The sequence below is a fragment of the Tasmannia lanceolata genome, unplaced genomic scaffold, assembly GCF_043159265.1.
Source record: "Tasmannia lanceolata isolate RefF3 unplaced genomic scaffold, GAP_Taslan_0.1 ptg000005l, whole genome shotgun sequence".
Taxonomy (NCBI): Eukaryota; Viridiplantae; Streptophyta; class Magnoliopsida; order Canellales; family Winteraceae; genus Tasmannia; species Tasmannia lanceolata.
Window position 1 is genome coordinate 1,142,681 of NW_027518682.1, and position 61,716 is coordinate 1,204,396.

The 61,716-nt window shown below is 41.0% G+C and overlaps 3 protein-coding genes across 8 annotated transcripts in view; 2 read left to right on the forward strand and 1 right to left on the reverse strand.

Annotated features, from left to right (window-relative positions):
* Nucleotides 1-16,130: 16,130 nt before the first annotated feature.
* On the reverse strand, nucleotides 16,131-19,182 carry LOC143876882 (uncharacterized). Its single transcript, XM_077378563.1, has 2 exons — nucleotides 16,325-19,182; nucleotides 16,131-16,191 (listed from the first exon to the last, which is right to left on the reverse strand). Exons 1-2 carry the CDS (start codon nucleotides 19,180-19,182, stop codon nucleotides 16,131-16,133), a joined length of 2,919 nt encoding a protein of 972 aa, XP_077234678.1.
* Nucleotides 19,183-47,255: 28,073 nt separating this feature from the next.
* On the forward strand, nucleotides 47,256-50,703 carry LOC143877004 (transcription factor MYB3-like). Its single transcript, XM_077378704.1, has 3 exons — nucleotides 47,256-47,494; nucleotides 48,467-48,596; nucleotides 50,122-50,703. The coding sequence occupies exons 1-3, from the start codon at nucleotides 47,350-47,352 to the stop codon at nucleotides 50,615-50,617; spliced, it is 771 nt and encodes a 256-aa protein (XP_077234819.1). The 5' UTR covers nucleotides 47,256-47,349; the 3' UTR covers nucleotides 50,618-50,703.
* A 6,980-nt stretch (nucleotides 50,704-57,683) lies between these two features.
* LOC143877005 (transcription factor MYB3-like) overlaps nucleotides 57,684-61,716 on the forward strand; it is a 6,752-nt gene continuing 2,719 nt past the window's right edge. For 3 of the 6 annotated variants that reach the window (XR_013250512.1, XR_013250513.1, XR_013250515.1), the window contains exons 1-2: nucleotides 57,790-57,927; nucleotides 60,210-60,339. Coding sequence is in view for 1 of the 6 variants with exons in the window: in XM_077378706.1 (XP_077234821.1) it covers nucleotides 57,793-57,931; nucleotides 60,210-60,339 (269 nt within the window). In the remaining 5 variants the exon portion in view is untranslated. Of the gene's footprint in view, nucleotides 57,932-60,209; nucleotides 60,340-61,715 lie in introns of all 6 variants that reach the window. The other 3 variants (XR_013250511.1, XR_013250514.1, XM_077378706.1) reach the window with 2 other exon arrangements.

Genomic DNA, 61,716 nt, shown 5'->3' on the forward strand with positions numbered 1-61,716 from the left:
CTACGCTTCTAAAAGAAACACTCAACACTTTAGATTTTTTTAAGGTTTTTTATGTTTTCAAATGTTTTTTTATATTTTTAAAGTTTTCAAATGTTTTTGAGTTTTAGATTTCTAATGTTTTTGGATTTTAAAGCTTTTCCAATGCTCTGGACCTTTAAATGCTTTCAATCTTAAAGGGAACACGCAAGAACAACCATAAACTAGGGCAAAGCCCTAAATCCAAAAGGGGAAACCCCGAATAAGCAACTAACGCCTCAAAGAGACGAACCACAATAAGAAAGATAGCGTCCCAAGAAGAGAGAAAACGATCCAAGATCCCAAGCAAGCAAAGCTCTAATAAGACTGAGTTAGTCTCTAATCAAAATGAAATAACGACAACTCTAAAGGAGAAACTCCTAACTAACAACACTAAAGGGGGGAACAAATGAGTCAGAGACTCTCTAATAACACTACCGAGTCAAAGACTCACTCTAAAAGAGGAGGCCACTCTAACATGAGGCTAGGTAAGCCTCCTAAAGGGGAAACTCTCTATATGAGACGAGGCTTGTCTCTGAGACACAAATGATGTAAACATCTGATGAGACTGGGCAAGTCTTCTATATACAAAGGAGGGCTCAAAGTATCCCTATCATCGCCCTGGCGAGGAAGATGACGAAGTGTCCCCAAAATCGATAGAATCCCGAAACTCGAAAAGCATCCCGAGAAACGTGCAAAGAATAATCCCAAAAGAAATGAAGCTCCTAACCCGGTGGAAATCCTACAAAGGGAGAGAAGATAGGAAGAGAGTAAAGGGGATTTGGCTCAAGGGACAATGAATTGGAAGTACGATGAAGACCACCTGATACGCGGACCCAGTCCCCAATGGGGATGATTTGGTAGGCCCACAATCCCTTGGTAACTCAACGAAAATCACAATACAAACTTTTAAATGGGTAGACCCATGGTTCTAAATAAAAAGATTTCGCTTGTAAGAAGATATTGTAATTCCTATAAAAATCTTGGTAGCAAATCATTTGGAAGAGAGGAAGCAAATTGATCTTAAGCAATTAAAATGGATGGTAAGAAGACACTTCTGCCAGTTGTGAGCAGAATTTGAAAGCTCAGAATGAGAGTATCACTCCACTACTCAGACCTAAAAATCGTGTAACTGCAAAACAAATCAAGCATGACTACCATCCATTTTCAACCATATCGATCCACATTTTGAACAAATTAAAGGAGAAAACAGGTTACCTATCTTGCTTTCTGGCAATGTGTCGTCGCGAGAAGAGCTCTCAATGAGCGAACAAATGGGTTGAATGGAATTCAAGCCGGATGGTATAGAGCTAACCCATAAATCTCTTCTCTTCCCTCCTTCTTAAACTCCAAACCCCCAAAATACAACCCTCTTCTCTTTCTTTCTGTATATTTTCAAACGGAAATGAGGGTTTTCAACAGGGGAGGTTGGGGGAAAATCGCGGCTTACCGGGGGAGTGGCCGGAGGATGTGAAAATGGTGGCTTGGCCATAAGTTGCAGAGGGTGGCTCGAATGGGTTTGGGTGATGATGGCTGTAGGTTGCAGAGAGTGGCTCGGATGGGTTTGGGTGGTGATGGCCGGCCGGTGGGAGGTGTAGATGGCTGGCCGGACGGTGAAGAAGGTGTTGGCAATCGGTGAAGAAGGTGGTGGGGGTGCAGTGGCTGCCAGATGGGGTTTTGATTTGGGTGATAGTGGCTGGTGGTGGTGGAGAAGCTTGGTGGTGGCAAAAATGGGTTTCGATTTTGGGTTTTGAATAAGGGTTTTGGGTGGAGATGGGTTTCGATTTTGGAGGTGAGGGTTGGAGAGGTGGTGGGGGTTTGCAAAAATGGTGGAGGTGGTTGGCCGGCGGTGCAAGGTTGGGGTGGTGATGGTTTGGGATGGTGGCGGTTTGGGATGGTGGCGGTTGCAGAGGTGGTGGGGGTTTGCAAAAATGGTGGAGGTGCAGTGGTTGGCCGGCCGGATGCCGGAGAAGGTGGCTGCCAGATGGGGTTGATGGTTGGAGGTTGGTGATGTTGGCCGGAGCTCGGAAACTCTCCCTCTCTCTCTCTCTCTTTTTATTTTTCTCCTCCTGGTGCCTTTCTCTGCCCTTGCTGATTTTGGGAGGGAAATGGCACGGCTAAGATGGGGATGGAGGTTGGGTAATGATCGGAGGTGGTGATGGTGAAGTGGTGGCTTGCCGGAGGAGTGGTCGATGGTGGTGAAGGAGATAATGGGGGGTGGTGGCCGGTTGATGGTGAAGTGGGTTTGGTGGTTGGCCGGTGTGGACCCCGATCCTGAGGACGATGCCGAGGGACGCGAGATCCCCACAGCAATCCTCTAAGATCTCCACAACGTGAAGGAGAGCTCTGCCAAGGAACTCTCGAAACTGGTGCCACCCTCACAGCATAGCATGAGTGGCGATATAAAAGAAAGAGATACATCCTGATCCGGAGCCAGGGCTCGAAACCAAGATATATCTAAAAAATAACTCAGAGTCGCCATCCATGGACATGCCATGGAACCAAAACAAATGCTCTGTTTGCAATGGATAACCAGAGATACAAAAGGTCCGTGCCTGATGACGAATGGAGAAGGTCCGAAGAGCGCCCCCAATTCGCCCGAGTGCGAACACTTGGTCTCTTATGCCATTTATTATTAACTTCGAAGAAGTTTGGGTAAAAATCATGTGAAATGGGAACAATCCTCAGGAGTCGTCTATCTAAGCATGCATTTCCTGAGAATAGAAATAATAAGCACACAAAAAATAAATGAAAGAGGTGCCACCTAAATATTGCTAGGTTATGAGTGACATGCCTAACTGGTGTCTAAGTTCTGGTGGACGAACACATGCATGCTATAGCTAAAGGTATAGGTCTGCACAAGAAAGTAAGAAAACACAACAAAATATACAATATAACACAACAAATCCTAAGACTCTGAATGATTTAGCCCGAGTCCTCGGATGGTCTGATGTTCATCCAAAGAAGCCTACGTATCCCCGCCTCCACGAGAATCAAAGCAACGTAGTTCTTCGCATCTTTTCTAAGCTAGGATGCCTAAGACACCTAGACCTCTATCTTAGACTCGATCTAAAAGACCGGACTAGTTATTAAAGCTTCTTGAACGATTATTTAAATTCCAGTGAATTGTGAATTTTAGGACACCCTATATGCCCTAACTAAATGTAGGTTAGCCCTAAGCTAATGCAGGTGGTTCCTACAGCCTACGTGTAACTAGGCTGTACGCTCTAAGGAAAACAATAGGATTGCTAACGTATCCAAGACCTAGTCATCAGTCGGCGATGTGAATCGCCAACTGACCGGACGGAGGCACTCCTAGCTAGGACAAACTCCTAACTCTAACACAAACACACAACAAGCACACAACAAAAGACAAACTCCTAACTCTAAAACTCTCTATCTAGGACAAAGTCCTAACTTTAGAGGAAGATCTTTTTGAAAAAAACAATATTTTGGAAGGTTTTTATATTTTTTTAAAAGGGTTAAAAGATTTATTTACAAAGTTTGGCTGGACTTGGGATGAAGATCCCAAGCTGCACTACGTACCTCTTAGAAGAGGATCAAGCCAACGTAGTTCGAAATGAACTCTCAAACTACGCTTCTAAAAGAAACACTCAACACTTTAGATTTTTTTAAGTTTTTTTAAGTTTTTTTTTTTTTAAAGTTTTCAAATGTTTTTGGTATTTTTAAAGTTTTCAAATGTTTTTGAGATTTAAATTTCTAATGTTTTTGGATTTTAAAGCTTTTCCAATGCTCAAAACCTTTAAATGTTTTCAATCTTAAAGGGAACACGCAAGTAATACCATAAACTAAGGCAAAGCCTTAAAGCAAAAAGGGGAAACCCCAAACAAGCAACAAAGGTCTCAAAGAGACGAACCACAACAAGAAACTGGCGTCTCAAAGAGACAAACCACAACAAGAAAGATAGTGCCCCAAGAACAGAGAAAACAATCTAAGATCCTAAGCAGGGAAGGCTCTATATGACTGAGTTAGTCTCTAATGGAAAAACTCCTAACTAATAACACTAGGGAGGAAGTATAAATGAGTCAGAGACTCTAATAACACTACAAAGGATGAATGAGTCAAAGACTCTCTAATCAGGGCTGACTCCTATGCGAATGGACTATCGAATAAGGAGAAGCTCACAAGTAAAGAGGAATAAAAGACCCTGTGCATAGTTGGCAAAGGTGAAACACCCAGCCGGGCCGGACAGCTACCTAGCCCTAGGGTGCAACAAATGTGCAACCCAATACTCATAAGGGTAGGGGTATGCTGCCAAGCCGAGTAAGGTGTTCTCCCAAAACCAAACGACGCACAAAGAGGAGGTTTAGGAAGAGAATGAGACCGGGCGGGTCTAAAAGGAATAAGAGACCTTGTGCATATTTGGCAAAGGTAAAAACACCCAGCCGGGCCGGACAACTACCTAGCCCCAGGGTGCAACAAATGTGCAACCCAATACCCATAAGGGTAGGGGTATGAAGCCAAGCCGAGTAGGGTGTTCTCCCAAAACCAAACGACACACAGAGAGGAGGACTAACGAGAGAATGAGACCGGGCGGGTCTCCCAAACACACACAAAGATGGGCTCCAAGTAACCTTGTCATTGCCCTCAAGGGGTAAGCAGGGCTAAGATAACTAATTGACCAAATTGGTCTCTAATTAACAAAGGAACAAACTGAGGTGCAATCTCAGAGAGGATTCTACAAATGAGGCTTGCCTCCAAAGGAGGATTGCCTAACAAGACAGAGTATGTCTCCCAGTACAGGTTCTATTATCTAAAGAAGTCTAGAAGACTACGCTAGTCTATCCAAAGAGAGAAGAAAAAGGTTACCAAGTAAACTCAAATTTCCATTCAATTATTATAAAAACAAATCAAATATCCGCAAAGTAAGATCTACAACTAAAGAGTGCACAACATGCAGCAATCATAAAATGATAAACAACATTAATTAGTCCAGACCAGCCGCTGGATAGCCTAATAAAGCAAGAAACAACATTAAACACTTCTATGCCCAACCACAAGTACCACTGCCCCGATATGGGGGTGAAATCAGATGATGCTAAAGTAATCATCTGATATCACAAATGCACAGGATAATATTTCTAAGCCCGCCTTGAGATCAGACAGTACTCATGTCGATAATATCGAATAGAGTAGTCATCTGATCTCCTTCTTTCCTAAAACAATTTATTTAAATAAAAGACAAGTTTATGATCCTCAAGAGAGTCTCACCTGAGCAATCCATTTATTATCATCTTCAAAACCTAACTCGAAGATTAGTACAAGAGAAGAATATATAAAAAAAAAATATCAAAAGATTATGATAATTCCAATTTATTAAGAATTTCAGTGCATACAGAGGACATCAACTTGTGCAGATCCAAGTGCGAAGCGGTGAGCCATAAAACATAAAGACGGGACTATCGCCTTCATCGCCCTTGCAATGAATAAGGGAACTAATATCTAAAAGCATCTAAAAGAGTGGGAAAGTCTTCCTAAAAGAAAAAAGGGAAAAAACTAACGGGACTTAGCAAGTCCCCTAAAAAGATGGGCTTGGGCTAGCGCCTTCATTGCCCTAGCACTGAAGAAAGGCTACTGATATAGGTAGGTCTCTGCAAAGTCATAGTGCCAGAGATGTGTCTCGACTATGCCTTGCAAAAAAAAAAACCCATTGAGGAAAAGACCAGTGATGAAAAAAAAAAAATTGCTTGACAAGGACAAGATTGATATAAGAGTTGGGTGAAAGAGACCTTAAACCTCTTATGGATAGTCTTATCCCAAATAAAAGAAGAATGAGATTTATAAAATAAATTTTTTATTCATCCAACAAATGCCAAATATCTAGCACACACTTTCAAGGACATCAGCCATATTCATCCCTGCTGGCCAGTAGTGGGAAGGGGATTATTGCTCTTTGTAACCTCAGCATCTGGAAGCTTAGGAACATAAATTCATGGGCTGACCTGGGAGGATCTAGCGTCCCATATTCTTGACGACGATAAAAATTGGTAAACAATGCTTGGCCCTGGACTAAATGCAATAGCAACAACCATTCATGTGCGCCCCCACAAAACCAAAATTAGCAACCTAACAGGCAACCCCCAAACTTAAATAATGAAGTCATTTGAAGCAGATGACACCAATGCATTATTTGAATTCATAGCCAAGTCAGCGACATCACCTTCATGTCCACGACAGCTCTATAAAAAAAAATTAGCAGATTATTTGAATGCATTATCAGATTCTAGAAGTGAGGAGGAATCAGATTCTAAGAGGGTAGGGACATCAGCTCTCCACCAATTTGTTATAGCTGCAGTTCGAGCGGAATGAAAAGCCATTATCATCTTCTATACACTAAAGAAATGACATTAAGATATCTAACCTACTCACAGTGCAAAGGTACTGAACTGTAGGTTTCCCCCATGTCTCCAGTCATAGATATTCAGTTCAATCGAATTTAAAAAGAAAGAATGAGGACCATGAGTATGACCTGATAATCCAACAAGCCAGTTGTATGCGCCCATATTGCAAAAGAAACAAAACACAGAACTGGAAAACATGTTCGTGATTGAAAAGCTCAGCAAATTAACATGGACATCAGTACAGATATTCAAAAAAAGGTCATGTGGATAGTGGTAAAGATGGTCAGCAATAGGGACCGAAAATTAAAGTAGGCAACTTAAACCAAGAGTGAAGAAAAAAATCCATCCATCTTATTCCTAAAATCAAATCACCGGAGGAGAATCAAGATCATAAGAATACTGAGTATTGAACCTTGTGAAGAGATTATTCTAAAAGAAAATTGTGATCAAGCTTTCAAAGTTCATCTTCTCAAACAATCATGTAGCAGATCTTTGGGTAAAATAGAAATCTAAAGGAATTTTAGGAAAAGAAGAAATTAAACTCAATTCCAGAACTTATTAGCATCTTGATAACGTGAATGTGTGAACCATTATCAATCACAACTGATTGCCCACCTCAATCCATAAGCATGATTTTAATTCAAATCCATAAATGTATAAGAAAGGGGAGGAATCTACCTGTATAATTGACGAAAACAAGGCCAAAACCCAAGATACTTCCTCACCACTATTTGAGATGATGATCTGATGAGGTGCACTCGGAAATGATGATCAGTAGCACTAGAAAATTGCAATAAACTTTATTGGAAACAGACAATGGTGCCCCAAATGAAGGTGTAGCTCCCCCCCCTCTCTCTTGCTATGAATTCTTTGACAAAATGGAAAAGGGTTTGGGTGATGTTGGCGGAGATGGAGATAATAGGTGGTGGCTGGTCGGAGTTAGTGTGGTAGGGGTGATGAAATGGGTTTGGATCTAGGGTTTGAGAAAGAAATAAAGAGGGAAACGATGGTAGAAGGATTGATGAGGGTGGAGATGGTGGCTCGGATGGGTGGAGATGCGGTGGTCGGAGATTAAAGATAGGCCGGAGAAGGTGATCGTCGGTGGAAAATGGAGGTGATTCAAGGTGGGTTTCCAAACTGGAAAACAGGGCAAAATAAAAATCCAAATGGGTTTTGACGCAGAAAAATGATGGTGGCTGTGAGGAAGAAAATGGAAGAGGGTTTGGAGTTGGAAAATGGGGGAGGAAATGGGGTTGAATATGGCAGCTGGGATGGTAGTGGTGGGTTTGTCTGGAAAAATAAAATAAAATAAATGAAGAGGAAGAAGGTGGCCGGAGGGAGTGATGGTGGTGGTGGTGGTGCTAAACGGCGGCGACGGGGAGGCCGGATTGAATGGCAATCGATCGGATTCCGGCAAGATTGCCGGAATCAATGGGTTTACAGAAAAGAGGTGGGGATGGGCTCGATGGTGGTTGAGATGGGTTCGATGGGGTTGGCCGGTGGTGGGGGAGAAGGTGGTCGATGGTGGGTTTGGGGAAGAAGAAGGGGGTTTCTATGGAGATGAAGAAACTGGAAGTGGGTTTGCTGAGTAGATATTAATGGTGGCTAATGGTGTGATGGTTAAGAAGAGAAGATGGAGTGGGTTTTAGTAATGGGGTTTGAAGAAATGGGTGGAGGGTAGCTGGCCGGTCGGAATCCATGGAGGCTTTGCCGGATTCCGGTGGGTTCTCTGGAGAAAATAGTGGTGGGTTTGGGGTGGATGAAGTGGGTTTGCAGGGAAGTGGAGATGGGAAGATGATGGTGGTGGTGGCTGTTGGGGAGACTTGAAAAGAGGGTTTAATGTTAGCCCAAATTGAGGAGAAGATAGGTGGCTGGCCGGATTCCGGTGAACATCCCACCGGAGAGGAAGGGTGCTGGTAGAGAGGTTTGGGTAAAATGGGTTCTAACTGAAAATGAAGAAGAAGAAGAAGAAGAAGAATGGTGTAGACTAAGGTGGTGGTGGAGGTGGAGGGAAGCGGTTTTGGATGCTAGGGATGCTGCTTTCTTCCTCTTTCTCTGCTCTCTGTTTTTCTCCAATGGAAAAAACACGAAAAATCCTCCTCCTCCCCATGCCCCTTTTTTTTTACATATATATGTAATGAGAAAATGATATATTTACATCCCCCTTTTCCTCCGAGACAGCCCCTCTAATGTATTCAATGACCCCTCTTTTACACAGCAGGGGGGTGCCCAAGAAGAAAAACAGAAATGATATATTTGCTACCCCCAAACCTTCCCGGACACCCCCCTTGGCAAATTTAGGACAACTACCATTCTATAAGAGGCGGCCCAAGCAGAAAACAGGGGGAAAAAATTTGCAAAAATATCTTCTTTGAAAAAATGATCTCAACCGTTAAAATCACCTTTTCATTCAATGGCTGAGATCAAAAGAAATATAACCAACTAAGATTCCCTCTAACTAATCCTAGTCCTAATCACTCACTAACCTAGCTTAGGGCTTAATGGTGACTTGGAGAAGAAGAAAAGCATCTTCGCAAATTACGAAATTGCCCTGGTTCAGGATAATACACCCCTCAATTAAGTTGTACACTAATCTGCATACCCCTATATCTCCCCGGACAGCCCGCCATGGCTAATTTGAACTGGTTTTTGAGATTCCAGCACAACCCCTTTTCTGGCTAAATCGCCACTCTTCTGAACTTGTCCCATGACACTGCCTTAGCTCGTTTGCTAGGCAAACGGGCTCGGATCGCGATGAAATTTTACAGGGACCTTGGTGGGACCCTAAGCTAGCCTAGGGCGTAATTTGGGGTCCACACACACTGATTTGAAAAGGTTATGCACAAAACAAGGAGGTGCAGGGCACGGTCAAAATGGGGTGTCTACAGATGCCCCTCTTTGGCAGAGTGTGCTTGTCACACGAATGGCAAAGCTGACAAGACAACACATTTTGGCCGGCCCGAAAATAAGAAAAAGCAAATTTTTGGGTCTTGATTTTAAAATGGTATTCACAAGGGTGAAACAACAGAATAACACTACGAGACTCAAAGACTGAAAACAAATGGGAGATAACCTCTCACCGACTCTTAACTCGGTGCTTGCATGGACGAATGAAGATTTTGATTGACAATTTAAACCAAGAATCACTTGGCTAATTATCGAGTGCTAAAACGAGTAAAGAATACTTGAGAAGACTCAAAACCGGATTATGAAATTACCAAAACGGGTAAAGAAGTATTTTGAGAAAACTCAAACTTTCAATACCGGACTACAAGACGGGCAGAGAACGTTTGAGAAAACTCAAACTATCAAAACCGGAATACAAGACGAGTTGAAAATATTTGAAAAGACTCAAATTATCAATACGGAATACAATACGGGTAGAGAACGTTTGAGGAGACTCAAACTATCAATACCGGATACATCGAGTTTTTATCCTGGAATCGAGAGCCAGATCATTCAAAACGGGTAAAGAATATTTGAGAAGACTCAAACTATCAATACCGGAATACGAAACGGGTAGAGAATGTTTGAGGAGACTCAAACTATCAATACCGGATACATCGAGTTTTTATCCTAGAATCGAGAGCCAGATCATTCAAAACGGGTAAAGAATATTTGAGAAGACTCAAACTATCAATACCGGAATACAAAACGGGTAGAGAATGTTTGAGGAGACTCAAACTATCAATACCGGAATACAAGACGGGTAGAGAAGGTTTGAGAAGACTCAAACTATCAAGACCGGATACATTGAGTTTTTATCCTGGAATCGAGAGCCAGATCATTCAAAACGGGTAAAGATTATTTGAGAAGACTCAAATTTTCGATACCGGATTATAAAACGGGTAGAGAATGTTTGAGAAGACTCAAACTATCAATACCGGATACAAAACGGGTAGAGAATATTTGAGAAGACTCAAACTATCAATACCGGATACAAAACGGGTAGAGAATGTTTTGAGAAGACTCAAACTATCAATACCGGATACATCGAGTTTTTATCCTGGAATCGAGAGCCAGATCATTCGAAACGGGTAAAGATTATTTGAGAAGACTCAAATTTTTGATACCGGATTACAAAACGGGTAGAGAATGTTTGAGAAGACTCAAACTTTCAATACCGGATTACAAGACGGGTAGAGAATATTTGAGAAGACCCAAATTTTCAATACCGGAGAGGATGATATCTCAAGCTTTTTATTCTGAAAATGACGATCAGGTCACTCCTAACTTAACCTCCTAGAGGTCAGAGAGGAGGAAAGATAGTTAAGACATAGCACAGCTGGAATAGATCTGGAAATCATAACCTTTACCACAGGTATAACTCAAAGGCATTCGATGAAATCTCGCGGGCATTGGCCCCTTTAAACAAATAAACCAAAACCCTGCCTATATTTTGAAAAAAAAACAAAACTCAATTTTAAATTCCAACGATGGTTGGATTTTTTTTTTTTTGAAAAAACTGATCAAGGAGCCTAGCTCGAAAAGGGATGTTTGAGCTTTTCTTATCTTTATTTGACAAGAATAGCCATCTCAACCCTAAAGCTTTGTTCGACGTCTTTTATGACTTGGGAAACCAAGTCATAAAAGATGCCCCTAGTATGATTTTATTTCCATTACAAGATTCATAAGAGAGCCAAACGCAAGGGTTCAACTGAAGGCTTTCATTTCAAAGAAATACTTGAGGCTACAAAGCTTTTGCAAATACAGGAAAATGGGTTCTGCTCAAAGCATTCTTCCTCCTGCACTTCGTGATAACATTCCGAGTAAACTTGAAAAATTGCCCCTTCTGAACTCTGCTCTGTTCGGCTCTGTCCACAGGAGATGCAACTTCTTGCTTTTAAAGTTTATCGCCCCAGCCTCAAGAGAAGTAAAGGCTAAACTTGACCTTAAAGACCTGACTTTGACCTGACAATGAAAGATTTTGACACACGATAAACGAGACTTTGACAGATGACAGACGAAAACTTTGATAAATGCGCAACATAGACTCTAAAAGAGACTGAATCTGCTTCTTAATTTGATAAATGTTTAAGGTGGTAACAGTCTACCGCTCTTAGGATCCTTTGAATACCGTATCTAAAAGTGTTTCATTCCTCTCTTCGGTATTTCAGTCATGGTTACTACCTCCTTTGGATTACTTAGTTTTAACCACGTTAACTTGAAGAAGTATCAGAAGAAATTATGCTGGCGCTTACTCAGACTCTGAAGTAATGCCTAAAACGGAAGCACAATCGGCTTTCGAAAGCCCCCCTTCGTGAAATCCCTGCCATACTGAATTGCCCCTTTTAGGGTTTCGATTCAGCGGACCGCACGCCTTAATTTTTGCCTGGACTGTCTGCCCTTGCAGCTTTTTCCATCCAGCAGGCTCAGCACCCTGATTTTTGCCTAAGCCGCCCTTTCGGGTTTTCAACTTAGCGGGTGAATGACCCTAACTTTTGCCTAGACCGCCCTTGCGGGTTTTCAGTCTAGCGGGTCCAAGACTCCATCATTCTTTTTCTTTTTCTTTTTTTCACAAACCTGGGCCAATAACACCAGAAGGACTTTTAGGTAGGCATGTGTTCAAACAGGCTAACATTTGGTAAGTTTTGAGCAATTAGACCGAATCTGGACTATCCAGACTGCCTACGTATCCCCAAAGAAAATGGGAATCAGGTCCCGCGTAGTTCGAGGTTAATATCTTTTATGACGAAAGTCATAAAAGATGCCCCTGGTTTAAGTTTGATAAGGAGGTTTTGCTTTTGGCTCAAAGGAGTTTAGCAAAAAGGGTTTTCATTTTTGAAATCTGGGCTATTGGCTTAAAAAGCTCAAGTCGTCCAAAGATGGCCTTCTAGTGTTTTTAGGCGTAATATTTCTTTAACTGATCCAGGTTTGTAGGTTCTGTTAATTTTTCTCCATTTTCATTGAGGAGTCTTACGGCTTTTCCCGGCAGGACTTCATCGACAATATAAGGACCAGACCAATTTGGACGAAACTTCCCTCTCGGATCAAATACCGGTACCCTATAGGACTTCAAGACAAGATCCCCTGGTTTCAAATCTCGGACACGAACTTTCTTATTGAACGCCCTTTCAATCCGCCTTTGATACCCCTGGATATGATACAGAGCTCGTAGCCTCTTCTCATCTATCATCTGCAGTTCCTGATGCCTGGCCTTCGCCCATTCAGATTCCGGCAAGCTTGCCTCTATCATCACTCTTAGGGATGGGATTCTCAGTTCAACAGGCAAAACTGCTTCCATTCCATACACTAAAGAATACGGAGTGACACCTGTAGAAGATCTGATCGACGTCCTGTAAGCCCACAAAGCATAAGGAAGCTTGTTTGACCAGTCTTTGTAAGTCTCTGTCATCTTACTGATGATTACCTTGATATTCTTGTTTGCTGCTTCAACGGCTCCATTCGTCTGCGGCCTATAAGGAGACGACTTGTGATGCTTTATTTTAAACTCTACACACAAGTGCGCTACTTCCTTCTTGAAGTGAGAACCATTATCCGAGATTAACTCATGAGGTACCCCATATCTGCAAATAATGTTTGCACGGATGAACTTTGCAACTGCATTCGAAGTAATGGAAGCAAACGAAGTGGCTTCAATCCATTTCGTAAAGTAATCAATTGCGACCAAAATGTATTCATGCCCGCTCGAAGACTTTGGATGAACCTTCCCAATTATGTCAATTCCCCATACTGAAAACGGCCATGGAGAAGTCATGGAGTGCAACTCCGAAGGAGGTACATGAATAAGATTTGCATAGACTTGACACTTATGGCATTTCTTCACAAATGCGAAGCAGTCTGCTTCCATTGTGGGCCAATAGAATCCAAGTCTCAAAATCTTTCTTGACAACATTTTCCCATTCATATGAGGTCCACAAACTCCCTCATGGGTCTGCTCGATAAGCTCAACTGCTTTGTCTTCATCAACACACAAAAGCTGGATTCCATCAAAGGATCTGCGATATAACTGATCACCACAAATAACAAAATTGGCAGCTAATTTCTGAAGGGTTTTGCGCTCTTTCCCAGAAGCCCCAAGTGGATGCCCTTCACCGGATATGAGATTCCTGATGTCTGTATACCAGGGCTTTCCATCTGGACACCTAGCTGCTATTTCAATAACGTTCACATGTGCTGGCTCCCATTGCAGTCGCACTGTAAGTGGCTGGACCTCCATTGTTGCTGAAATGTCTAACATAGAAGCCAGTGTAGCCAAAGCATCAGCAAAATGATTCTTTGTTCTGTACAAGTGAGTAAATGTAATACTCCTGAACTTCTGGACCAAGGATTCGAGATATGCATTATACGGGATCAATCTATCTTCCCGAGTCTTCCATTTTCCATTAGTCTGGTAAATGATCAAGATGGAATCTCCAAACACATCAATGTCTTGAATCTGCAAAGCTAAGGCTGCCTCCAGTCCGGCAATACAAGCTTCATACTCCGCCATGTTGTTGGTGCACTCAAACTGCAACTTGATAGATATAGGAATATACTCCTTCTGAGGGGATACGAGTACTGCTCCTATTCCCTGACCCTGGTTGTTGACTGCACCATCAAAGTACATTGTCCATCTGGTATTTGGAGTATCCTCTTCAATATCCATAATCTCTTCATCAGGGAATTCAGCCTTCAGGAATGCGTTCTCTTCCACAGGTGAATCAGCTAACTGCTCTGCAATGACCCGCCCTTTAACAGACTTCTGAGTGACATAAGTAATGTCGAACTCAGATAACAATAACAGCCACCTTGCGGTTCTTCCAGTAAGAGCAGGCTTCTCAAACAAATACTTCAACGGATCCATCCGTGAAAGCAGAAGTACCTTGCTTGACAACAAGTAATGCCTGAGTCTCTGAGTTGCCCAAACTAATGCTAGACAGGTCTTCTCCAAGATTGTATACTTCACTTCGTATTCTAGCATCTTCTTGCTGATGTAGTATACTGGCCTCTCCTTCTTAGACCCTGAATCTTGCTGAGCAAGCATACAACCCATCGCCGTATCCGTGATGGATAAATACAACAACAATGGCTGACCCAGGATGACAGGGGATAAAACAGGAGTTAAGGACAAACACTGCTTGATTTTTTCAAAAGCCACTTGGCATTCTTCGGTCCATTTCTTCGATGAATTCTTCTTTAGAAGCTTGAAAATAGGCTCACAGGTCATAGTTAGATGAGCTATAAACCGTCTCAGATACTGAACTTTTCTGAGAAAACCTCGGATCTGCTTTTCGGTCTTCGGCGGTTCCATCTCCTGGATCGCTTTGATTTTCTGAGGATCTACTTCAATTCCCCTTTCGCTCACCATGAATCCCAGTAGCTTTCCTGAAGTAACCCCGAATACACACTTGCTGGGGTTCAGACGAAGCTGATACTGTCTGATTCTTTCAAAGAATTTTCTTAAAGAGACAGTATGCTCCGGCCGAGTCTTTCCTTTGACGATCATATCATCTACATAGACTTCGACTTCTTTGTGGATCATATCATGAAGAAGAGCAGTCGCAGCTCTCTGGTAAGTAGCGCCTGCATTCTTCAACCCAAAAGGCATTACTCTGTAACAGTAAGTTCCCCACTGAGTCGTAAACGCTGTCTTGATCATATCTTCCGGCGCCATCTTAATCTGATTGTATCCCGAAAACCCATCCATAAAAGATAACAGAGCGTGACCAGCTGTATTGTCCACCAGAAGATCAATGTTCGAAAGCGGGAAATCGTCTTTCGGACTCGCCTTGTTGAGGTCCCTGAAGTCCACACACATCCTGACCTTTCCGTCCTTTTTGGGCACCGGCACTATATTCGCTAGCCATTCTGGATATTCAACAACTTGAATAAATTTTACTTCTAATAGCTTTTTAACTTCGTCATGAACCTTTAACTCCCATTCTGTTTTAAGTTTTCGGAGTTTTTGCTTCTTTGGCTTCGCGCCAGGGATTAAAGGCAACCGATGCTGGACAATGTCTTCACTCAATCCCGGCATGTCATCATAAGACCAAGCAAAGACCTCCTTGAACTCCTTAAGTAAAGTGATTAATTCCTCACGCTCTTCGGGAGATAAAGTTTTGCCAATTCGTATTTCCCGAATTAAGGTTTCGTCACCAATATTTACGATTTCAATTTCCTCTTCGAGCGGTCTTGCTCGGCGACTCTCCTCTTGTTGAATCATATGTTTGATTTCAAGGGGAGTTTCGTCGGCATCCTCGTCAGAGGAGGAATCTTGATTATCATTATTAATATTATCAGTTTTAAGAGCAGATTCAGTACTTGAAATGGAAACAGGAGAAGCAGAAACAGGAATGTATGTAAAAGAGTCTTTCATTTCATTCATAGTATTGGTTACATCAAGAATGGAATAGCCCACAGCGGGCATTGTATTGGACTCTAACGATGTATTCACAGACTCAACAGACAACTCAACATTGAACTCAGCCAACTCTGGCATATGTGCAGTTGAAGAAATAAACTCATCATCTAAAGTACTCTTGGACTCGACCTTATTAGAAAGAGACTTGTCACCGACTCCGGAACCAGATCCAACTTCTACAGTACCTGCATCAAAAGAATCGTTAGAATAAACAAACTCAATATCAGACTGGGAAGTAGACGTATACTTAGAGACTACTGACTCTTTTGAGGAAACGGGACTATGCTGAAAGACTACTCGAGGTAAAACCTGGGAGGTCCAGTTGGTCAAGGGTCCCTCGGCTGGGGTGATTAACTCTGCGGGGTTCAGAATGAATGCATCTCTGCCTATCACTGCCACCTCTGACGCTTCAGTCTCACTGCCAACCACTGCTGCCACTGGATATTCAATCTGAAACATGCCATTCAGACAGCCCGGCTCTAAAACATCGGCCCAATCAGTTTTCAGTGCTGCCTCAGTAATCTGCGCACTCATTGGTGCTTCTGATAACTCTATGTTAAAGAAAATTTCGAAACCCGGAAACCTCTGCCCTGTCACATCATCGGTCCACGGCTCAGCAAACCCGCAAAATGGAAAATCTGCCCCCTCTTTTCTGAAAATGCCATTTCTGATCAGACTGATTGGCCCCATAGGCAATTCTAAACCCCGGCGGCGGCACTCGGCCCATTTCAGCATGTATCTTTTCATTTCCTTGACCTCTTGCTCGGTCGGCTTATATCCCAAGCCAAAGAGACCATTGAAAGTTCTGAGCACAGGCCACTCAGTAGGGCCTTGATGATATTTGCCCAGCCCTGCGCCTGGAATATAACCCTGTTTACGGATCATCCTGACCACATTCGAGTTGGTGCTAGTCAAGAAGAAAACTTCTTCGCCCATGGCTTCTTTCATGGATATGACCGACACCTCCAGTGAAAAACCTGTCAAGCTGACATCGGCTTCTTTCCCAACTACGAGCTCCTGCGAAATCTGTCCAATTTCTAAATCAGGGTCACCCTTCACAGTCACTACCCTGCCGTTATGAACAAACTTCAACTTTTGATGAAGGGTAGAAGGGATAACTCCGACCTTATGCAGCCAAGGTCGACCCAATAACAGCAAGAAAGAAGCTTTAATGTCCAATACTTGAAATTCGATGTCAAAGTCTTCTCCCCCAATCTGAATTTCAGTGGCCAGGGTTCCGATGACATCTCGCCGGGTGCCATCATATGCTAATATACCCTGCTCTGAGGGAATAAAATCTCCAGGTCCAAAACCCAAAGTCGCAGCAGTACTCAGAGGACAGATATTCAGAGCGGACCCATTGTCGACCAGTACTTCGGGTACCCTTTTCTTGTTGCAGATCACGATAATTTTGAGTGAACGAGCATGGTCACTCCCTTCAGGAGGTAAATCATCGTCTGTGAAAGATATTACCTTGGAAGTCCTAGTTACAGCGACTAGGCTTACTAACTCATCGGGAGTGATCTCAGTTGGCACCTGAGCAGCATTCAACTCCTTGAGTACAACTTTCCTGTGCCTAGACGAAGACATAAGTAGACCCCAAATAGAAACGTTTGCTTGGGTCTTCTTCAGCTGCTTCAACAAATTATCTTCTTCCTCATCTGCACTCGGCCTATTCTGCCCCTGATTCTCGGCTGCTCTCACTGCTTCTGCAGGCTTTTCTGCTCTCAATTCCGCGGGCTTGAACACACGGCCACCCCTGGTAACGTGACGAAGCTCGTCACACTGATCTTCTAACAGAAGCAAATCATCTGCATCCATTCTCAGAACATACGGAGCTTCAATTGCCTCCTCTTCTTCAAAATCACTCATCCTTAGAACATAAGGCGTTTCCTTTTCTGCCTCAACATCCTCACATCGAAGGACGCATGGAGAGGATGTCTCTGCCAAACTGGTGCTCCCCCTCCAGAGGGCATAAGACCTTTCCCTTTCCATCTCCTCGATCTCTTCAGGATCAAATCTTAGAATATAAGGTTCATCAGGAGTGATTGCGCAAATGAGAATGGATGGATCAAGAACCGGCTCCTCGACAAAAATGGCATTCGCTACAGGAGGAGGAATTGCACGATGATTGGGAAGGGGATTCCGAGTTACATTGGGCCTTTCCACCTCAAGCTTTCCGTTCTCTAACATAGTCTGGAGCGCATGCTTTAAGGCCAGACATCTTTCAGTGAGGTGACCCGAATTTCTGTGGTATTCACAATACTGGTCTGCTCTCCAATATGGGGGTAACGGGTTAGGTACTGGCCTAATATCAGGTAGTCTGATTTTCTTATCCCTTATCAATTTTTTCAGAATCAGAGGTAAAGGGTATGGTAAGGGATCAAAGTGCCTCTGAGGTTTCTGCTCTACCGGGGCTGGCGCTGGTCTCGCCACCTCTGTTACAGTCCTGGCCGCTGGGCGAACATGGTTTACGTGGTCAACTTCTTTCTGTACGACCACGAGTCTCTTTCCTTCCTTGATGTCTGATGGAAGTCTGGCCCTCAGACCCTTAGCTATTGCATCCTCAGTCCTCGTCCCAGTCTTAATCAGATGGTCAAAATCGGTGTAATGCTGAGGGGACATAAAATAAAAATACTGCGGCGACAAACCCTTGATCACCAACTTGATCTGATCTTCTTCTGATAGCCTCTCGCTCAGCTGGGCAGACTTTCGACGCCAACGACGGATGAAAAAGGTAAAGGTCTCTAGAGGACCTTGATTTAACTGTTTGAGATCCCTCTTGGTAACCTCTATCCCTTCTTCCATAGAAAACTGCTCTACAAATTTGTTGGAGATGCTTTGCAAGGTCTTCACCTCTTCGGGTTTCCGACGCACAAACCACTTCTTCGCCACCCCAGTAAGAGACATTGGAAAGACCCTGGCCATTTGCTCAGGAGATAGCCCACACTGCTGCGACATCTCAATAAACCACCTCATATGATTCCGGGGACATCCAGTCCCATCATATTTGTCATAATCGGGGGTTTTGAATTTAGGGGGCAAGGTGACTCCCGGAGACATTATCAGCTCAGATATATCGAACTGCTTTGGGCCTTGATGCTTCAAGCTTTCCATTTCTTTTGTCAACTTCTCCAATTGATCAGCTACCTGTTTTTCCTTATTATACTGGGCCACATCTGGAATGCAATATTCTTCAGCGTACTGCCCTTCTTCTAGGTCGACGTCTACTGGTGAAATGAAAGGGTGGTTCAAATTTGCAGGGCTTGGATTTGCCGGTATAGCGGGAGGGGGTTGAACCGCAGGTGCTCTAGAAGTAGAGACCTTTTCATTAGACTGGGCTTTCATTTGGGCCATCTCCTCTTTCATAAAGGCCATATCCCGGGTAAGATTCACCATCATCTCTTGAATTTTAGTTAGCGCATCATTGGGTTCAGCCATTTGGACAGATTCTAGAGATTCAGATGATTCAGATAAAGAGGATGCAGATTGCTCAGGTAAGGTTAGTGGTTCAAATTGACGAATGAGCCTAGACGTGGTTGACTGTCTAGACCACGCAGGTTGACTTACACCTGAGGGAGCGATGTTTGCTCGATTTTAGAATCCTGAATTGGAAATTAACATACTAAATTAAAACAATAACCATTGAGATAGAGTATTCTGTACCAAATAAGATAAGAGAAAATCACAAATGCTATTCCATTGATCGATAGTCAAAATGCAGTTACAATCAAAACATTAGTCTTTGTTAACAATTGGATGAAAGTAACCATTTACAATGAAATTTGAAGAAGTTAAAATGACAATTTCATGAAAAGGAATCTTCAAAGCTCTCCGATTCGAGTTCTCCGGTTTGCAGGCTCCTCCAGTATTTCTCCCTTCCGAAGTTTAGATGCGAAAACGGATCTCCTCTCCGCGATTTTGTCTCTCCAAGCAGCTACTATGGATGCAATGAGATCAGGAGTAAGGTTTTCACAGCTAGGTGGTGTGATAACCTTAGGAGTACAAGAGTGTGCGGTAATCTGACGAGGGAAACACAAAGGTGCGTAGAAAGATGATTTTTCTAAACCCATAAGATAAACAAATGAGTATGGGTGAGTGCTGGTGATAATTTGTGGACAGGATTGACTTACCCAACGAAATTGGTCTTCCCTTACATTCTCCAGCCAATGGTGCCATTCATTAAGCTAAGGTTGCTTGACCTTTGTCTTCCAAGAATGAAAACTCTTAAGAGTGTACTCAATGCTGTTTTGTGGCTGAAGGATAGTGAGTTTCTCACATAGCCACACATATAACAGCTTAGCACATCCGAAAAAATTATCCTGCACCTTTTTACTAGCAATAAGGTCTAAGCCATAAAAGGTTTCGGCTAGCATTGTAGGGACAGGATTTCTCCCCTCATTTATCTGATCTACTATTGCCAACAAAGTGAAAGGGGCGGCACTAGAGTCTCTGCGAAGGACATGGCGTGCAAAGACAGCAAAGACTAAAGCATTACGCCGACACTCCTGAAAACGGGAGTCAGTAGGATCGACGTTTTTGGAAAACAACTCAATGAGGGTCTGAAATTGCACATTTTTCTCTGTTAAGCAATGCAGAGTTTTCACAACCTTATTTTCGAATAATCTGCGAAAGAGATCATGAGGAGAGTCTATGCTCGAAGGTCGGATCCAAAGTCCCTCAGGAGGAAGCTCTAGCAAGGCGCACCAATCTTCAAATACAGGACAAAGTTCAAAAGACCCAAATCGAAAGACATGGAAAACAGGGTCCCAAAATCCAGCAGCTGCTTGAAGAAACTTCCAATTTATACCGCGACTATTCAGATGGGTAAAACAACCGATGAAACGCTCAGCCACACTCCTTTCTTCACATCTCAACGGAAAAGATTTAACAGTCTCAGCTATCCACTTGTCTAACAAATTATTCGCCATGATCAGACCTAAAATTCAGATAGGACAAAGATCAGGAGAGAATGGGGATAACCTTGCATAGACAAATGACCAGGATAATCTGAAAATCAATTTCATTAAAAGGATGAACTCTGTGATAATGAATTTTTCATCAAAGATGAGAGGTAGCCAATAGATCAGAAAAATAAACCACGGCCATAAGATGACAGAAGTAGGTCATAAACCGGATCTAAATCTGGTGATGAATACCAATAACTATACGATCAAGAGGATCAATCATGCTAGACCATGGTCATAAGGACAGCAAACGAGCTATCGGCCAGATCTCAAGACAAAATAGGTAAACAAACGAGCGCATACCCTAATGAATAATAGATATACAAGTTGAATCTATGACACAACAAAGGAACAGATATACAATCCAATGGTAGCAAATAAAACTGTGACCACGAGAACGACATGTACAGGCCACTCACCTAGTGAAACTGAAAGGAAACAAATACGACTGATCAAACCAGAAGTTTTTACCAAAAAATGGGTTCTAAGCTAATTGAGGCTATGACTGGGAATCAAAACAAGGTAAACTGACTCTAAAGAATAGATGTTATGCTTAAAAATATTTTTGCGAAAAATTCAGCAACATAACGGCTAGACAAGAGAGTCAAGATAAGGTAAACTCATGGCTTTCCTAACTCTACGAAATAGCGGTCATGCCCGAAAATGGTCTGGATAAAATCCGACAGCATAACGACGCTAAACAAGAAAGTCAAGGTAAGGTAAACTCATGGTTTTTCCTAACTCTAAGAAGTAGCGGTCATGCCCGAAAATGGTCTGGATAAAATCCGACAGCATAACGACGCTAAACAAGAAAGTCAAGGTAAGGTAAACTCATGGTTTTTCCTAACTCTAAGAAGTAGCGGTCATGCCCGAAAATGGTCTGGATAAAATCCGACAGCATAACGACGCTAAACAAGAAAGTCAAGGTAAGGTAAACTCATGGTTTTTCCTAACTCTAAGAAGTAGCAGTTATGCTCAAAAGTGGTCTGGATAAAATCCGACAGCATAACGGCTACACCAAGGATTCCCACAGCTCAACCAAAGGGTATGCGAATAATGGGGGGTAAGACGAGCTTGAAATATGGTCATTAGATAATGGCGATCAACTGAAGGGCTGACCCAGGGTGAGAACCTACGACAACAGGTCAAATCCAATGGACAACAGATCAAAGGACAGATCGCGGCCGCAGTAACGACAAGCAAAACCACTGACTAAATTTAGATCTGAACAGAGAATGGATATAACCAATTGAAATGAATAAGGAACTCCAACTAAGAGAACCCTAATATACATAATCAGTATATATATATACACGTATACATATATCCTACCCAGGGGCACCAGCCCTAATCTAGTCTAACGGAGTCGAGAAAGTCTCGACTCAAGACAGACTGATGAGTGTACTAGGACCGTGTTGTAGCCATATAAAATGAGCTACCTTAGTCTACAAATGGGACAAGGCTCCTAACTCTAGGCTCCACATGTGTGAGCAACACATGTTCGACCCCATATGAATGCAAAATATACATATATAAACACGGGTACTTCCTAGTTGGATTTCACTAAGTCAGTACGTATATACATAATATATAAAACAAAATAGGGCTCCGGACTCAATCTAATGGGTACTATGCGTATGAAACATACTTAATATGTATAACAAAAGTACGCCCAATGTTATACATAGTATGCTTCATTGCTCATCGGCTGCTGTAAACACAAGTACGCCCAGTGTTTACGGCTGCAGCACCGGCGCATAGCTTGGAAATAGATTCAACAGTACCATCAGGGTGTAATGACATCCCAGTCGGGCACGCATTCAATCTATCCCGTGGAGCCAATAATAATGAAAAACAATGAAATAAGTAAAGAATAAACAATATGATAACATATGATGTGCAGTGTGTGAATCCTTTGTTTTAATTACGCACCTATCTGGTGCCCCTGGATTCTAACGATAGAATTCCCATTTAAAATGATTTTAGCTCAAATTTCTCCGAAGTTAGTAAAAATGGCATTTTTATAGAGTTAGGCAATGTTTCAAGAACTCCCCAGCAGAGTCGCCAGCCTGTGGACCCCGATCCTGAGGACGATGCCGAGGGACGCGAGATCCCCACAGCAATCCTCTAAGATCTCCACAACGTGAAGGAGAGCTCTGCCAAGGAACTCTCGAAACTGGTGCCACCCTCACAGCATAGCATGAGTGGCGATATAAAAGAAAGAGATACATCCTGATCCGGAGCCAGGGCTCGAAACCAAGATATATCTAAAAAATAACTCAGAGTCGCCATCCATGGACACGCCATGGAACCAAAACAAATGCTCTGTTTGCAATGGATAACCAGAGATACAAAAGGTCCGTGCCTGATGACGAATGGAGAAGGTCCGAAGAGCGCCCCCAATTCGCCCGAGTGCGAACACTTGGTCTCTTATGCCATTTATTATTAACTTCGAAGAAGTTTGGGTAAAAATCATGTGAAATGGGAACAATCCTCAGGAGTCGTCTATCTAAGCATGCATTTCCTGAGAATAGAAATAATAAGCACACAAAAAATAAATGAAAGAGGTGCCACCTAAATATTGCTAGGTTATGAGTGACATGCCTAACTGGTGTCTAAGTTCTGGTGGACGAACACATGCATGCTATAGCTAAAGGTATAGGTCTGCACAAGAAAGTAAGAAAATACAACAAAATATACAATATAACACAACAAATCCTAAGACTCTGAATGATTTAGCCCGAGTCCTCGGATGGTCTGATGTTCATCCAAAGAAGCCTACGTATCCCCGCCTCCACGAGAATCAAAGCAACGTAGTTCTTCGCATCTTTTCTAAGCTAGGATGCCTAAGACACCTAGACCTCTATCTTAGACTCGATCTAAAAGACCGGACTAATTATTAAAGCTTCTTGAACGATTATTTAAATTCCAGTGAATTGTGAATTTTAGGACACCCTATATGCCCTAACTAAATGCAGGTTAGCCCTAAGCTAATGCAGGTGGTTCCTACAGCCTACGTGTAACTAGGCTGTACGCTCTAAGGAAAATAATAGGATTGCTAACGTATCCAAGACCTAGTCATCAGTCGGCGATGTGAATCGCCAACTGACCGGACGGAGGCACTCCTAGCTAGGACAAACTCCTAACTCTAACACAAACACACAACAAGCACACAACAAAAGACAAACTCCTAACTCTAAAACTCTCTATCTAGGACAAAGTCCTAACTTTAGAGGAAGATCTTTTTGAAAAAAACAATATTTTGGAAGGTTTTTATATTTTTTTAAAAGGGTTAAAAGATTTATTTACAAAGTTTGGCTGGACTTGGGATGAAGATCCCAAGCTGCACTACGTACCTCTTAGAAGAGGATCAAGCCAACGTAGTTCGAAATGAACTCTCAAACTACGCTTCTAAAAGAAACACTCAACACTTTAGATTTTTTTAAGTTTTTTTAAGTTTTTTTTTTTTTTAAAGTTTTTAAATGTTTTTGGTATTTTTAAAGTTTTCAAATGTTTTTGAGATTTAAATTTCTAATGTTTTTGGATTTTAAAGCTTTTCCAATGCTCAAAACCTTTAAATGTTTTCAATCTTAAAGGGAACACGCAAGTAATACCATAAACTAAGGCAAAGCCTTAAAGCAAAAAGGGGAAACCCCAAACAAGCAACAAAGGTCTCAAAGAGACGAACCACAACAAGAAACTGGCGTCTCAAAGAGACAAACCACAACAAGAAAGATAGTGCCCCAAGAACAGAGAAAATAATCTAAGATCCTAAGCAGGGAAGGCTCTATATGACTGAGTTAGTCTCTAATGGAAAAACTCCTAACTAATAACACTAGGGAGGAAGTACAAATGAGTCAGAGACTCTAATAACACTACAAAGGATGAATGAGTCAAAGACTCTCTAATCAGGGCTGACTCCTATGCGAATGGACTATCGAATAAGGAGAAGCTCACAAGTAAAGAGGAATAAAAGACCCTGTGCATAGTTGGCAAAGGTGAAACACCCAGCCGGGCCGGACAGCTACCTAGCCCTAGGGTGCAACAAATGTGCAACCCAATACCCATAAGGGTAGGGGTATGCTGCCAAGCCGAGTAAGGTGTTCTCCCAAAACCAAACGACGCACAAAGAGGAGGTTTAGGAAGAGAATGAGACCGGGCGGGTCTAAAAGGAATAAGAGACCTTGTGCATATTTGGCAAAGGTAAAAACACCCAGCCGGGCCGGACAACTACCTAGCCCCAGGGTGCAACAAATGTGCAACCCAATACCCATAAGGGTAGGGGTATGAAGCCAAGCCGAGTAGGGTGTTCTCCCAAAACCAAACGACACACAGAGAGGAGGACTAACGAGAGAATGAGACCGGGCGGGTCTCCCAAACACACACAAAGATGGGCTCCAAGTAACCTTGTCATTGCCCTCAAGGGGTAAGCAGGGCTAAGATAACTAATTGACCAAATTGGTCTCTAATTAACAAAGGACCAAACTGAGGTGCAATCTCAGAGAGGATTCTACAAATGAGGCTTGCCTCCAAAGGAGGATTGCCTAACAAGACAGAGTATGTCTCCCAGTACAGGTTCTATTATCTAAAGAAGTCTAGAAGACTACGCTAGTCTATCCAAAGAGAGAAGAAAAAGGTTACCAAGTAAACTCAAATTTCCATTCAATTATTATAAAAACAAATCAAATATCCGCAAAGTAAGATCTACAACTAAAGAGTGCACAACATGCAGCAATCATAAAATGATAAACAACATTAATTAGTCCAGACCAGCCGCTGGATAGCCTAATAAAGCAAGAAACAACATTAAACACTTCTATGCCCAACCACAAGTACCACTGCCCCGATATGGGGGTGAAATCAGATGATGCTAAAGTAATCATCTGATATCACAAATGCACAGGATAATATTTCTAAGCCCGCCTTGAGATCAGACAGTACTCATGTCGATAATATCGAATAGAGTAGTCATCTGATCTCCTTCTTTCCTAAAACAATTTATTTAAATAAAAGACAAGTTTATGATCCTCAAGAGAGTCTCACCTGAGCAGTCCATTTATTATCATCTTCAAAACCTAACTCGAAGATTAGTACAAGAGAAGAATATATAAAAAAAAAATATCAAAAGATTATGATAATTCCAATTTATTAAGAATTTCAGTGCATACAGAGGACATCAACTTGTGCAGATCCAAGTGCGAAGCAGTGAGCCATAAAACATAAAGACGGGACTATCGCCTTCATCGCCCTTGCAATGAATAAGGGAACTAATATCTAAAAGCATCTAAAAGAGTGGGAAAGTCTTCCTAAAAGAAAAAAGGGAAAAAACTAACGGGACTTAGCAAGTCCCCTAAAAAGATGGGCTTGGGCTAGCGCCTTCATTGCCCTAGCACTAAAGAAAGGCTACTGATATAGGTAGGTCTCTGCAAAGTCATAGTGCCAGAGATGTGTCTCGACTATGCCTTGCAAAAAAAAAAACCCATTGAGGAAAAGACCAGTGATGAAAAAAAAAAAAAAATTGCTTGACAAGGACAAGATTGATATAAGAGTTGGGTGAAAGAGACCTTAAACCTCTTATGGATAGTGTTATCCCAAATAAAAGAAGAATGAGATTTATAAAATAAATTTTTTATTCATCCAACAAATGCCAAATATCTAGCACACCCTTTCAAGGACATCAGCCATATTCATCCCTGCTGGCCAGTAGTGGGAAGGGGATTATTGCTCTTTGTAACCTCAGCATCTGGAAGCTTAGGAACATAAATTCATGGGCTGACCTGGGAGGATCTAGCGTCCCATATTCTTGACGACGATAAAAATTGGTAAACAATGCTTGGCCTTGGACTAAATGCAATAGCAACAACCATTCATGTGCGCCCCCACAAAACCAAAATTAGCAACCTAACAGGCAACCCCCAAACTTAAATAATGAAGTCATTTGAAGCAGATGACACCAATGCATTATTTGAATTCATAGCCAAGTCAGCGACATCACCTTCATGTCCACGACAGCTCTATAAAAAAAAATTAGCAGATTATTTGAATGCATTATCAGATTCTAGAAGTGAGGAGGAATCAGATTCTAAGAGGGTAGGGACATCAGCTCTCCACCAATTTGTTATAGCTGCAGTTCGAGCGGAATGAAAAGCCATTATCATCTTCTATACACTAAAGAAATGACATTAAGATATCTAACCTACTCACAGTGCAAAGGTACTGAACTGTAGGTTTCCCCCATGTCTCCAGTCATAGATATTCAGTTCAATCGAATTTAAAAAGAAAGAATGAGGACCATGAGTATGACCTGATAATCCAACAAGCCAGTTGTATGCGCCCATATTGCAAAAGAAACAAAACACAGAACTGGAAAACATGTTCGTGATTGAAAAGCTCAGCAAATTAACATGGACATCAGTACAGATATTCAAAAAAAGGTCATGTGGATAGTGGTAAAGATGGTCAGCAATAGGGACCGAAAATTAAAAGTAGGCAACTTAAACCAAGAGTGAAGAAAAAAATCCATCCATCTTATTCCTAAAATCAAATCACCGGAGGAGAATCAAGATCATAAGAATACTGAGTATTGAACCTTGTGAAGAGATTATTCTAAAAGAAAATTGTGATCAAGCTTTCAAAGTTCATCTTCTCAAACAATCATGTAGCAGATCTTTGGGTAAAATAGAAATCTAAAGGAATTTTAGGAAAAGAAGAAATTAAACTCAATTCCAGAACTTATTAGCATCTTGATAACGTGAATGTGTGAACCATTATCAATCACAACTGATTGCCCACCTCAATCCATAAGCATGATTTTAATTCAAATCCATAAATGTATAAGAAAGGGGAGGAATCTACCTGTATAATTGACGAAAACAAGGCCAAAACCCAAGATACTTCCTCACCACTATTTGAGATGATGATCTGATGAGGTGCACTCGGAAATGATGATCAGTAGCACTAGAAAATTGCAATAAACTTTATTGGAAACAGACAATGGTGCCCCAAATGAAGGTGTAGCTCCCCCCCCCCTCTCTCTTGCTATGAATTCTTTGACAAAATGGAAAAGGGTTTGGGTGATGTTGGCGGAGGTGGAGATAATAGGTGGTGGCTGGTCGGAGTTAGTGTGGTAGGGGTGATGAAATGGGTTTGGATCTAGGGTTTGAGAAAGAAATAAAGAGGGAAACGATGGTAGAAGGATTGATGAGGGTGGAGATGGTGGCTCGGATGGGTGGAGATGCGGTGGTCGGAGATTAAAGATAGGCCGGAGAAGGTGATCGTCGGTGGAAAATGGAGGTGATTCAAGGTGGGTTTCCAAACTGGAAAACAGGGCAAAATAAAAATCCAAATGGGTTTTGACGCAGAAAAATGATGGTGGCTGTGAGGAAGAAAATGGAAGAGGGTTTGGAGTTGGAAAATGGGGGAGGAAATGGGGTTGAATATGGCAGCTGGGATGGTAGTGGTGGGTTTGTCTGGAAAAATAAAATAAAATAAATGAAGAGGAAGAAGGTGGCCGGAGGGAGTGATGGTGGTGGTGGTGGTGCTAAACGGCGGCGACGGGGAGGCCGGATTGAATGGCAATCGATCGGATTCCGGCAAGATTGCCGGAATCAATGGGTTTACAGAAAAGAGGTGGGGATGGGCTCGATGGTGGTTGAGATGGGTTCGATGGGGTTGGCTGGTGGTGGGGGAGAAGGTGGTCGATGGTGGGTTTGGGGAAGAAGAAGGGGGTTTCTATGGAGATGAAGAAACTGGAAGTGGGTTTGCTGAGTAGATATTAATGGTGGCTAATGGTGTGATGGTTAAGAAGAGAAGATGGAGTGGGTTTTAGTAATGGGGTTTGAAGAAATTGGTGGAGGGTAGCTGGCCGGTCGGAATCCATGGAGGCTTTGCCGGATTCCGGTGGGTTCTCTGGAGAAAATAGTGGTGGGTTTGGGGTGGATGAAGTGGGTTTGCAGGGAAGTGGAGATGGGAAGATGATGGTGGTGGTGGCTGTTGGGGAGACTTGAAAAGAGGGTTTAATGTTAGCCCAAATTGAGGAGAAGATAGGTGGCTGGCCGGATTCCGGTGAACATCCCACCGGAGAGGAAGGGTGCTGGTAGAGAGGTTTGGGTAAAATGGGTTCTAACTGAAAATGAAGAAGAAGAAGAAGAAGAAGAATGGTGTAGACTAAGGTGGTGGTGGAGGTGGAGGGAAGCGGTTTTGGATGCTAGGGATGCTGCTTTCTTCCTCTTTCTCTGCTCTCTGTTTTTCTCCAATGGAAAAAACACGAAAAATCCTCCTCCTCCCCATGCCCCTTTTTTTTTACATATATATGTAATGAGAAAATGATATATTTGCATCCCCCTTTTCCTCCGAGACAGCCCCTCTAATGTATTCAATGACCCCTCTTTTACACAGCAGGGGGGGTGCCCAAGAAGAAAAACAGAAATGATATATTTGCTACCCCCAAACCTTCCCGGACACCCCCCTTGGCAAATTTAGGACAACTACCATTCTATAAGAGGCGGCCCAAGCAGAAAACAGGGGGAAAAAATTTGCAAAAATATCTTCTTTGAAAAAATGATCTCAACCGTTAAAATCACCTTTTCATTCAATGGCTGAGATCAAAAGAAATATAACCAACTAAGATTCCCTCTAACTAATCCTAGTCCTAATCACTCACTAACCTAGCTTAGGGGTTAATGGTGACTTGGAGAAGAAGAAAAGCATCTTCGCAAATTACGAAATTGCCCTGGTTCAGGATAATACACCCCTCAATTAAGTTGTACACTAATCTGCATACCCCTATATCTCCCCGGACAGCCCGCCATGGCTAATTTGAACTGGTTTTTGAGATTCCAGCACAACCCCTTTTCTGGCTAAATCGCCACTCTTCTGAACTTGTCCCATGACACTGCCTTAGCTCGTTTGCTAGGCAAACGGGCTCGGATCGCGATGAAATTTTACAGGGACCTTGGTGGGACCCTAAGCTAGCCTAGGGCGTAATTTGGGGTCCACACACACTGATTTGAAAAGGTTATGCACAAAACAAGGAGGTGCAGGGCACGGTCAAAATGGGGTGTCTACAGCCGGCGGCTATGATTGAGAGATGGTGGTTGGCCGGCCGGAGGAGGTGGCGGCTTGGGTGGAGGTTGCAGAGGTGATTTTGATTTGGGTGTGGGTTTCGGGTTTGCCGGATTTTGAGGGGTTTTGCCGGAGAAGATGGTGCTGGCGGTGAGGGGGAGTGGCCGGAGAAGGTGATTGGAGTTGGCTGCCAGGGAAGGTGGGTTTTGAGGGAGTGAGGTGGCAATGATGGTGGTTTGGGTTTGGGTGCACAGAAATGGGTTTTTCGAAGTGGGTTTTGGGTGGGTTTGGAGATGGGGGTGGCTGTAATGGTTGAGGCAGTGGGAGTTGGAGAAGATGGTTGGAGATGGTGGTTCGGGTGGAGGCCGATGGTGGAGCTTGATGGTGGTGGAAATGTGATGGTGACTGAGGATGGGCAAGCCGGAGGTTGGAGGGTGGTGGAGGTGCGGTGGTGGCCGATCGGTGGTTAGCCGGGAAATGGGTTTGGTGGTGATGGCCGCCGGGGATGATGGCCGGAGGTGGTTTGGCCGGAGGTGGCTTGGCCGGAGGTGGCCTGGCTCCCTCCCTCTCTCTGCCCTTTTTTTCTTCCTACTGTCGTCCCCCTTGGTTTTTTTTTTTTTCTTCTGTTTTCTCCTCTCCCCTGGTTCTTTTCCTTGCTGTTTTCCACTCGTTCTTTCTCTCCTCATGCGAGAGAGATATCTGAGTGGGAAGACTCATCATGAGTCATCATGAGGGGGAGAGAAAAATGAGAGTGGTTGTCCCCCCAATTTCCCATTTTTTTTGTAAAAAAAAATCAAAACAATCATCACATCACATGGCATCGGATGCCGAAAGAAAACAAAACATCATTAATGCCCATTTTAAAATAAAGAAAATGATGATGTTTTCCTTCTTTGACCATAGAATAATTCGGCGGGTCCCACACCAGCGGGTCCCACATTCTGGGTTTGATCCTATCTGCCAAATCAAGTTGGATTTTATCGAAATTTTACGGGGACCTCGGTGGGACCATAAGCTGCTTCAGGGTTCAATTTGGGGTCCCAACTCACCGATTTGACGAGACTTCGCACAGACAACGCAAACTTGGGTCCGGTCAAAATGGGGTGTCTACACAAACCCATAACCATCCACTACCTCCACTAGCCGCCACCCTCTTCCTCTTCTACCCCTCTCCGACCACCATCTCCAACCTCCGACTGGATTTAGCCCAAACCCATTCCACCTCCATTTCCATTGAATGGAGCCCTCAAACCCTCAAACCCTCTTTTTCTTTCTTTAAAAAAGAAAAAGAAAAAGAAAACAGAGCAATAGAGAGAGAGAGAGAGAAAGAGAGAGAGAGAGCTAAGAGAGAGAGGGGTTTTGGAAAGAAAAAGAAAACAGAGCAATAGAGAGAGAGAGAGAAAGAGAGAGAGAGAGCTAAGAGAGAGAGAGGGGTTTTGGTAGGTTCTCTTCTTCGGCAAGCTCGCCAGTGCCGCCTCCCCACCTCCGCCCTGGCCACCCACCTTCAATCATTTTCCTTCTTCCCTCCTACCTTTGCTACCTACTCAAACCCATTCCACCCCCCTACCCTCATCTTTTTAAACCCTCCTTATGATCACCATCATCTTGAGAAGTCTCGGATCCGGCCCCTTTTCTGGCAAACCTCTCGCGGCGATTTTCTTCCGCTAACATCGGAACCCGGCTTAGCTAATCCAATCTCTGGTAATTCTGAAGATTCCGTCGACATTAGTTGAAGTTCAACCATTCTACAGGTAATTTTCCTTTTCTTCTTATTCCGTCTGTAGATTTCAATGAGTTCATCGCATGAATTAGGCCCATGTCATTACCCGGTTCTTCGGATTTCTAGTGGGAACGATAGTAGGCATAAAAGAAAATTTGCTATTGGATTATCTATATTCCTCATTTGGGTGTCTTGACAATATGAGAGTAATCGATTTTGTTGATTGGAAGTTGACTCCCCCCATGATTTTGCTTTCCCATATTGTTTCACTCACCCTCTGCCGTTTCTTCTTTTGGGAAGTGATGTTCACACTGCAGAATGTTTCCTGACCCATCCCTTTGCCCTCCATGCCTCTATCCTTATCTCATCATTTCTCATGGGCTTAGGGATTTTCCTTTCTTGGAGGCCATCCTTTCTTATAGGACTCAAGGGTTCCTTCCTCTCCGAGATGATCATTTTCCACAGGATTATGGATTAATTTCTTTCCTTCTTCGGGTTCATCTTTTCACATGTTCCTTGGGATTCTCCTTCGTTTCGGGATCCCCATCGATTTTGGGAACAATCGTCGGGTTTAGGCGATGACGGACGGCAACCTCTTCAGCAAAAACCCCCTTTCAATCAAAAGGGATAAAAACAACAAAAACAACAAAAATTCAAAAAAACAACAAAAGCGTTTTTCAAAAAGCTAGGTCGAACTACGTTGGCTTGATCCCTTTCTACATGGTACGTAGGCAGCTGTAGACACCCCATTTTGACCGGGCCCTAAAATCCCGAAATTCAATAAAATTCTCGAAATTTGAGTTCCGAAATATCCGAAATCCCCAAAGAATTGAGCTAAAAAATGCAAAAAGAACCCGAAAATGCCCGTTTGCAGATCATTGTTTTAACTTTTGTGGAGCCGGAATGATCCTGAACCTCGTCGATATCCCCCGTTCAATTGCCTTGATTCCTTTCTTTATGCCCCAAAAATCTAAAAAAAGAAAAAAATAGTCATCAATATACCTCATGGGGCTGTACGGGAGAAGAAAATGGGAATCCTTGTTATTCACCCTGTTTTTACCCGGACCACCCTCTTGTGCATAAAGAGCTAACAAAATACACATGAGAGGGCTGTCCAGAGAGGGAATGGGGCCGAATATATCATTTCCCCTAGGATTCGTTCCTTACCCAGGCACCCCCCCTGATGGGTAAATAGTAGTTGAAAATTCACTTGAAGTGGCTGTCCTTGGGAACAATAGGGGATGAAAAATTTGTCATTTTTAGTATAAAAAAAAGAAGCAAAGCTCGTAAAGGGAAAGGGGGTTTTTTCTCATTTTTTCTAAACAAATCTGCAGATCTGAAAACCAGAGAGAGAACGAGAGAAAGAAAACCCCAAATCCCTAACCATCATTCTCTTTCTTCTCCGATCATCCCTCCTTCTCCGATCATCCCTCCGATAAGATCGTCGGAGCTCCGGCTGGAGGCTCACCTTGATCATCTTATTTTCATCCTTAGCTAGTGCTAGTTGCTGTTATTCAAACCCTAGATCTTGCCATTCTTCATCTTCTCTGGTTAAGATCCGATCTAATCTCTGCAACATCGGCAAGATCCATAGATTCTGATGTGGAATCTGATCATCCTTCTCCGGCAAACGTTTCACGCCGTTTCTTCTTCTCCAGTGAGCTCAAGATCCAGCCAAGGTTCCGGTTGAGATTAGGCATATCTCCGGCCGTAGCTCCTTCTTCTTTGTCTATTGTTAATTTTTGCTTTCCTTATTTCTTCCTTTCACGATCTCAAATCCTAAATCTATTTCTCCAAACCCTAGAGAAAATCTTCTTCCTCTTCTATGGCAAAATTCCGCCGGAATCGGGCGGATCTCTATGGATTCCGACGGATCTCTATCATCTCTTTCCTCCTCTGTTAAATCTATGCTTGTTGACATTTCATCTTCTCCGATTGATATTTTCCGGCAACATCTTTTCTGGCCGACTCTCATCACCTGCAAAAGATAAAAATCTGTGAGAAGAGAGAAGAGAAAGAAAATCTGCGTTTTTTAGAAAGAGAAAATGGATCTCAAACCCTCTTTTCATCTACTCCGGTGAACTCGCCAGATTCCGACCAAGTTCCGGCTAATTCTCATCGGCGGTGAGTTTTTTTTTTTCGTGTTCCTTCTTTGTTAGCCTATGCTGTTATTTCCTGTCTTTTACAACTTAGAAACCCTAAATTCATTCTTAGTTTAGCTCAATAGCCTATAAACCTTATTTTTAGTTTTCAAAATCTTAGAATTTGTAAGATCTGTTATCATTTTCTCTGTTCTCACCATTATTGTGTCTGGAGCTTAGAAGGAAGAGAAATGGTAAAAGAAAAAAATTAGATCTAAGATTAGAGAGAAATTAGAAAAAATCAAGACATTTACATTTTGAATCTGAGATTTAATTCATTCCACAGTAGTCTCTTGCAAATTGCAAGCGTTCTTGAGCTATTTCAAGTAAGAATTTAAGTAACTCCTTTAAATTGTTCCTTGTTTTTAATTTTACTAAATAATTTCTAGTGTTGAGGATAGTATAAATTTAGCTAAGAGATTATGGAAATTATGTTGTTGTGTTGTATGGAATTTTTCGATTGAAGATATGATGGTAATCATGAGTGTTGTGTGATTTATGTTGACATAAGGTGTTTAATTCACTGGTCATGCGCATATCTGCGGCCTTTGTAAGTGGGCTATATTCTTAGGTGATAATTCATGCTTGTTTAAATTTTTTTAAAAAGAGACTTGTCATTGATAATATTTTGAGCTGGGAAGATGTCATTCCTTTAAGAAAGGTATAGACTGCTGACATCTTATTATTTTAATATTTACAATATTTCATTTTTGTATTAACAAGATCCTCCTGCATTTTTTTTTTTATTCATTCTCTCATTTGATCATTTGAAAATATTCTATACAATCTTCTTGGGTACCCCAAAGACGGTAATAAATGGATTGTTCAGGTGAGATTATCTCAAAGCTTATTATACTCATTCCTTATTATTTAAATGAATTGTTAATAGGAAGAAGGAGATCAGATGACTACTCTATTCGATATCATCGACATGAGTACTGTCTGATCTCAAGGCGGGATTAGAAATATTATCATGTGTATATGATATCAGATGATTACTTTAGCATCATCTGATTTCATCCCTATATTGGGGTGGTGTTTGTGGTTGGACATAGAAGTGTTTGATATTGTTTTCTTTTACTTTATTAGGCTATCCAGCGGCTGGTCTGGACTAATTAATGTTGTTTATCATTTTATGATTGCTATAGATTTTTTTTGAAAATTCTTTGATTTATTTTTATAAGAATAGAATGGAATTTGCGATTATCTAGTAGCCTTTTCTTCTCTCTTTGATAGACTAACACAGTCTTATAGATTTCTGTTAAATTTCTTTAGATACTAGAATCCCCTCTCATTGCAAGGGCGATGAAGGTGATAGCCTAAGCCCATCTTAAAGGGGAGAATTACTAAGTCTCAGTAATACCCTCTCCATTCTCTTTCTTTCTATAGAGACTTCTTAGCCCTTTTCTTGTAGGGCGATGAAGGTGATAGCTCAAGCCCATCCTAAGAGACTTGCCCAGTCTTGCTAGCATTTTTCTCTATCTCATCTCTGTGCCTAGGAGACTTGCCTAGTCTTGTTAGCATTTTCTCTATTTTACCTCTGTATCTAAGAGACTTACCCAGTCTCATTCTCTTACTAAACCTTCTCTTTGTGCATCTTTTGGTTTTGGGAGAACACCCTACTCGGCTTGGCATCATACCCTTACCCTTATGGGTATTGGGTTGCACATTTGTTGCACCCTAGGGCTAGGTAGCTGTCCGGCCCGGCTGGGTGTTTTAACTTTGCCAAATATGCACAAGGTCTCTTTCTCCTTGTTAGCAATTTTTCTCTATTTTACCTCTGTATCTAAGAGACTTACCCAGTCTCATTCTCTTACTAAACCTTCTCTTTGTACGTCTTTTGGTTTTGGGAGAACACCCTACTCGGCTTGGCATCATACCCCTACCCTTATGGGTATTGGGTTGCACATTTGTTGCACCCTAGGGCTAGGTAGCTGTCCGGCCCGGCTGGGTGTTTTACCTTTGCCAAATATGCACAAGGTCTCTTTTTCCGTATTACTTGTGAGCTTTATCTTAGTTTGATAGTCCACTAGCATAGGAATCCGTCCTTAGTCTAGAGAGTCAGTCCTCTTGTTCGAGAATCAAATTCTATCATCATAGGGGTTAGGATTTTATCCAACCTTTCATCAGATCATGTTCTTCTATCCGCTCTTGTAAAGTATAGGATGCTGTCCAACCCTTGCAGAGTCGTGTTTCTGTTCATTCCCCCCGCAAAGCATAGGATGCTGTCCAACCTTTGCGGGATATCAGGAGTCTGTCCTCCCCTTATGATGATAGGATTCAGTCCTCTCGTGTCAAAAACATCTAAAAAACCAAAAATCTCAAAAATCTTGAGTCATTAGGAGAGTAGTTAGGAATTCTGTTCCGAACTACGTTGGCTTGATCCCTTTCAACAGGGTACGTAGTGCAGCTTGGGATCCATATCCCAAGTCCAGCCAAACCTTTAAAAATAAGCATTTTAAATCTTTCAAAATTACAAAAATCTTTCAAAATATTGTTTTTTCGAAAGGATCTTCCTCTAGAGTTAGGAGGTTGTCCTAGTTAGAGAGTTTTTGAGTCGGGAGTTGCTCCCTCGTTCGTTGTTTGTTTGTTGTGTGTTTTATTTGTTTGTGTTAGAGTTAGGAGTGAGTCCTAGCTAGGAGTTTTACGCCTCCGTCCGGTCAGTTGGCGATCCACATCGCCAATTGATGACTAGGTCTAAGATGCGATAGATCCTACTATTTTTCTTAGGATATACAGCCTAGCTACACATAGATTATAGGAACCACCTGCATTAGCTTAGGGCTAACCTGCATTTAGTTAGGGCATATAGGGTGTCCTAAAATCTACAATCCATTGGAATTTAAATAATCACACAAGAAGCTTTAAGAACTAGTCCGGTTTTTTAGATCGAGTCTAGGATAGAGGTCTAGATGTCTTAGGCATCATAGCTTAGAATAGGTGCGAAGAACTACGTTGCCTTGATTCTCGTGGAGGCGGGGATACGTAGGCTTCTTTGGATGAACATCAGATCATCTAAAGACTCGGGCCTAGGTATAGATTAGAGTCTTAGGGTTGTATGGTATCGAGTCATTTTCTATGTTTTGCAATGTTTTCTTACTTTATTGCGCAGACCTTATGCTTTTAGCTGTAGCATGCATGTGTTTGCACATCAGAACTTAGACACCAATTTAGGTTTGACATTCATAACCTAGTTATTCTCAGGTGACACTTTTATTTCTTTTATGTGTGTTTATTATTCCTCCGAGACATGCATGATTAGATAGACGTCTTCTCGGAGATTTGTGTTCCCATTTCATATGATTTTCGCCCAAAACTCTTCAAAATTATTAAGTAAATGACATAAGAGACCAGGTGTTTGCACTTGGGCGGATGAGGTGCTCTTTAGACCTTCCGAATTCGTAACCAGGCACGAACCTTATTTTATATCTCTGGTTATCCGTTGCAACAGAGCATAGTATGGGATCCAGGGCCCATTTGCCTTTTTTCTTGGATGGCGACTCTTCTTTGTTTAAGGTACGCCTCGAATCTGGGCTAGTCCCCGAATCGAGAGGTATCTCACATTTTTATCGCCACTCATGCTGTGAGAGGCATTCTTCTTTCGAGAGTTCCTTGGTAGAGCTCTCCATTCACGTGGATGATCCATAGAGACCTTAGCGCGTGGGGCTCGTCCCTCACCGCCGCCACCTCTCTCGGATCGGGGTCCACAGGCTGGCGACTCTGCTGGGGAATATCTTGGAACATTGCCTAACTCTGTTAAAATGCCATTTGTTACTAACTTTGAAGAATTTTGGGCTAAAATCATTATAAATGGGAATTTAATCGATTAGAATCCAGGGGCACCAAATAGATACAAAATAAAACAAGGGCTCACACACTCACTTCCATCCCTTGCATATATTATCTGTTTTGTGGTTACTTTTCTGCTGTGGATATACTATCAGGTTACTCTCGGAGAGATACTATAAGTAGGAGCCGTGAGGGCTATACCCAGTATCTTAACGCCTGGACACCTTGTGTGTAAAACGGACATAGTTCGTATGCTGGGCAATAGTCACAGCATACAAGTAACTATGCACCCGGCCAGGTGGACCTCGCGACATTACTCTCTCTATATATTGCATGGTCCTTTTGTTTGCATTTATGGACGAACATATGTGTTGCTTACACATGTGGAGCCTAGAGTTAGGGCCCTTATCCTATTTTTAGACTAGGGTAGCTCACTTTATGTGGCTACAGACGCAGTCCTAGTACACTCACATGTCTGTCTTGAGTCAAGACTTCCTTGACTCCTCTAGATTAGACTAGGGTTGGTGCCCCTGGTTAGGGTATATATATGTATATATGCCTATTTATTTTGATTATTAGTTTAGGACCTTCATATTTAATGAGGTTTCCCTATCTAATTCAAATCAATTATATTAATCTAGTTTTCAGATTTAGACCTAGCCTGTGGCTCCTTCTTTGTCACTCTCATGGCTATGGTTTATTTTTCGATCTGTTGATGGTAAAATTTGATCCTTAGACTCGAACCTACTCATCTTGTGAGGTTTCTTGGTCTAAGTTTACCTTTGATATCAATTCATTTCTCAAGATTAGGACCTGGTCAGTGACTTCTATGCTGACACTCTTATGGCCATGGTTTATATTTTGTTTCATCGATGATAAATTCCGTCCTTGTATTCCTTGATTGTTAGACCAGGACCTACTTCTTAGTAGGAGCTTCTAGTCTAAGTCAATCAAACATGTATCCATCCATCATGCAGATTTCAGATCTAGTCCTTGACCTTACTTTGTCATTATTATGACCATGGTCTATCATCCTTTGACTATCTGTTTGATCCGTATTTATCATTTATCTTTTCACCCTTGGATCATATCGAGATCATAGATGGAAAAGTTTGATCTGTTTATATCCTACCTATATCCTTTGAGTATATGATTTATTGTCAGTACCTTTCCTTTGACAGCTCAGTGTTTAGGGTTGACCCTATTCTTATCCTATTTATCTCCTTTGATTATCAGGTGAACCATCATGTCTAATGATAAATTGAAGAAGTGGATGAATGATGAAAGAGGATATCGTCATGTAGAAAACCTTGCTGGTCATAACCTTGATGCACTCCAAAGTTTACCCTACATCAAAATAGATTGGAATTTTCTCAATGCAGTCGTCGAATTTTGGCAACCCGATCTTCACGTATTTCGCTTTGGCAAGCAAGAAATGTGTCCAATCATTGAGGACTGGTGTCATTTGTTGGGCTATGGTTGCAAAGGTCCCCTAGTCAAGCTTGAATCTAAATTGGGGTACAATACTAGTTTTGAGAAATTATTTCCCATATCGCCTAACCCTGTCAGTTTCTTTTTAAATGATAAGGGTTTGTCAGTTCCCCAAATAGTCAAAGCATTTTTTGATTTAGGGAAGTGCACTCGGGAGCATCAAACCAGTCGCATTCATGCTCTAGTTCTTTGTGTTTATGCCAGGTGGCTCCTTTTTCACCAAGGCGACAACACTTCCCCTGCACTTCTAGACTTTGTTGACCAAATCTCTCGAGGAAGTGATCCAGTGCCAACTATTCTCGCCGAAACCCTTAATGGATTGGACGATATTGCCAATAAGATTTCTACTTCTTTCAAGGGTTCTCCAGTTCTTTTATATGTCTGGCTCTGCTTGAAACTTCGAATCTTCATACCTTCAACACACCATGAAATCGTTTTATCCAAGCATAGGTCATGGGAACATAAGGCTTTCAAATTTACCAAATCGGAATGGACTGATTGGTTAAGTTCCCGTCAAGACGACCGAATTACTTGGAGGTTTTTCCTCGGTCATTGGGGAATAATCAAGACCAAAGCCAGTAGGGGTGTTCAGTTTCTTGGTTTAGAGAAAACTTCTTTCTATCTCCGAGACCGTATCTTCCGTCAATACGGAGGACTCCAGACTGAATGTCCTTGTTTGGGTTTTAAAGCAGAGTATTATCGTCCGACACCAGTCCATCCCTTTGGAAAATCTAATTGTCATCTTGCCAAAAGCATTTGTGAAGATTGGGTGCATAAATCTGAAGATCTTTTGCATAGTATGCGAGATAGGACTCCTCGAGGGACAATTGGAGCAACAACACCTGGAGGAGGAGTACATGCTGGAGTGTCCCCAGGTTATTATCAGTGGTTGATTGAGGAAATTGAAAATCGTCTGCCTAAAAGGGCCAGACTAGAGGAAAGAGATGATTGAGAATTTTCATCTATCTTTTGTCATGAACATCTGTTTATCCGGAGTTTCATTTGTTATGACATCATATCTTTTATTTTACTTGTTATTATCTTTGTAACTCGTTCGGACATCATCAATAAAATATGTTCTTGCTTTACCTTATTCTTGTTTGACCAGAATATATTATCTCAATTATCAATGTTTTAATCTAGTGATTATACTCCTATTTCAGGATTCTTGATTGAGCAACAATTGCTCCTAAGAAAATCCTTGTTTCAAAATCAACCTGGTCCCGTCAGTCCGCTGATTCCAGGCTGAGTCGTTTTTCTTCCTCACCAATCTCTTTTACCTCCCCTGCATTACCTTTCTCTAATCTCCAGGAAATTCCTTCACCCGTCCAATTTGCACCTGAACCAATGGCGGAAAATGGACATAATGCCCTGGACACCAATGAGATGATGAAGGTTATTCTGGCGCAGTTGGGTACCATTAATGAAGAAATAGCCCGTCTAAAAACTGATAGGAGTTCTACTTCTAGAGAGAATGCCCCCCAGCATCCTTCAGTTATACCTCCTCCACCTCCTATGATAGGCAGACCAGCAGTATTTGTTAATGAAGATGACTTTGAGGATGGTCAGTATGCCGAAGAGAATTGCCTCCCTCATATGGAGAGAGCCGATAAGAGCAGGGTATTTACAGACAGACTGGACAAGCTGACTCAAGAGATGGAGAATATAAAATTCCAAGGCCCGAAGAAGCTGAATATGGCAGACTTTATGATTTATCCAGGAGTCACACTGCCTCCGAGATTCAAAGTGCCAGACATGGACAAATATGATGGGACAGGATGTCCTAGAAGTCATTTAATGTCCGTTCTTCCGCTTCTGCAGCAGCATGGGCTATCTCCAGAGCAGGTCGCTCTCTTGTTTCCCCGATCTTTGATCGGAGTGGCTAAGAAATGGTTCTTGAGCCTGAAATCTGAAGAGATCCGAACCCTAGAAGACATCGCCAATAGGTTCGTCGAGCAGTTCTCTATGGAGGAGGGGATCGACGTAACCAAAAGAGATTTGAAAGCATTGAAGCAGGGCCACAATGAAACTTTCACTTCCTTCATCCGCAGATGGAGAAGGAAAGCAGCGCAGATGACTCATCGTCTGCCAGATGAGGAGCGAATCAAATTTGTTGTGAAGAATTTGTCTCCACAATACTATCATCACATGGCCATCCAGTACTTTCTTGATTTCAATCATCTCATCAAGACGGGAACCCAAATAGAAGATGCATTGTCTAAGGGTTTGAGATCAAGAGTTCCTTCTGATTCAAGAGAAGGAAAAAGACCTATGGTTGCACCTAAGGAGGTTCATAATATGAATACTGCTCCGCCAGCACGGAGAGTAAATTTTGGTGAAGGTCGCCCGGAGAGAAAAGAGCCAAGACGATTTGACCCTTTGCCGAAAATGCCCTTTTCTTAAGCAACACGTTTTGCTTTTCCACTTTTCCCTCTTCTCTCTTCTTTCCCTCTTTTTTTTCACTTTTTCATTTTCAACTTTGTTTTTTTTTCTACATTACTGGTCATCTTCTTCATCATTTAGCCACCATTGGAGGTGAGAAAACTCAAAATTTTGAAACGTGAGTTCATTACCATCTATCTTTCAATATCTAGGTTTTATTTTTCATTTGTTTTAGGGTTTTGCATTTCTCCTTCTCCCTTTCAATGGAGGATGAGGAAGATGAATCGTACGGTAGAAAGAAAAAAACGTGAAAATGAACGAGTGAAAAAAAACAGGAAGTAAAAACGTGTTCATAAGGGACTTGATAAGCCCATTCGGAATTTGGTAACCCCATTTTGATACTGGATAACCCCAATCCCAGAGACTTGGAAAACCCCCTTCCAAAACTCCAGTACCCTTGGGCAATTTTAAGGGACTTGATAAGCCCATTCGTAAATTGGTAACCCCATTTTGATACTAGATAACCCCAATCCCAAATACTTGAAAACCCCCTTCGAAAACTCTAGTACCCTCGGCCAATTTTGAGGGACTTGATAAGCCCATTCTGAAATTGGTAACCCCATTTTGATACCTGATAACCCCAATCCTAGAGACTTGAAAACCCCCTTCCAAAATTTCAGTACCCTCGGCCAATTTTCAAGGACTTGATAAGCCCATTCAGAAATTGGTAACCCCATTTTTATGCTAGATAACCCCAATCCCAGAGACTTGAAAACCCCCTTCCAAAACTCTAGTACACTTGGCCAATTTTTAGGGACTTGATCACCCCATTCGGAAATTGGTGACCCCATTTTTTATACTAGATAACTCCAATCCTAGAAACTTGAAAACCCTCTTTCAAAACTTTAATACCCTCTGCCAATTTTCAAGCACTTGATAAGCCCATTTTGATACTAGATCACCCCAATCCCAAATACTTGAAAACCCCCTTCCAAAACTCTAGTACCATCGGCCAATTTTCAGGGACTTGATAAGCCCATTCTGAAATTGGTAACCCCATTTTGATACCTGATAACCCCAATCGTAGAGACTTGAAAACTCCCTTCCAAAGTCAAAACGTGTTGTATATGCCAAAGGGTATTTTCGTCCAGCTTTTACTGACAAGACCTCTTTTGGCCCCCATTGATAATTTTTGAAAAGCATGGGTCCTGTTGATAATTTTGCCTAATGTTTGTCCCCCATTGGTAATTGACCCAATAAGAATGGAATAGTGGCAAGTAGTTTCGGATGAATAGTAGAAAAGTAAGAAACCTATGTATCATTTTACCATTAGAACGAGAAGATGAGATATAAATGCTGGCTCCTCGCCAGCATATACGTACTAATTCGACGGATGTGATGATGAGGACTTATGGTTTAGCGGGTCCTATTTCCTGACGGGACAGCGAATAGAATGGACTATGGTTCCCCTAACTTCAACTATCTGAGTTCTGTGTATACCACTTACTCTTCTAAGTAACTACCCATTTGAGAAGGGTAGGTAGAGAGAGAGAGAGATTTGTAATGGCATATGATTAACTTGAATTGGCATGGCACTTTAAGCGTCCCTCTCCTAATTTTTGACGTCCGAACAAACTACAGTGAAAGAGATATCCACTAGTAAACTAAAATCGCCCTCCACTTCTGCTGGAAGCATGGAGCCAATGTTCCCAACTCTGGTTTTCGTATCTTCGAATGAGAAGAAGCCATGTGTCCCATTGCTCGGCGATCATTTAAGAAATCGGGACACATGCTCTTTTTTAAGATATCGGCCTTTAAAGGGGCATTCAATAATGTGCAGTTTAGCCTTTGAATGTGAACTGTTACTCCATATTCAACAACTATTATTTAATGCTATAATTCGAAAAGATTGACTTGAATCTTGGCCCATCAAATAGACGGTTTTGATTAATCAAAGGTTGGACCCACTAAAGTAAAACAAAAGGAGGGGTTCAATTTCAGCTCCACATTGGGGTCATGACGTGGCATTTCTCTGGTCACGTGACGTCTCTATCGCTAAAGTCCAAACGAATTGGTTAGCTGGGTGTGTGTGGAGATTTTCCACCAATTGAATGGTTGTTGTTGAGTGTTTTTTTTTGTCTTCGTAAAGGGTTGGACTTGGCGCGGCTCAGCTGGGCACCAGCCGCTTGGATTTTACGAAAATATCCCTACTCTCTTCTGAATTCTCAAAATTACACACTCTTCATGGCTAACGTTTACGTACCGCATATTTCCAACGTGCCTTCCGAGCAGAGAGCAGATTGGAAGGCGTCCACATGAAGGGCCTTTAGCCTTTACCATTGTTTGGCCGGATTTCATCACGACTCTTCATGGCTGACGTTACGTACTGTTTGTTGGTACTCGCAGCACGTGAAATGTGTACGTTCAACATGAACGTTTTCAGTTTTCACAACCCAAATTATTACACAACACTGCTTTGACGACCCCAACTTTCTACTACTTCTTCCATCACTTCTCCCGTTGGAATATGCACAGAGGTCCATTATGGATTGCAAGAACAACATTTTATATGAAAAAGTTTTCTTGGAATTTTTTTTCTTTCTACAGTTCTGAGGGAAATCATATGATTAGGATTAATTTGGAGGGATATTTTTCTCAATTGAATATCCCTCTAACTAAAATGTGAATAGGGTTGGTTTCAAGTTATATTATTTCATGTGTAAAAAATAATTAGAAATTGAAGATTTTTTTTTTTCATAGGCTCCCTTCCATGATGAGGCTTTCCAAATGAATGGTTTGGATCCCCCCACCACTGTTTCCGGCACTCGAGCGCAGGAACCCTTTTCTCATTTAGTAATACTCTAACAAAACATCCAAAAAAACCATTTATTTAGAAGTGAAAGTAAGAACGTAAAACTATTTTGCTTCCCAAATCAATAATTACTAACAAAATATAGACATAAAATAAAAGCATAGCCCTTAGTACCGTTGAGACATAACTTTGTGGCCAAATCAATACTTCTTTTAACACAAGAAAAGAAGGTTGGTATTGCCACTCTCTAATTTTGGCTCTTCCACTCTTATTATTTTGTTCTATATATCTACCTGTCACTAGGTTGATTATAAATAGGACAATTGAAAAGGGCGCTGATATTCCCCCTCCCCTCCGCCCCCACCCCCCGCGGCGGCTGGCTAACATTTTCCCACCATTTGACCTCTCTCTCTCTCTCTCTCTCTCTCTCTCTCTCTCTCCGTACACACAACAACAACAGGAAGAGTTGGTGGGCCCGACAGAAACCGTTGGTGGAATGGTGGGCCCATCTTTGAACAATGTAGGCCCCACCTATACCACACCATAGGATAATCCAAACCGTCCATTTGATGGGCCATAAACGTAAATAGGTTGCGTCCCAAAATATTTTTCCATAGGCTGTGTGGAGAGAGAGAGAGAGAGAGAGAGAGAGACCGGCCAAATGGTGGGAAAGTGACATATACTTATATCCTAACGTTTAACGTTAGCCAGCCGTCAAGGGGGGAAATAGCCTAAGTGGGGAGGGGGAAGGGGGGTGGGCGTGGGTGGAATATCAGCGCCCATTGAGAAAGGGTGACACTGCCTTAAATATACAGGTGGCAATGGCATGCCTCGATGGAGAAACATCAGCCTAGCTACCAACTCTCGACCAACGTTGGGCCAACCCTTAAAAGCCCACTTTCTTTTACATACCAAAGTCCTCCTCATACGGTAAAAGTATATTTCGTCCGATCCCACTCACTACACAAGATCCAAAAGCAGAGCATCAGACGCTGTGGATGTCGCTTTACTTTCTTTCAAAGTGACTAAGAAATTAAAAAAACTGAAATTTTTTTACAGTCGTAATCCTACTTTTTTTTTCATAATAAAATGTTGACTTCTGAAAATGTTAACAACTGGGGTAGACGATGTAGACCCACAAACGTTAAAGATCTTGTTTGGACGATAAATTTAGGGTGATGATATTTTCACCCCCCTTGAGTACTTGCACACACCCTTATAACGTGATTTGACATAAAGTTGCCTACTTTTCACGTCAAATCAGGTTAACAGCGGGGTGTGCACGTAATACGGGGGGTGAAAATATCATCTCCCTAAATTTCCACTGGGCCCGGGACTGACACCCATAAATTTAGTCATTTCCAGTCTGTCCACTACACATGTGACAAATGTGTGGTAGGCCCACAAACGTTAAAGATCTTGTATGGACGCTACGGGCGTTCCTTGACTCCTCTAAAAAATATTTGCCCTGAATGGTAAAGTGAAGAGAGCCCTTGCAAAAACAAGCCCTGCGGAATCCCCATTGGATCCACTTCAGCAAAATGCACTAATTATTGGGAAGTAATAAATTCGGCCTTTTGACTTGGGACATCCCCCTCCAGTGTATCTTTACTGTATTTATGACTACTCTCTTACACTAGAAAGTGCTTTCTTTATTCCCTAATTAATCTTTTGCTTCTGCATTTTCAGTGCTATTTATAAATGCACTTTGATATGACATGGATCCAATGAGGATGCCCTCAGGGCTGGTTTCTGCGAGGCACCCTTCATTTTAGCGTTCATCAAATTATTAATAGTTATAATTTTATTTGAAAATGGTTTTGAGCTAAATATAATTTCTTGTGGGGATTCGTCAGCGTCAATTGTATGAGGCATTTCGCGGGTGGTATGTTGCAAGTCAGAGCAGCCATATTAAGAAAAAATTTGCTGAAAAGTGAGCCTGTGTGGCTGCTTGACATGCAATAGACCATCCGCGAAGTGCCTTCTGCGATGGACGCTAGCAAATCCCCTTTTTGTGAATGATTGTAATTATAGCTTTAGAAACGATAGTCACTGGTTTTCAAACTGGCCCTCATGCCCCATTAATTAATTATTAATTTAAAATATTCTTATATGTAAACAATGACGATTTTTTGATGATTTTTTTTTTTTTTTACGGAGAACGAAAAACAAAAAAAACGAGAATTATGTGTTGCAGTACATAAATGATTAAAAAAGTCAACTCTAGCAGCTTAAGCTTTTGGAGTAATTGGCTATTTCACATGGTATGAGAGTTATTGCCTACTCCATAGTATTAAAAGTCCCCGTGTAAAGCCAACCCAAAAGAGGGGCCACGTGTGACGGAGAGTGTTGAAGTATAAATGATTAAATAAAACAAACTCTAGTAATTAGTTGTTTCACATGATGTTCTTCAACATTATGCTCATTTCTTGTATTTTCGAATCTTTGAGTGAAATTTTGCATTGAATTGCATCAAATTCTAGAAACCTAAGCGGAGTGGCACCAAACGATTGTCTTCTGCGTGTATGCCCATCTCTAATAAACCCGCTTACCAAAAAGAATAATGTACAATAAACCCAAGGGAAAAGATACCCCCTCGTCCCCTCTCAATGGATAAAATCCCAACGGTTTATGTGAGAATGGGAGAATGGTTCACTGCTTGAGGATAAATTATCCGTTAAACTTAACAGATAACGTTTAACGGGGGATTTTATGTGTGTGGTGTTGGGGGGTTATCATTCCCCTAGACCCAAATGGGAAGTGTTGAAGAACATGCCGCAAACGCCCAAAGTTTGTAATACAGCCCCACTGTTGAAAAGACTAAAATGCCCATAAACAAGGAAAATGTGTGATCCACGCGTTTCGATGTGAGAAATCTCCTCCATTCAATCATTACACGAGTGATTTAGAAGACGAGGTGTTTAGACTAAAATGCCCATAAACAAGGAAAATGTGTGATCCACGTGTTTCCACGTGAGAAATCTCCTCCATTCAATCACTACACGAGTGATCTAGAAGCCGAGGTGTTTAGCCGAGGCTGAGTGAAGCTGAAACATCGAAAAACAAATACGAAACTTTTCTGTAGTGTGGGGACTGTAATAGATTAGAGGCCTGCACGTGACGAACCGGAGGCATTTATAAATAGAGAGGAGAAGTGGGTTTTCTGTAGTGTTGTTGGATTTTTGTCTTTGGATTTACTTGGCTCCCTCCTAAAGAGTAGAGAGAAAATCCATCCAAAGAAAAATGGTTAAGAAGACAGAAAAAAGCAGCAGCAGCTCCAAGAAGATCATAAGCAAGGGAGCTTGGACAGCTGAAGAGGATCAAAAGCTCGCTGATTATGTGAAAAAACATGGAGATAAGAAATGGAGATCTCTCCCGATCAAAGCAGGTTTCCATACACTCCCATATCATTTAATTCTCACTCAAATTCTTCTCTCATTTATTTCCTTGCTATTTAGATCTATCCATTCATTTGTAGAAATATATGCTACAAAGCTACAAAAATTCTGAGCATTTTGCTCTAGTGGGTATGACCTATGTGCTGAGAAATTCGAGTCATGGATTTGATTCCAACTTCCCCATTATAAAAAGTAGAAAGGGAGAATAAAAAAGAGACTCATGAATGAAAACACCTGAAATTTCCTCTTTTTTGCCTTTCCCTCTCTGACTCTCTGTTATTAGATAGGATTGTGGGAGAGAAGCCATTATCTCAGCAAGAGAATATTGGGGCATAGTTAGAATTTCGAACACCTTAAGGCCACGTTTGGATACCCACAAGATTTAGATTTGGATTTAGTTGATATTTTGAGCTGGATCATATCCTTAGATTTCCAAATCAGCTACAACAGTGCAAAAAAATTCAAATCTTTGAATTTTGTATACAAAACTCAAATCCAAATCAAAATAGAAATGCGTGAGGTATCCAAACGGGCCCTAATTATTTTTTCATGTAAACTTGTTGTAATTTCAATTGTACTATTTTAATTTTTTTTAAGGGGGAATCATTTTCCGATGAATTTCAAAATTCTACATTAAGATGTTTGGAAACGATGGAAGTGGTTGTAGTTTCGTTATTTTATTAAATCTCGGTTGGAGATTTTGGGGCAGCATGAATTTTAGCAACCTTTTATCTCTTTGTAAAATTTTATTAATTATTATTTAAAATTTCATAATTTTCGTAGGAACCAAAATTTAAATGAACATAAATTGGAATTGGTAATTTGGTATTGATCCTCTACACTTAAATATTGGTCAACCACATATATTATTAGCCTTATCAGATTTGCTTTTATATTTTTTCCACATAGGAAAATTTGACATGATAGCATGCCAGCGTTTGAAAGTGTCAATCTTTTGACAGGACTCGACAGGTGTGGGAAGAGTTGCAGGTTGAGATGGTTGAATTATCTTAGACCCGGCATTAAAAGAGGAAATATTTCCGAAGAGGAAGAGGATTTGATCATTCGGCTTCACAACTTGCTGGGAAACAGGTAATAATAATAATTGAAATATTAAATCTGCACCTCTTTGTTGTCATAATACCATAAGTTGCAATGCTTGCTAATGTCAAAATAACAACTGGGCATAAATTATGATCAATGGTAAAAAGAAATTTTTGGGTCCTACAAGAGTGCATGTGAGACCGCGCGTCCATCCCTGTAGATTGTAGAAAATCATGAGGTGGCCGAACGGGGCCTTAGTCACCCCCATTTCTTCCCTGGCCACCCCTTGTAGTGTAAAAGAGAAGTCATAAATACACTAGAGGCGTGGCTCAGGAAAGAAAAGAGAGTGAAAATGGCGACTGCATTGCTTCCTATATTTTATCACGGTGGCCAACGCATGGCCTAGACCATTGTCATTATTCCTTTTTACTGTCCATCAAACGGACCTTGAGTTAGGATGGCCCCTCAGCAATTTTTGGCTGCACTCGTTTTAAGGCGGATCCCACTGTTGCATCCTACAATGATGTATGCTGATATCCACACTACTATATTTTGATAATCCCACTACTCTTTGTTTTACACTTTTCTGAATGAATGTGGATATCATCTTGAGTGTTACAGCCGTTAAAAGCTAATCAGTTAAAATAAAGTGTAGTGTGCCATTATCAAAATAAGGAAGTCCAGATATCAGTTCCATATTATTATAAAGAAGAGGAATGATGTGCAATGAGATATCCATACGCTAGACTTTATAAGCGACAAAATCCTCTAGAAATCAAATTATATGGTGAATGGGCGTACAAACAAGTACTCATCATCTTGTGTTGATCTTCTAATACCTCACTGGAGATTGTCATAGATCTTTGGCAATTAACTTTGAATATCAAGGGCGTTAAACCGCCTTGATATTCGATCCAACAGCAGCCTCCACAGGAATTGACGCTCGGCCACCATATAAAAACTCTTAAACAAGGATGGGATGATGAGCACGTGTCTATACGCCCATTATTTTTCTTTCCCTTTCTATTTTCTTTTTCTTCCTCTGTATTTTTCCACTTTTCTCAGCTGTCGGCAATCGAGATGAAGACTCGGTTTTCCAAAAGTCTGTCAAAAAGGAGCTTCAATAATTTTCGTGGAGATGATTTTTTCACCCCCTTGCAGTATGCATTCGCGCCCTGTTACCGTGAACAGTGGGCAACTGTAACGCTTTTTTTTCCAAAAAAAAAAACTTTTAAGAGGCGGGCGAATGCATACTACAGGGGGAGTTAAAAACATCATCGCCCATATGCGTGAGAAGTTGTAAGAGTCATGAGGAAAGCAGAGCTTTCTTTTGTAAACAAGGGTTTTGCCGAGGTGCATTGGGAACGTGTTTTGATAATGTTTTGGGATTTTTATCAACCATTTAAGACTTTCTCGTTGGAATTAAGTGTGAAAACACATTCCCAATCCATTTGTGGAGCAATAAGAACTGTATTACAATGCGTATATATAATGTCTAATTTGCCCATAAGATTATCCTTAATGTTGCTGTGTCTATGCTAAGAATAAGTGCTTCTTCGTTTTCTGGCTGCAGATGGTCTATAATTGCGGGGCGATTGCCCGGTCGAACCGACAACGAAATAAAGAATTACTGGAATGCCCATTTGAGCAAAAAACACTTGACTATTGACCAACTTAATCTCAAATTAAACCAAAAGATCGAGAGCAACGAAAATTGGATTGATAGTTTGCAACCGATCGATGAATACAGAGGATCTGAAAATGGCGATCTGGGGTGTGGGCCATGGAGTGAATTGCTTGAGGAGAGCCAATTGATCGACAAGGATTTCGACATTGATAGTTTCTTCGATTTCTCCTTGATTTCCAGCTTTCCGGAATCTGACCCAAATGGAAGTAATGATTTTACAGTCCAAGAAAATATTTTCCACGGTCAAGGTGTTTATCACCCTGTATTGAAAACGGAAGAGCAGGGATGCTCCGATCATAACATTGCCCAAAACCAGTTAGATTTGGACACGTTGGCAAGGATACTGGACTGCGAAGAAGATACATTCTTCTCTTTTTCTTAAGGATGGATTACCCAAATTCCCTTGAACATTGTAATATATCTCCATGTACCCTTGTTTTAAATAGAATGCAATGGGGTGTTCGATCATGGTTAAAAATTTCAGTTTTGGTACCGGTTTCGGACCCTGAAATTTGGTAATAATTAAAAAAATTTATTTAATTCATTTCGAAATTCGGACCAAAATTCTGAAATTTTGGACTAAAATTGTGGAAATTGGCCGAAATTCATTTCGAAATTCGGTCTCCACCGAAATCTCAAATTTCGGATTTTGGCTGAAATTTAAAACCATGGTTCTATAACCCAAAATGATGTGTGCTAAATTGTTATTTATAGTAAAAAGGAGGGCAGTTTAATCAGTGGGACGTTCGCATGCTAAATAGCAATGTTAACTTACCAACTTCTCTTGGAGCTTAAGCTATTGGAGAAATGCGTTATTTATCTTTTATACTTTAACACTCCCCCGCACGTGTGGCCCACTTGGCAAACACGTGGCACATGTGGTCCTACTTTAGGCTGACCATTGCATGTGGATTTTTGCTATCCGGGAGGTTTGAAGTCGAGACCTTTGACTTTGATACCATGTTAACTTACTAACTTCTCCTTAAGCTATTGGAGAAAGGCGTTATTTATCTTTTATACTTTAGAAGTGAGTTATTTAGTAGCAAAGCAAGTGTGACACTTTGGCATAACTCTACCGTACACATGGCACATCTATAGCTGATTCGTACGGTTGACAGCCCCGCATGCACATACAACCCAAAATACAGTGAGGCCTGATGATGCCGAAACCTATTTGCATGATCTAGCAATGGGAAGTGTAGGCATGTGAAAGTCCTGCACTCACAGAGAAAGTGTTAGGGGCTCTGGAGTTGTGGTTTCGGGGACCACTCCAATGCTCAAGTCAGTTATTATTGGAATCACAAGAAGGGGTAAAAGGGAGAGAGAGAGAGAGAGAGAGAGAGAGAGAGTTACCAACGAATCTGAATGTCCTTTTTATAAGCGTGAGGGTCCTTTTTTATAAACAGAAAAGAAAAAAATCGGAGAAAAAGGGGAAAAAACAAAGAAAATTAGTTAACTTTGAATAAATAACCCAAAGGCCCTGTCGTTTTAGATTGTGACAACCGATTGTGGCCCCAAGCTGATTATTGGACTCAAAGGGGCCACAATTGGTTGTCACAATCTTTAATAAAAAGGGAAACAAGGAGGGCGTAAGGCAGAAGCCAATTTGAATCTAATAATTGTTTCCAATGCAAAAGAAATTTGAAGAAAGCAGCATTAATTGGACCTCAGGCATCCATTATTGGGTAGGGAAGCTTATCGCCTGCATTATAAGAGAAAGGTTGTTTGGCCCTAATTAATGACGGCAACTGATTTTGGACTCTCTTGAATGTTAATACCTTGCGAAGGCTCCTTCTTTCTCATTTTGAAATCACGGTTGCACAGCAAAGCTTCAATGATAAGGGAAGTCAGTGAAAATAAGGCTAGACACAACGGCCTTTGGCTTTATTGCACCCATGTGTTCTCAAGCGTTGAAAAAGTAAAAATTAAAAAATTAAAGCAATAAGGTGGAAATTTGATTAAAAGATTGATGCATCATATCTGACTACATTTCATGCGAATTTAATGAATAAGATATTCAGTTATGAGGCGGCTCTTCTCCTTTGAAAAAGAGCTTGTCTGGTCATTCCCTATTTACATCTAGGCACTCCATATTAGTTACAAATATTTATTACACATGCAAATTGTTATGTGACATTGTAAATTGAAAGCTTGAAATGACTTCTGCGATGGTCCCTAGCAAATCCTATATTTATAATACTAGTGGAAATCAGTTTCTTCCAATTTTGCGTGGCTACGATTCAGTGGTGCTTGTCGATGGAAATGCCATTGCCCACACAAAGACCAGTGATGAGTTGTTAATTAAGAAAAAGATTTCACTACTTTAGCATAGTTGTCTAATCTAATAACCAGGATGATCCAACGGTTAGATCTATTAGGATAGTTGGGTATTTTTTGTGGATAGCAGCCCCCTTTCGTTGTTTGATAAAACAACCTTTTTTGGTAGTTTTGAAATGTTTTGGGATTGATTGGTAAAAAATCTCTCGTGCCTGGCTAAGATGAAATTCACATAAGTGGAAGGCAAAGTTTCGGATGAATAGTAGAAAAGTAAAGAAACCTAAGCACTACTATTGTTTTACTATTACAAAGAGTAGGAGGTTTAAATGCTGGGTCCTCGCCACCGTATACTTAGGTGACTGATGTCCTGATGCGGACTTTTCGTTTAGTGGGTCCTACTTTTGGATGGAACAGTGAATAAGATGGACTATTGTCCCCTTAACTTGAACCATCTACTCAATTATTTGTATACCACTTACTCTTCTCAATACCTACCCATTTCAGAAGAGTAGGTACAGAGAGAAAGAGTTGTAATGGCATATGCCTAACTCGACGTATACAGAACAATTGATTGCCACGGCACTTTAATGCCCTGTTCGTTTCTGATTATGACAATGGATTTGCAGCCCTAAACCTATGGATCAATTACTGTTACATGCTGGACAGTTGAAAAAATGACAAGAAAATGTTGAGTTTTGAAAAAACACTAAGAAATGCTATTTTATTAAAAAAGAACTTTTTAGGACGAAAATACCCCTAACCTTACTTTATCTTTCTCTTATTTGTTTTACACTTTATCTTTCCAGCGATAGAAGCCTTCTTCTCTGGCGAAACATTTTCATTTCTCCGTCATATGCTCATTTGTCTTGAGAGGTTAGAAGGAGTTATCTAAAGACGTCCCTTTCTCATTTTCTTTTTCCTCTTCCAAATATCAAAAATCTCATTATCTTTGTAAGTATTTCCCCTTTTCTAGTGGCTGTAGCCAAAATCAGTTGCTCAAAGAGCTTTCACTAGGCAAAAGGGTAGTGGAAGCCAAAATAGTACTCGCACGGGTTATTCATAACAAAAAAATAGGTTACTTGAAGCTAAAAAAATGTAACTCGAATTAAAAATCGATAGCTCAAACCCACAAAGTGATAGTCGAAGCCAAAATAAGAAGCAAGGCACTCGAAGCAAAATGTAAGTTAGGCAAAAATGATAGTCGAAGCCCAAAACATGCTAGTTGAAGCCAAAAAAAAGTTACTCCAAGCCAAAAATGATAGTCGAAGAAAAAAAAAATGATAGTCGAAGCCAACAAATATTTCTCGAAGCTAAAATATATTAGTTAAAGACGAAAAAAGTTCCAAATGTTACTGGAATTCAAAAGTTTTAGTCGCAGCCAAAAACATGTTAGTCGAAGCAAAAAAACTAGTTATTTGAATTCTAAAAAAATTTAGTCGAAGCGAAAAACACAACGGCGAATGTTACAGGAAACACATTTTTCACTTCGACCAAGTAATTTTTGGCTTCGACCAAGTAAATTTTGGCTTCGAATATCCTGTTTTGGCTTCGAGTACCTATTTTTGCGTTGAGAAGAAGAGGGGGAGATCTCGAAATACTTAGAAGTTAAGAGAGGTAGTGGTGTTTTCCATTAGCCACAGTAACACAACAAAAAATTATCAAATGGGGTTTCTCAACATGTCCATAATCCAATTTCTCCTTCTCATCTTCCCATTCTATTTTATTCCTCTGCTCACATGACGATATAAACACTGATAAATCGGTGCTCTTGGCTTTCAAGAAAGGCATAGTTGTTGATCCTCAGAATCTCTCAGGACAAAGGAGCATCTGCTGCCAGAGAAATGAGATGTTTCGCCGGAGAAGAAGGCTTCTATCGCCTAGAAGTAAAAGAGTAAAATGGTAAAACCAAGAAGAGAAAGATTAAAGTAAGTTGAGGGGTATTTTTGTCCCTAACAACATTTCTTTTAATAAAACAGTATTTCTTAGTGTTTTTTCAAAAAACAACATTTTCTCGTCATTTTTCAAATTTGCAACATGTAACAGTAATTGATCCTAAACCTATTATTAGACTCAAATTTAAATGTAAATTTGACACTAAGAATAGGGTTTGGGCTTACAATCGTTTGTCACAATCTGAATCCAAACAGGGCCTAAGCGTTCTGCTCTTAATTTCTTTCGTCCGGGAAAGAGATATCCACGAGTAAAATAAAAGTCTCCCTGCGCCTCAGCTGGAATCTCGGAGCAAATAATGCCAAAACTCTGGATTTTGTTCGTTCCAATAAGAAGAAGACACGTGTCCCATTTCTATTGAATCCGGTGAGACGAGTACATTTAGATTCAAAGAAATTGAAACCCGTTAGCCGTTGAATGTCAATTGTTAGGTGTATTTAATTTGCTTTTAACTGTCCATATTCAAGAAGAAAAAATATAAATTGGGTGATGGACTTTAATCAAATAGAGGGTTTTGATTAATCAAAGATGAATCATCCACTTTCTCCTTGAAAGTAAAACAAAACGAGGGGTTAAATGTCAGGTCACCACGTGGCATTTTTACGGTCACGTCGCTGTCTCCAAACCAAATGGTTAGCTGGAGACTTTCCAACACTTGAATGGTTGTTTGTTTATTTGGGTCACTTGAATGTTTGTTGGCGGTACACTTTAAATCATAAGTATTATGGTGACACACAAAAATAAGGGGGCACGTGAAATGTGAATGTTTTCAGTTTTCACAACCCAAATTATCACACTACAGTGCTTAAGAGTATCCCTAAGTTTCACCATGCCCCGGACGTAGGATTATGCGGCCCCCTGTTATCGTGATTTGAAGTAAAAAAGCGTTAAAGTCCGTCCACAATTCACGATAAAAAAAGGGGGGTGCATTATCCGCAGGGGGGCGAAAAAACCATCTCTCCCATCTTTTATCACAAGAAAAGAAGTTTGGTATTGCCACTCTTTAATTTTGGCAATTCCTCTCTTGTCATTTTGTTCTATATGTCTACCCGCCACTAGTTTGATTTTAATTAGGACAAATTGAGAAAAGGGAGGGAGTTCCTAAATATATGGGTGGCAATGCCGTGTCTCGATGGAGAAACATCAGCCTAGCTGGCAACTCTCGACCAACATTGGGCCAGTTTCACATGTCACTGAGACACTGACCTCCCTATTATTGTAAAAGTATATTTTGTCCAATCCCAAACACTACACAGTGCTCAAAATCCAAAAGCAGAACATCAGACACTCTGTAACTCGACATTGTAGTGCTTTACTTTCTATCAAAGTGATCACCGAGAAATGCAAAAAGCAGAAATCATTTTATAGTTCTAATCCAAGTCTTTTGTTTCTAGTGCTAAACTTCTGAAAATGATAACACACACAACCAGCTTTACTTGGAACGACTCTCACTCTCCATCTTCCATACTCAAATGAAGTCCCCGTTTAGATATATTAAGCTTAATTCCCAGCAAGCTGATAGAGAGCAAGAGTTCGAATATCAAAGAAGAGGGCTGCCAATATCATCTTCTTTATTGAAATTCTTTATGTTTTTGTTTATTTTTCTAATTATGTCTGTCAGGGCTTCATACGGACACCATAAATTTCGTCATTTCCACTTTGTAAGCTACACATGTGACTCGAGTATGGTAGGCCCACAAACGTTAAAAGATGGGCAGTGATAAATCAACCCCCAAATAAATCTAACCCAGAGGAAAGAGAGAGACCCATGGGTCAAGGTGGCAAACGTGTCGTGCACGGCACGGGAGCATTCATGGGCCGTGCCGGGCCAGGCCGAAATCCTCGAAGCTAGGCACGGCATGGCCCACTGCCAGCAGTGCCGTGCTGTGCAGGGCAGGCCCGTGTTTTTTTTTTTTTTGAAAATATATGTTTTGGATGAAAAGACCCCCAAAATTAGCCGTTTGAAACAACTTTTGGGGGGTATTTTCCGGTTTTTCAAAAAAATATATACATTTTATAAAGGGGGATCCGGGCTCGCGGGCCGTGTCGGATTTCGTGCGGGATTATTTTGGTTATTTTGGTTCCTTGGATTTCGTGCGGGATTATTTTGGTTCCTGGGAATTTTTTTCCAGCTTTGGGTTTCGTGCGGGGTTATTTTGGTTTGTGGGATTCTTTTTTGCCCACTATATAACTAGCAACCAAACGTGGGTTTCCTGAGGAAATTCCACAAAAGTCCCAAGAACCAAAAAAATTCTGACATCCAGACGGAGCTGGCTCTCTTGCAAAAACAAGTCCTGCGGGATCCGCATTGGATTCACTTCACCAAAATGCATTAATTATTGGGAAGTGTTAGATTCTCCCCATTTTTTAGACGTCCCCCTCTAGTGTATTTATGATGACACTTTTATACTAGAGGGGGCTGCCCCAAGTAGAGAAAAAGGGGCGAATATATCAGTACCCTAATTATTCCTTTACTTCTACATTTTCAGTGCTATTATAAATGTACTTTGATGAGGTGGATCCAATGAGGAAGCCCTTAGGGCTGGTTTTTGCCGGGGCACTCTCCAGTTTACCATTTATCAAATTATATATATATATTATATATATATATATATATAAATTTATTTGAAAATGGTTTTGAGCTAAATATAATTAGAGGAAGTCTAAACTGAAGGGAGCCCTTGCAAAAAAGAGGTGAAAGGGCTCCCCATTGGCTGCACATCACCATCATGTTTGACTTTTCAACCGTTATTGATGCTTGAGTCTAGAATAGGAGAGCCCTTTCACCTCTTTTTTGCAAGGGCTCCCTTCAGTCTAGAATTCCTCGTATAATTATTTGTAAACGATGGTTATAATAACTTTAGAAATGATAGTCACTGATTTTCAAAGTGGCCTTAGTGTCCCGGTAATTAAAAAAAATCAACTTAAAATATTCTGATTTATATTGTAAATAACAACGAATTTTTGTGATGGAGAAGGAAAGATAAAAAAGTTCGAGAATGATGTTCTTCGACACTGACTTGTCATGTTCATGAGTCAATTCTTTTATTTTCGACTGTGAAACTGAAATATTGCGTTGATTTGTGTCTAATTCTTGAAACGGAAACGGAGTAATTAAAAGTTTGTCTTCTGCCCGTTTGGCCACTTCTAATAAGGGAGATGGTAAATTTGCACCTCCTGTAGGATAATATCCACTCCCATCACCCCTCTTAGATTAGACCTGCATGTGACGAACGTAGCCATTTATAAATAGAGAGGAGAAGTGATCGAGTTTGTCATCTGGCTCACTCCTTACAGAGTAGCTAGAGAGAGAAATCCATCCAAAGGGAAATGGTTAAGAAAACGGAAAGCAGTAGCTCCAAGAAAATCGTAAACAAGGGAGCCTGGACAGCTGAAGAGGATCAAAAGCTTTCTGATTACGTGAAAAAAAATGGAGATAAGAAGTGGAGATCTCTCCCAATCAAAGCAGGTTTCCATACACTCTTATATCATTTAATTTCCATTCAAATTCCTCACTCTTTTAGGCTCGTGAATTTCATTGTTATTTTGATCCATTCATTTGTAGAAAGATAGGATACAAAGTTACAAGAATATTGAGCATTTTGCTCTAACTTCCTCATCATAAAAAGTAGAAACTAGAAAGGGATAATTAATTAAAAAGATACCAAAGAATGAGAACACCTGAAATTTCCTCTTTTTGCCTTTCCCTTCCTGTGATTAGATAGGATTATAGGAGAAAAGCCATTATCTCCCTTGTCCGAAAGGTTGTCAATGCAACGATTGAAGATCATTAAGTCAGAGAGTAAGTAAAGTGTTTCCTGTTGTTTTTCCTTGACGAGTGAAATTCGTAACGACCCAAAACGAATCTCTTTAATCAGGAAGGTGGGAAATCCCCAGTCCTACCTTACCTGCCGTAGGGTAGGTAAGCGTAGATGGAAAAGCTAGTAGGTAAGTCATTATCTCAACAAGAAAATATTAGGGCACATAGTTCGAATTTCAGTCACCTTGTTTTTTAGTGCAAAACCTGCTGTAATTTCAACTGTGGTTCTTTAATTTTTTTTAAGAGGGAGCTAGGATTATTTTCCAATGAATTTCGAAGATTTGCATTAAGGTGTATGAAAACGATTTTCGTTTTTTTATTGAACCTCCGTTGGATATTAGGCAGCAATATGAATTTGAGTAGGCTTTTAACTGTCGTAATTTTTTTTATCAATTATTATATAAAGTTTCAAAATTTTCATATGAATCAAAATTCACAATGAACTTAAAATGGAAATGGGAAATTGACACTCCTACAGTTAAATATTAGCCAACCACATATCATTTGCCTTATCAGATTTGCTATTATATTTTTTCAACAAAGGATAATTTTGCATGAATGCGTGCCTACCTTTGAGGGTGTCAATACAATTTTGCTATGGAAAAATTGCCAATGGGAGAGACCAAAATACAAGAATTGTGAACAGGGGACACAAATTTGAAAAATTGTTAAAGAGGGTTGATAACCACCTTTTGAGAGTTTGATAACCCCATTCAGAGGGTTGATAACCCTCTTTTAGAGACTTGATAACCCCCATTTTGTCCCTCTCTGACAATTTTTCAAAAGTGTGTCCCCCGTTCAAAATTCCTGTATTTTGGTGTCCCCCATTGGCAATTTTTCCTTTCGCTATCTAATATTTGGGATCTCTAGAGACCATTTAGTAGGGTTGCACAAAAACCGGCCAAACCGATAAACCGGGCCTTTCGGTTCGGTTTTTCTAGGAATCAATTCGGTCACGGTTCAAACTTTTACCGATGATCGGTTCGGTTCACGGTTTTTGAGTTTTAATCCGATTTTGAACCAAACCGAACCGATGGGCATTTTTGACATTTTTTGCCGTTTCAAGCCTAGATATAAATTAAATGCAACATAAGAAGCTAGGGTTAGAGTGTCTCCACTGATCCCATCGGTTCGGTTCACGGTTTTTGTGATTGTTGAAATTCAATATGTAATATTGAAGTCATTTGAATTTGGTCTTTTGAGTGTTTTCAGCTTTATCAAGTGAGGAGCGGACAATATGGTCCGCTGGTTTTTTGTTGGTCACTTGAAACCAATTTTCAAGATCCAGGTCCCTTTATCTTACGAATGAGATCTGTTGGGTATTGAACCAGGATCGTGTGGGTCGCCTCATGGTGGTCTAGAAGATCAACAGTTTCAGTTACAGATGCATGTCCATTTTTAGACCCAAATATTGGTAGTTGGGATTGATCCTTTCAATGGCTGTCTATTTAAATAGACTATAAAAATTTTAGTGTGATTAAGTTGTGAATCTTATGATTGTATGTTTTTGAATTTTTTTTGTTCCTTGGTCAAAAAACAAATAAACCGTGAACTGAACCAAACCGAACTGGTCAAAATCAGTTCAGTTTGGTTCGGTTATTACCCCCATCGGTTTGGTTACGGTTTGGAATTTGTCCAAACCGATGTGATCGGTTCGGTTAAAAAAACCTCCATAAACCGAACCATGTGTAGCCCTACCATTTTGAAGGCATTTTGCGGCTGTGCTGTTGCATGTGAGAGCAGCCACCTCATATGAATAAGTGAATGAGACAACATCTGAGCTTGTGTGGCTGCTCTCACATGCAACAGCCGGTCCGAAAAATGCCTTCTGTGATGGTCCCTAGCATTTTATTAATTTTTGAATGGCAATGGTCCCTAGAAATTCCCATAATATTTATATTTACCGCATTTATATGTCTTTTGGCAGGACTCAACAGGTGTGGGAAGAGTTGCAGGTTGAGATGGTTGAATTATCTTAGACCCGGCATTAAAAGAGGGAACATTTCTGAAGAGGAAGAGGATTTGATCATTCGGCTTCACAACTTACTAGGAAACAGGTAATAATTAATTATAATATAAATATCACTAGTATTAAAAAATTAATAATAATTGAAAAAAATGATATACGCAACGTAAGCTGCAATGCTACATTTTGTGGGGACAACCAAATAAGGGGAATGATATTCCCCGCCTTCTGACGGATGAAATCCCCGCCTTAAGCGTTATTCGTCAAGTTTTATAGGCAAAGGAAAATGTTAAAGGGGATGAATTTATCCTCAAGCAGTGAACCATTCTCACAGAAACCGTGTAGACAGAGAGAGAGGGTAGGAGGATATCATATCCCCCAAATGAACAAGCATGTACCGAGTTCATGACTCATAGAACATCATAAGGTGAGATACATGGCCTTGGTCCCATCTAAGATAGACATCCCACATCTAAGATTTAAGGAATATATATATCCACGGTTTATCTTTTCTCAGTGGAACCCTAAACGAGGCTTTGTGGATCAAGGGCCTAGGATTATCTAATCAAGTTATTTTCAATGCCATGTGGCTGGCTTTGATATGCAGACGAGGTAGAAGCCGGACCCAATAAGTGTCTTTTAAGAAGAGCATAAAAGTGACTTTCTTCTTACCTAGGGAGGTTTTAGATTTGTGTTAGACTATAAAAGATTGAATACCGCATCTTGAACAGCTTAAGCTTTTGGAGTAATTGGTTGTTTTACATGAGCACATGTCCTGAGTTCAAAACTCCTTACATTAAAAATCCACATGTACCGACCAACCCAAAAGTGGCCCTGAGTTCAAAACTACTTATATTAAACTCCACATGTAACGGCCAACCCTAAAGAGGGGGCCATACATGAGGGAGAAATATTAAATAACGCCATCTCCAACAACATGTGGCAGTACTGTATACTGGTATTTTCCAAGAAGTAAAGTATAGAGAAATTATAGGTAAGGAGAAATTATATGATGGGTAACGGTATAAACCCGCACTTCTTAAAATGTATAGTATGGCCCACTCCATAGGATGATCCAAACCGTCCATTTGTATATGTGTGGCCCCTCTGTTTAGGGTTGGCATACATATTGGACGTGTGGCCCCTCTTTTGGGTTGGCTATTATATGTGGATTTAATTTTAATATCAAAGAGTTTTGAACTCAGAACCTTTGGGTCTGATACCATGTGAAACAACCAATTACTCCAAAAGCATAAGCTGTTGGAGACTTCATTATTTTACAAAATGATGCATTGGAGATTAACCAAGGCAGCAGATATCCACACAACCATATTTTTATAATCATACTACTCTTTGTTTTACACTTTTCTTAGTGATTGTTGATAGCATCTTGGGTATGTTAGTCGTTAAAAGCTATTCAATTAGAAGATATAAGACAAAGTGAGTTGTGCCATTATCAAAATACAGA

Bases quoted from the DNA above. Each gene is read 5' to 3' on its own strand.
- LOC143876882 (XM_077378563.1), bottom strand. From the start codon at position 19,182: ATGGCTGAACCCAATGATGCGCTAACTAAAATTCAAGAGATGATGGTG. The intron at 16,192-16,324 runs GTTTCCGGGTTT...GGCATGTTTCAG, and splicing joins GATGATGTGACAGGGCAGAG to ATTGAATATCCAGTGGCAGC.
- LOC143877004 (XM_077378704.1), top strand. From the start codon at position 47,350: ATGGTTAAGAAGACAGAAAAAAGCAGCAGCAGCTCCAAGAAGATCATA. The intron at 47,495-48,466 runs GTTTCCATACAC...ATCTTTTGACAG, and splicing joins ATCTCTCCCGATCAAAGCAG to GACTCGACAGGTGTGGGAAG. The intron at 48,597-50,121 runs GTAATAATAATA...TTCTGGCTGCAG, and splicing joins CACAACTTGCTGGGAAACAG to ATGGTCTATAATTGCGGGGC.